Source organism: Jaculus jaculus, chromosome 12, assembly GCF_020740685.1.
Source record: "Jaculus jaculus isolate mJacJac1 chromosome 12, mJacJac1.mat.Y.cur, whole genome shotgun sequence".
In the NCBI taxonomy this organism is placed as follows: Eukaryota; Metazoa; Chordata; class Mammalia; order Rodentia; family Dipodidae; genus Jaculus; species Jaculus jaculus.
In genome coordinates, this window is record NC_059113.1 from 80,139,771 (window position 1) to 80,211,859 (window position 72,089).

General features: G+C 40.0%; 1 protein-coding gene across 1 annotated transcript; it reads right to left on the bottom strand.

Annotated features, from left to right (window-relative positions):
• Nucleotides 1–32,595: 32,595 nt before the first annotated feature.
• LOC123453629 lies at nt 32,596–37,849 on the bottom strand (the record flags this gene model as incomplete). Its single annotated transcript, XM_045130658.1, is given in 7 exon segments — nt 32,596–34,418; nt 34,421–34,607; nt 34,609–36,348; nt 36,351–36,687; nt 36,689–37,209; nt 37,341–37,405; nt 37,408–37,849. Coding segments are annotated over 7 exon segments (5,115 nt in total), but the record flags the coding sequence as incomplete, so codon positions are not given.
• Nucleotides 37,850–72,089: the final 34,240 nt, after the last annotated feature.

The following is a 72,089-nucleotide window of genomic DNA, read 5'->3' on the forward strand; positions in this document are numbered from 1 at the left end:
CAAAATAAACCTCTTTTTTGCAAAAGCTGCCTTTGGTTGGGTGATTTCTACCAGCAATGTGAACCTGACTGTAACAAGTACCATGCTGTTTCTGTCACTATGGCTTTGTAATATAGCTTTAGATCAGGTATGGTGATACCACCAGAGACATTTCTTTTGCTGAGGATATGTAGTCAGAATGGGTACCCCTTTCTTGTTGCCAATCTCATGGGAACCCCTTGAGTTTTTACCTATTAAGAATTATTTGGACTTTAGGAGCTTTATACATAGCCTTTATTGTGTTGAGATATAAACCCTCCATGCCTATTCTTTCCATTATTTCATACATGAGTGGTTTTGTATTTTTTCAAAGGCCTTCTATGCATCAGTTGAGATGATCATGTATTTCTTATGGTTCAATTTACTTATGTTGTGTATTACACTGACAAATTTCCAAATGTTAAACCATATCTGCATCCCTGGGATGAAATCTACCTGATCAATGTTGATAATGCTTTTGATGTGTTGTTGAATTTGGTTCACAAGGAATATGTTCTGAATCTTTGCATATAAGTTCATTAGGAATATAGGCCTATAATTTCCTTTCATTGTTTCATCTCTGTCTGGTTTTGCTATTAGGGTGATACTAGCTTCATAAAAGGAGTCGGAGAGGATTCCCTGCACTCTGATTATGTCTAATAGTTTGAGGAAAAATTGGTTTCAGTTATTCTATGGAGATTTTATAGAATTTAGCTGAGAATCCATCTAGTCCTGGACTTCTGTTTTTTGGAGGTTTTTGATTACTGTTTCGATATCCATGGCTGTGATAGGTTTGTTTAGGAGATTAATCTGCTCTGAGTTTAGTTTTGGTAGGTGGTTTATGTCTAGGAATTCATCCATTTCTTCCAGATTATTTAATTTTGTGGAGAGGAGGTTTTGGAAGGATGTCCTGATGATTCTTCCAATTTCATTGCTGTCTGCCGGGGTCCAGCCCTAGCTTGAAGGAGGGTCCCCTAAGAGAGGTGTGAAAGGGAGTGGGTCAATAACGACTTGAAGTCAAGTTCTGGTGCAAGCTGACAGGCTAATGCTGAAGGCTTCTCTAACATTAACTTTTTCTGGAAAAGTAAACTTAGAGATTGGTGCACCAAGTGAAAGACAGAAAAAGACAAACATTATAGAGAAAACCATAGATATCTGTAGTGCAGAGAGCCAAAGATGTTTCTATAGAGGGGCCACATTGGATTTTGAGGGAGAGACAGCTGTGCTGGAACTGTGTAATGCAGCAGCTCTTCAGTGCTCAATTCCTCTTGATCCTGAAATGGCATGCTTGCCATCTCCAGCAGCTGTCTGTAATGATGTTTCCTTTTTCATTTCTGATTTTGTTACCTTGAGACTTCTCTTTTTTATGCTTGATTACTTTGGCCAGAGGTTTTTCAATCTTGTTTGTTTGTTTGTTTGTTTGTTTGTTTGTTTATTTATTTATTCATTGAAGAACCAGTTCTTCCTTTTATTGACTTTTTAAACTGTTTTCCAAGTTTCCAATTCATTAATTTGTGCTATAATCATTATTATTTCTTTCTGTCTAGAGCTCTTTGGGTTTGATATGTCTTGTTTTTGTTTTTTTTTTTTTTTTTTTTCCCCAGTTCCTTTAGGTGGACAGTAAGGTTATTGATTTGTGATCTCTGTCTTTCTAATGAAGGAATTTAGGGCTATGCATTTTCCTCTTATGACTGCCTCCATTGAGTCCCATAAGTTTTGGTAGGTTGTATTTTCATTATCATTCAAATCTAAGAATTGAACAATTTCTTTTTTGATTTCTTCCAGTACCCATTCATTGTTTAAAAGTGTGTTATTTAGTTTCCAAGAGTTGGTGGAGTTCTTGATTTGTCTCTTTTTAATTTCTAGCTTTAAAGCATTGTAATCTGACATGATGAAGGAAATTACTTCAATTTTCCTGACTTTATGAACACATGCTTTATGTGCTAATATATGGTCAATTTTGGAGAAGGTTCTATGAGCTGCTGAGAAGAATGTGTATTTTGTAGAGTTGGCTTGGAAAGTTCTGTAGATATCAGGTAGTTCTCATTGATCTATGATGTTATTGAACTCTATTATTTCCCTGTTGATTTTCTGCTTGGATGATCTACCTATTGAGGATAGTGGAGTACTGGAGTCTCCTACTATGATGGTCTTGGTTTTTTTGTTTGTTTTTCTATTTTACTGTTGAGTAGATTTTGTTTTATAAATTGTGATTCCCCTGTATTTGGAGCATATATATATTTATGAATGTGATGTGCTTGTGTTGGATCATTCCCTTGATGAGCAAGAAGTAGCCTTCTTTATCCTTTTTGATTACTTTTGGTTTGAAGTCTATTTTATCAGATATTAATAGAGCAATGCCCATTTGGTGTGCATTTCCATTTGTTTGGAATATCATTTTCCAGTCTTTCACTCTGAGGAGGTGTCTATCTTTAGTGGTGAGCTGGGTTTCTGGAAGACAGCATATAGAAGGGTCCAGTTTTTATGGTTATTAATTTGAGGTTTAAATTAATCCCTGCCATGATGAAGTGTTTTATGGGTTTGGGTGCTTTCTTGTGTTATGTACTCTTTTGAGCCTGGTTTATTTTTGATATTGTGATTGTGGTGGTTTGATTCAGGTGTCCCCCATAAACTTAGGTGTTCTGAATGCTAGGTTCCCAGCTGATGGATATTTGGGAATTAATGCCTCCTGGAGGGAGTGTATTGTTGGGGGCGGGCTTATGGGCTTTATAGCTAGTTTCCCCATGCCAGTGTTTGGCACACCCTCCTGTTGCTGTGGTCCACCTTCTGTTGGCCAGGAGGTGATGTCCACCTCTGCTCATGTCATCGTTTTCCCCTGCCATCGTGAAGCTTCCCCTCGAGCCTGTAAGCCAAAATAAATCTCTTTTTCCCAGAAGCTACTCTTGTTGGGTGATTTCTACCAGCAATGCAAACCGGACTGCAACAGTGATCTTCTTCTTGTTGGCTCCTGGGATTGTTTTTTTTTGTTTTTTTGTTTTTTACTTTTATGTGTGGAGTATTCCCTCAAGTATTCTCTCTAGGTTTGGCTTTGTGTTCATATAATTATAGAGTTGTTTTGTCATGGAAAGTTTTTCTATCATTGTCTTATGAGGGCTACTTTTGCAGGGTAAAGTAGCATGGGTTGGAAGCCATAAATTTTTGAACTTTGAAGTGTTCCCTTCCAGACCCTTTGGCCTTTCAGTGTTTCTTCTGAGAAGTCTGATATTCTTATAATGGGATTGCCTTTGTATGTTGTGAATTTCTTCTCTCTTGCTGCTTTTAACACTCTTTGTTTGCACTGTTAAGAGTTTTAACTATGATGTGTATTGGAGATTTTCTTCTTAGGTCCTGTCTGTTTGGTGTTCTGTTGGTTTCTTCTATCTGGATGGGCCTCTCTTTTCAAGATTCAGAAATATTTCTTCAATAATTTTGTTGAGTATGTTTTCTATGCCTCTGGTTTGGATTTCCTTTCCTTCTGGTATATCCATGATCCAGATGTTGGTCATTTTAGAATGTCCCATAGTTCCCTCATATTCTGTTCACTTAATTTTTTTTCAACTTAGCAGTGTTTCTGGCCTCCTGATCAATTTCTTCTGTCTTATCTTCCAGTTCAGAGGTTCTGTCTTCCACATAAGTAGTTCTGTTGGTTTTAGAGAGGTTTTCATAAATTCTATTTGATTTTTGTTTTCTATTGTGTTGTTTTGCATAATGCCCATCTCTTTTTTGAGGTATGCTTTTACTTTTAATTCTGATTTTTTTTATGCTTCTTGAAGTTCATTCTTGCATTTGATCACGTCTTCTTTAAGCTTAGTCAGCCAGTTGTTCAGATTTTCCATTTCTTGACTTACCTTCAATTTATTCATATCTCTTTGGAGGGTTCCAACATTTTCTTCCATCAAGTTAAGCCTACTGTCAAAAACTGAATGTTCTCAGAGATTATTGTGTTCAATTTCATTGATATAATTGTTGGTTCTTTGACAGTTTGCTTCAAGTTAAGTGATTTTTTTTTTTTTTAATCAGAGTCCCATTAGTTGTTGGGTTTTCATTTTAGAAATGAATTTTTATTTTTTCTCTATGATTTCATTTTAACTTGTGTGGTAAGACTAGGCATCCTCAGTGGAGATCTCTCAGTTTTCTGATATTTGTTGGCTTTTTTGTGTCATTATCTACCCATTTTATGAAGACTCTATTTTATTGAGGAGGAAGCAATCTTGTGTCCTTTATCCCATTCACCCTCTGACTCAGGTGAACAGGGATGTTTGTACCTAGTGACTAGTCAAGATACCAGAGCAAAAGGCCTGATTGCACAGCTCACACAGGGGCCAGGCCTCCCTGAGCAAGGCGCAGTGGTACCTGCCAGAATGTGGTTTGGGTCACCTACACTTTTGTAAGTACCTCACCCATTTTCTATAAATAGCCCTATTACCCTATTGCTTCATCATGTTGGATTTTGGTGTAATCACTCTCTGGTCTGGCCCCTGCTTCCATCTAGGGAGAATGGGCATGTGTTTGCATTTCTTCAGGGAAAAAGTGTCACTCAAGAGAGGCATACTCGGTGATTATCACATAAACCATTTAAATTGGGTAATTGTAATCTTAGAAATAGTTCTGCTTAAAAATGCAAGCATATAGGGCTTTTAGATTTTAGTCTTAGTCATAGATATATTATACAAAACAAAATGAAAATGCCATTTAGATCCTTTATTAGGATAATAAAATTGTTATAGTTTATTTAGCATTCACCAGTGGAAAAGAGAAAAAAAATAAATCTTTAAATAATAAAAAACTAACATAATCTCATCAACTTTCAATAATAAGTATCTCAAAAAAATAATAATAGAAGGAACCACTGTCTATGCATGAATGAATACACAGCTCACATCATTCTCCATGATCACTTCTCTTCAAAATTGAATAAAAAGGAAAGGGTTCCCTGATATTGTTCCTTCTGTCAGAGAAGTAGAAGTCTTAACTAGAAGGAAAGTAAAAGAATAAATAGCACTTAAAATATAAGGAAAAATGTTTTCCCTCACAAAACATGGAATTTAATGCAGAGTAGCACAGAGTCCACAGATACAGCCTGTAGAAACCAACAATTCAGCATGGTGGCTAAGTGAGACTGGGTGATTAAAAAAAAAAAAAAAGAAGAATGGCATTTATCAAGAGGCACTAAGAGACATTTACTCTGAGTAAGTTTGGGTTGTCATGGCCCAAGAACACAGTTAATGTTGCTTTAAATAACATTTTCCACTGTGCAACTGTTTATTGGATCCTCCAGAGTTACAAAACAAAAGTTGTTCATAGACCAGTATACTTCTGAAATACAATGGTTTGAGCAAGAGAAAGGTGGGCTACTGCAAGCAGGAGATTCTTTGTTATCTTTGGACAATTTTAGCTTGTGGGTGGGTGGAAACTGAAGGGCTGTTAAGTTTATTATGGTTACAGTACTACTTGCTAGTCAAAATGATGCTGGATCTGATGTTAGTGATAAATGTCTATTAAGCTTATTAAAGATAGTCCAAGGTAAGTTTAGATCTTTATCAGAAGCATTCCAACTCTCCAGTTACAAAGCTCTAAAAAATACTCAGTATAATGAATGTTAAACATAGGTATCACTTTTTTTTAAGCAGGTAAGTGGAGATTTACTTTAAAATATCAACACTAAAAATAAACTACAGGGCTGGAGAGATGGCTTTGCGGTTAAGGCACTTGCCTGCAAAATCTAAGGACCAATGCTTGACTCTCCAGATCACACCTTATGCAAAGGTAGGGCAAGCACATACTCTCAATCTCTCTATTAAATAAAGAAAATATTTTTAAAGTGTCATGAAGGCATGAAGTGAATTACTTGACTAATGAATATCAGCATGGTTCCCCAAAACAAACTTTTGTGTATCCAATGAAATGATTATTTACAAACGAACTAAGACTATCTTGTGGTAGAGGTAAAATCTTTCCACAAGCTTATTAGTAAGCTTAAAGTCCAGAAGGGCATAATATGATTAGCTAAAATCATAAAAGTTCAAAACATAAATTTCAAAAGTGTTTTTTTTTTTTTTTTTTTAAGGCAATGAAACCAAACAAACTCTTTAAGGCAAAACCCAAAGGGAAATCCTTACTCCCATATAATGGAATGCAGTGAAAACCTGGTTAGGTTGGTCCAATTTATGATCTTCATGTTTTTTGGCAATGAAAGGAAATAAATCATATCCTTATTATATAGCAACAGAAATATATTTTATCAGACAACACCCATGATTACACTCATTTTATATGACAGGTTATTTATTTATTATCTTATAGCACAGAAGAACTGTGTGGTTGAATTTGAAGCAAAATTATGAATATAAAACCTCAATACTTCTTGAAGATCCTCATACTTATTCAAAGTAGTATTAATTATATGTTATAACTCAAATAAATATACTTATATGTGTTTAAGCTCAGGCAGTCTCCTCCTAGAAAAAAAAAAGCTATAATTACCATTCACATTATTTACAAATTCAAAAGTACCACTTCATGAAACTTGAAAGCCTCAGACATTTTCACATACTATAAAGTTCCTCTTTGTAAATATGGATATCTTATCCCACGCTTCACTTTTGCCACTGATTGAAAGGAAAATGAATCAAACTTATAAAGAGTGTCTGTTGCTCATGACTTTAGTATGGAACTCATTATGCACAAGAAATACCCCGAAGGAGTGATTATCATATGATAACCATATCGCCTTTTCTGTCTTACTGTTAATTAAATTAATTAACTATGTGATGTTCCCCAGGTGGTCTTGATTTGGCGTTCTGCATGCAATTAACAGCCAGGAAATGGAGGTGAGATGATATTGCCCATGGTTACAAAAGGTTGTGATCCACAGATTTAATGATATAAGTGGGAAAAGGTATTTTTATGATTTTCTTTTTAATAAAAGCTTGCTCTCTTGTAAATTATAAAACCAAAACAAAGATTTTCTCTCTGGAGTCTACTAAGAAGATAAACTACCAAATTGAATTAAAGCTGTGTTAAGCAAGAAAGGGCATTTGCAAATATTAAATAGAATGAGTGCATTGATATAAATGGATTCCATTTTATCCTTTGATAGGCAGTACAGCCTGATGGTTAAGAGCTCCAATTCTGAAGCTGTGTCAGCTATAATTATAGACTAGAATTTTAGTTCTGCTGTCTACTTTCTTTGTAATACTTGGAGACATATATACCTTACTACATTTCTGAAAATATGGCGATGATGTCTACATGTTACATTTGGAGAAAGAGATTAAGTGACACAACCTATAAAACAATAGGAAGAAATATGACCCACATTAACTATTAATAATCATTATTTTAATATTAGTTTTTTAATGCATTTTACTTATAAAATCCAGCAAATAATTGATAAACAAAAAATGCTATGTTAATTTATATAAAATAGAGACATGAAAAGATAAGTACATGTCAGGGACTATAGTTGAAAATACTTCCCCAAAACATTCCCATCTAGAAATATAAACATACTTTATTATAAAGTTAAACTGGTTTCTTACTTAAAATGATTATTGTTCAAGGAGTACAATTAATAAAAGCATGGGTTTCAAGGTATATTCATTAAATTTGAACACATTCATAAAGAAATTAATTATTATTATAAATAAAGACAAAACCAATATTGCCACTTTGACTAACACATTTTAACATTAAGCATGAACCATGTTTTTAAAAGGAAATGCAAGATAATTTAGCCTATTTATTTTAATTGTATTAATTTCTAGTTTACATATATGGGTACTCTCAGTTCCAAAGTAAACTATCTCATTGTGTTCTCAACTAAACATGTATTTCTATATTTAACAGATTTAAACAATATTTTTCTTCCTAATTAAAAATAGGACTTTTAGCAAGGATCCTGTAACAGATTAAAACCTATCTCTCTACCAGTGTATTCCCAACTTCACCAAACACTATCAACCATATTTGCTTACTGAGATTTCTTCATTAATCTTTCTTGAATTTCTGACTCCAGTTGTCATATACAACTATTTAGCAGTCATTCTATCTTCTCAACTTTGTCTACTATAGTCTGTGATAGTATCGTTTCCTCACATATGTGTAAATTTCATCATTTCTGAAATGTGTACTATTACCAAAAATTATTATATTGTATCTGATGTGTATATTTTTTTAATACTCTAAAGGTACTATTGTTTTAAAGTTGTATTTTCTACACTTTTGATGTGTTAGTTTTCTGAAATACAAAAATTACAAAATATCTAAAAAGATGTGCATAAAATTTAGAAAAGTACAGGTAGAACTATCAAGCAAACATACAATGCCAGGACTCAATTCAAGCACACACACACACACACACACACACACACACATCAGTAGTATCTCTAGAACGAAGAATTCTTGAAATTTCAGTTTGATGATGATAGAGTATTAAATTTTCCTTCTATAATTGTGCTGAGGGTTTTCTACTAACAGATTATCTAACATATTTTGCTTTATAAAATTTGGTGCTCCTATGTTTGGTGCATATAGGTTTATGATTGTAATATTCTCTTTTTGTATTATTCCTTTAACAAATATAAAGTAGCCTTCCTTATCTCTTCTGGTTAGTTTTGGTTTGAAGTCTTATTTTGTGTGATATCAGTATAACCACTACAATTTGTTTCTTATTCCCATTAGTTTGGAATATATTTTGCCATCTCTTTACCCTAAGGTGGGTCTATTTTTATTGGTAATGTGGATTTCCTATAAATGGCAAATGGATGGGTTCATTTTCCTGATACAGCTTTTTTATCCTGTGTTTTTTGATAGGAGTGTTAAGATGATTAATGTTTAGAATTATAACTGTGAAGTACAAGTTAATCCCTGTCAAGTTGGAGGTTTTGTGGAGTTTAGTGTTCTCTTGTATGTTATATGTTTTCATGTCTATTATACTTAAGGTTTTGATTTTACCTCTTATAGACTCTTGGGTATGATTGTTCATCTCTTCTGTTCAGGTTATTACATGAAATATTCTCTGTAGGATTGACTTAGTTCTCATATCATTATATAGCTGAGTTTTACGAGAGAAATTTTTGGGGCCTTTAATTATTAGGGATAATTTTGCTAGTTCTAGTATTTTCAGTTAGCAACCATTGTTTCTTATGATTTAAAGTGTTTCATTCTAATCTCTTCTTGCTATTAGAGTTTCCATTGAAAAATCAAAGGTAATTCTGATAGGTTTAGCTTTGTATGTAACAAGCTTGTTTTCCCCCTCTTGCAGTTTTTAGAATCCTTTCTTGGTTTTCAGTTTTGAGAGTTTTGACTGTAAGTTGTGTGGGCAATTTTTCTCTGGTCCCGTCTTTTTGCTCTTCTGAGAGCTTCTTGTATGTAATGGGGCTCTCTTTTGTGAGGTTTGGAAAGTTTTGTTCAATAATTTTGTTGAAGATGTTCTCAACGTCTTTGTCTTTGGTCTATATGTCTTCCCTTTCTGATATGCCATGATCTGAATATTTGCATTCTTTAAGGAGTTCCACACTTATCTCATAGTCTTTTCACATTTATTTACCCTTGTTTTGGGATTTCTAGACTAATTCTTCTGTCTTGTACTCAAATTCTGACAGTCTGTCCTCCACATGGTCTTTTGTGTTGGTGAGGCTATCTTGAAGTCTTTAAAAGAGTTATTTCATTGTTTTCTATTTTCTTTCTAGCATATCCATCTCTTTGTAGAATTTCAATTTCATTTCTTGATTAGTCTTGCTTGTTGTTTTTCAGAGTTCATTCCTGAATTTAATTATATCTTTATTGAGTTTATTCCACTGCCCTTTGGGATATTTTGTTTGTTTGTTCTTCTCCATTTCTTTTATCCTTCTGTCAAGATCATTTTGATTGTCTTCTATTTATTTTAGATGTGCATTGAATATTTTTGCTTATTTGTTTCCATTTCCATTTCCTTTAGCCATGTTTGAAGTTCTTGAATTCATTTTGTTGATTTTCTGCATTCAGCCATGCTTTAAATTCTTTTGTGAGTTAAGATGTTTATTTCAGTCCTCAACTAATTCTTCAATCATTTTTTTTTCTTTTTTACGTGGCTTCACTAAGTTTGTTGAATATACTTGTCATAGCTTAATTTTGGAATTATGGAGGTGGAGTTTCCTCCAGGTTTGCAATGGAGGCTTCCATGATGCTGGCTAGGTATTTTTGATAGGGATCTTTTATCTTGGGGTTTTGCACTCTTTATTTTGTGTTGGAGTTTGACCATCCTGAGGTAATTGTCATGATTTCATTGGAATTTAGCAATTAGTTTCTGTTGTTGAATATGCTTGCATTGCTATGTTCAGGTTTGGTTCAGGTAGAAGTGGGAAGGTGGTATATACATTGGTGCTCTTGAGCATGAGTCAGGTCTTCCTTGTTTATTCACATTCCTAAAAATGGTGGTTGTGCCTTGAATGCCTAGACAACTCTGTGACCAGTCAGGGTTCTGTTTTCGTTCTGTTACTTGTTTCCTGGGGGTAGACTTGTCTGGGACTACTATTAGCAAACAGTTTGAAGGGATAATGGAAATCCTACCTTGGGGATTAGATCTCAGTCACAGTATAGTCTAGAATCTATGCTTGCAGGCAGATCCCTCCTTGTGAATCTATCCCAAAACATCCTCTGTGGAGAATCGACACTTAACTACCTGCCCCATAAGACTAGCCCCCAGGGAGGAATTGTGCTTCTATGCATCTACCTACTCTGAGTAGAGTGAGTGCTTTATGGTGCCTAACTGCCCCTATCAAGCACACACCTGCTGAGGATGCTTTCCCTGCATATACTTGCCAATAGTGAGTATATTTTCTGGTGTTTATCTGCCCCCCACCAACTACTCCCCACCTGTGCGCTTTCCCAGAATCTACCTAGAAAAAAAAAATTAATAAAGTATTTATTTTTATTTGCTGTTCTGTGTGTGTGTGTGTGTGTGTGTGTGTGTGTGTGTGTGTGTGTAAAACAAAGTTACTTGCTGCCTCAAATGTGGGTGAGTGGGAGAATTGAATGTGATCTGGTAGCGTGTCCAAATGAATACCTTTAATTACTGAGCCATTTACCTAGCCACACAAATTTCTTTTTAACTTAAGACATATTAGGATCTAGTTTTTTTTTTTTAATTGTCCACTATAGAATGTAGAACCTTTGGTATTTATGAAATTTGTAAAAGTTATCTCTGAAAAATAAAATATTACAATTAATGTATTTTGTGGAAAAAGGGGGATTATATCAACTATATTAATGGAATGAAGTAATCCTAAATTAGTAGTGATTATCTAATGTAACTCAGAAACTAAATAACTATTTATACATAAAAAGAAAAAAAAGACAGCACATTTATAGTATATGATAATATTATTACTATGTAAAATTACTAGTATATTATAATATTTGCTTTTCCAGTTCCTTGGTAGATCAGTTTAGCAAACACTTAAAAATCAAAAATAGGTCAATGGTACAGTAGAAAGTATTGATTATTTTTACTTCAATAATATTCCCTAAAATCATTTTAGTGAGTCAATTTCTCTTTCCATGTTACTTTTGTTTTAATTCATTTTTTATATTTTTTAAAATTATTTATTTGAAAGACAGGGAGGAGCTAGAGAGATGGCTTAGCGGTTAAGCGCTTGCCTGTGATGCCTAAGGACCCTGGTTCGAGGCTCGGTTCCCCAGGTCCCACGTTAGCCAGATGCACAAGGGGGCGCACGTGTCTGGAGTTCCTTTGCAGAGGCTGGAAGCCCTGGCACGCCCATTCTCTCTCTCACCCTCTATCTGTCTTTCTCTCTGTGTCTGTTGCTCTCAAATAAATAAATTTAAAAAAAAAAAAAGAAAAGAAAGACAGGGAGAAGAAGAGTCAAGAGTCAGTTATAGAGAGAATGGGCATACCAGAGCATCCAGCCACTGCAAGTGAACTCCAGATATATGCACCATCTTGTGCATCTGGCTTAGATAGGTGCTATGGAATCAAACTTGGGTCCTTAGGCTTCACAGGAAAGCACCATAATCATGAAGCCATATCTCCAGCTCCTGAGGTAGGTAATTTTTAACAGTATTTTAGGGGGATTTTTTTTTCTGATTTAAGAATTTTTATTGAAACTTCAATACATATAAAATATACCCTGACCATAATCCTACCCCACCACTCTTCGTCTCCCTTTAATACTTACCTTCCATTTGATGTCTTCATTCCACCTAGTCTCTCTTTTATTTTGATATCTTTTTTATTAGGTATGGACATATTTAGTATGTAAATAACATATGTTGGTACCATCCTTTTTCTCCTCCCTGCCCCTTTTCTGAAGAGGCCTTCCTAGTTGGGGATGCAGGTAAACCCCATGGGGATTTTGGTTCATGCATTATGGTGTGGGGGGAGAGGCAATGTCTCTGTGCAAAGTTTCCCTACTTGTGGTTCTAACAATCTTTCCTCTCCTTCTGCTGCAAAGTTCCCTGATCCATGCTAGGAGCATTTTAAGTCCAGTCAGCGATGGGCACTCAGGAACCTCTGGATCTCTGGTTTGGTAGGTGTTGATTGTCCTCAATTTCTGTCTCTTTCACCCTTGAGCTGATTTCAGATTCGCTGAGAAAGCAGCTCTCTAACTCATTTCCTCAGTTCCTCTGTGGTTTCAACTAAGGCCAAAGTGGAGTACAATGGATCTTTTATCTCCTCAGGTCCATCTCCCATCTGTAAAAGAGAAGTAGATTGTCCAATAGCAATGAAGTCAGAACCAGTTAAACTTGATTATCATTATTGATTTATAGAGAATTAAAAGGGTATAGACCCTCATATTCTAAGGTTAGTGGGAGCTTGACAATGGAAAACAAAATCATTATCAGAATATGATTCTGACTTGTTTCCCAGTTTAAGATATGGTTTCACTACAATTAAACAGATGTGTTAGTTAATCCAAGATCAGTTAGCTACCCAACATGGCTGTGTGCCACTATTGCACTTGTGCAAGTATCATGTCAGGTTGTTCGCTTCTAGTCACTTAGACTTTGAGTTGCTTGGACAGATGTTGGCCACTTTTGCCCAGAAGCTCATGTAGCGACTTCTAACACTAGATGGACTAATTGTCTGGGGACTGTCTCTCCTCCAGATTCCATCCAGGTCTCTATGGTCCATTCCAACAACATTTAGTGTCTTCAGCAGTAGGGTCTTACCATTAACCTCTGGTAGATAATCAAGTGCTCTGACAGAACTCTTTCTTATTTGTTTTGGGAGATCTAGTAGACCTCTCTGATCAAAAGCTCATTGTGGATGCAAACCACATCCTGGTACTGGGAATTATAGGCCAGAACCAAAGGGAAAGAAAAATGAAAAGGACAGAGAAGAAAGAGAAATAGGAGATATAAACATGGTTGAGCAAATGTCTCTGAAATGAGATGTGAAGCTTTTAGGATAAGTGCCAAGTAAGGGAATAACAGGGTCTTTTTGTAACTCTATATTCATCCTTCTCAGGGCTGTCCATATTGATTTCCACAGTAGTTGTATCAGCTTACCTTCCTACCAACAGTGAATGAGTGTTCCTGTTTTCCCACTGCCCAGCCAGCATTTGTTTTCATTGGATTTTTTAATGTTTGATATCCTTACTGGGGCAAAGGGGAATCTCAAATTTTTTAATTTGCATTTTGTTAATGGTTAGGGATGTGGAACATCCTCTTAAGTGTGTGTTAGCCATTTGTAATTCCTCCCTTGATAACTCCCTACTTAGTTCTCTGCCACATTTTGGATTCGGTTGTTTGATTTTTTTTGTTGTTGTTGTTGTTTACTTTTTAAAAAATTCTTTGGGCTGGAGAGATGGCTTAGTGGTTAAGCACTTGCCTGTGAAGCCTGAGCACCCCAGTTCGAGGCTCGATTCCCCAAGACCCATGTTAGCCAGATGCACAAGGGGGCGCACGCGTCTGGAGTTCGTTTGCAGTGGCTGGAGGCCCTGGCGCGCCCATTCTCTCTCTCTATGTCTATTTGCCTCTCTCTCTCTCTCTGTCACTCTCAAATAAATAAATAAAAATAAACAAAAAAATTAAAAAAAATTCTTTGTATATTCTAGATATTAGGTTTCTGCTAGTGATATGCCTAACAAAGATTATCTCCCATTCAGTGGGTAATCTATTGGCTTTGCTTATGGTATGTTTGTCTGTACAAAAGCCTTTTAGGTTCATGAGATCCCACTGGTTGAGTGCCTGCTTAATTTTCTGGGATGCTGGGGTTTTGGTCAGGAAGTCTTTTCCCAGTCTTATATGAATGGTGGAAAGTGCTTCCTAATTTTTTCTTCCAGTACTTGAAGAGTTTCATTTATTATATTGAGGTCTTTAATCCATATAGATTTTATTTTTGTGTATGGTGAAATGAGTGGATATAATTTCATTTTTCTACATGTGGTTATACAATTTGTCTAACACCATTTGTTAAAGATGTGGTCTTTTCTCCAGTCTGAATTATTGGCAACTTTGTCAAAGATCAAGCACCTGTAGTTGCTTGCAATAATGTCTGGGTCTTCAATTTTGTTCCATTAGTGTATGTTTAAGTTTTTATTTTAGTACCAGGCTGTTTTTATCATTGTGGTTTTGTAATATACCTTTGGAACAGGTATGGTGATACCACCAGTGGTTTTTTGTTTGTTTGTTTGCTTATTTTTGCTGAGGATATTTTGGATATCTGTGGCCTTCTGCCATTTCAGATGAATTTTGAGTTAAATTTTTCAATCTCCGTGAAGAATGATGCTGGTATTTTTATTGGTATTGTGTTAAATCTGTATATTGCTTTTAGTAGAATTGACATTTTCACAATATTATTTCTACCTCTCCAGGAGCATGGGAGGTCTTTCCATCTTCTCAAGACCTCCTCTATTACTTTCTTGAGTTTTGTTGTTATTATTATTATCTAGGTCTTTCAAATCCTTGATTAGTGTTTTTCCAAGGTATTTTTTATTATATTATTGCTACTAAAAATGGGATAGCCTCACTTATTTCTTTCTCTGTATATTTATCATTTGCATATAAAGAAACCTACTGATATTTGTGTGTTGATTTTGTATACTGCCACTTTCCTAAAGGAATTTATCACCTGTAAAGGTTTTATAATGGAGACTTTGGGTCACTTATATATAGAATCATGTCACCTGCAAATAGAGACTTCTTCCTTTCCAAGTTGAATTTCTTTCTCCTGTCTTATTGCTTGGGATAATACTTCTAGTACTATGCTGAAGAGCACCGATGAGAGTAGGAACACCTATCATGTTCCTGATCTCAGTGTGAACTCCTTGAATTTTTCCCCATTAGGAATTATTTGGGCCTTAGGAGCTTTTTATACAGCATTTATTATGTTGAGATATAAACATGTATGCCTATTCCTTCCAGTGTTTTGGCCATGAAATGGTGTTGCATTTTGTCAAAGGCTTTCATTGTATCAATTGAGATTATCATGTGGTTCTTATGGTTCAGACTAGGATGGAAAGTCCTCCTCCTCTCACTCCCCCTTCTCCTTCCCCTCCTCCCTCTCCTCCCCCCTCCTACCCCTCCTCCTCCTCCCTCCTATATTATGATTGTGATGTGCTCAAGTTGGATCATTCCTTTGATAATTAAGAAGTGGCCTTCTTTGTTGTTTTTGATTACTTGTGGTTTGAAGTTTATTTTTCTCAGATATTAACATAGCAACACCTGCTTGGTTTTTTAAAATTTCCATTTGCTTGGAATATAATTTTCCAGCCTCTCACACGAAGGATGCATCAGTCTTTAATTGTGAGGTAGGTTTCATGAAGACAGCAGATAGAACATTCCAGTTTTTCAATCTAGCCTGATAATCTGTATCTTTTGATGGGTGAGTTAATCCCATTAGTATTTAAGGTTATCACTATGGGGTTTGAATTAATCCCTGCCATGATGAGGTGTTTTATGGGGTTGAGTGGTTTCTTGTGTTATGTACTCTTTTGAGCCTGGTTTATTTTGGTTATTGTGATCTTCTTGTTGGCTCTTGTGATTGGTTGTTTGATTGTTCTGTGTGGATTGTTCCCTCCAGTATTCTCTGTAGGTTTGGGTTTGTATTCACATAATCATAGAGTTGAGCTTTTTTAATGGAAAGTTTTTCTTATATTATCTATTATGAGGGATACTTTTGCTGAGTAAAGAAACTTGGGTTGGAAGCTTTTCAGACTTTGAAATGTTCCATTCCAGGCCCTTCTGGCTTTCAGGGTTACCATTGAGAAATCTGACATAATTCTAATGGAACTGTTTTTGTATGTTTTGAGTTCTCTCTTGCTGCTTTTAAGACTTTCTCTTTGTTTTCATTGTTAAGAGTTTTTTAAAAAAAATTTTTATGTATTTATTTGAGAGCAACAGACACAGAGAGAAAGACAGATAGAGGGAGAGAGAGAGAGAATGGGTGCACCAGGGCTTCCAGCCTCTGCAAACGAACTCCAGATGCATGCGCCCTCTTGTGCATCTGGCTAACGTGGGACCTGGGGAACCGAGCCTCGAACCGGGGTCCTTAGGCATCACAGGCAAGCGCTTAACCACTACACCATCTCTCCAGCCCAAGAGTTTTAACTATGATGTGTCTTGGAGAATTTCCATGGAAACTATGTTACTTTTTATTAAAAGTCCTTTTAGTAACTTAGACTCATTTTCCTAATACCCAGAGTTCTAAGGATTATGTACATATTACATATTTTAAATTATATTCTATGTCATCATTAGTTTATATTTCTCACTGTGTGATCTCCAGAATTTTGCCAAAAGTTTTCAAGTGTACCCTAAAACATGGATCTAAAGTGTTATTGAAATCTATCCATATCTCCACCTACTACCTACAAAAACAAAGGAAAGATTACACACTATAAATCTCCACAAATACTTATGGTTGAAGTAGTCTGTGAGTTATTAGTGTTTTCTTTCTCTTGCCTTGCACTGTTGCTGACAAAGTTTACAACAAGAAATGGGGAAAAAAAGTTCACCAGTCTGCACAGTCAGTGGAAAGTCAAATTGAATTTTGTATATCTCCCTTACTGACAGCACAGTCCTAGTTAAGTGCCTACAAAGTCCAAACTAGCAACAAACTTTTGGTTCCTTCAAATTCATAACAAATACTTATGAGCCCATTGTTTCAACAGTTGTAAGTCTCCATTTATCACACTTAATATAACATTTGACATGGTTCAGTTTTTCTTTGATGTATTTTTATGTTAAATGAGAATTATACCATTAAACAAATAATATTTTCTGTAACTGTGCATTTGATAGGTTACTTCTTTTTTATTTTCTGGGGGATTTTAAATAAACCTGTTTTTGTGGCTACTCATTTTACGTAGGCTGGGCATCTTACCCATATTTATTTCTGGTATTATATTATGTTATCTAAATGATCATCAGTGATGCTTGAAATTCAGATTACCCAGGGGATTATTTGTCTGAAAACCAAACAGCCTGCTGGGAGGATATTATCCTGCTGCTGTACCAGTTGTCAAACTTTATATTCTTAAAGACTTACTGCAGGGAAATTTGTTCTTCATAGTCTCCACAATTAGGTTAGGAAAATATAGGTGGAAAAATTGGAATATGTGTTTATATAATATCTTCAACCTATAATATTGCCTAATGTCAGTTTCATATGTAATATTTAACCACAGTGCAATTTAAACATACAGTGGTAGCATAAATGAAGTGTATGCATATTTCTAGTGCTGAATAGAAATCACCTTATTAAAATCACATGTACAATAATTGTAAGCATTGCATAGTCAAAAACATAGAAATGTGTATCTTTAAGAACATTGTAATAGTCTGATAACCACACAAGACAAATTTCACTAGTGGACATTTTTTTTCAGCTACTTGAACACAAAGTAAACACTTCAATCTTAGTAACATAAAATTTTATATTCTACAATACATCATTATTTTACTCATTCTCATCTACCTATGGTATTTATATTAGTAATTTGTACCATGATTAACAAAAATTGTGAAATGTCAACAAAATTTTAATGTTACAATCAACTATCAGCATAAAAATGTAACCATTATTCAAGCCTTATAAACCCTTACCTGTTTTTGCAAATTTTTATTGAATTCAAAAATTTCAAGCAAATATACACAAAACCTTCATTCTTTCATTAATGTTACTCTATTTCTTTCCTTCAAGGGATCTATTTTCTTTTAAAAAAATTTGTTATTTATTTATGAGTGACAGAAAAAGGAAGAGGCATATATATATATATATATATATATATATAGAGAGAGAGAGAGAGAGAGAGAGAGAGAGAGAGAGAGAGAGCGAGCGAGCAAGCCAGGGCCTCTAGCCATTGCAAACGAACTCCAGACATGTGCGCCCCCTTGTGCATCTGGCTAACGTAGGCCCTGGGAAATTGAGCCTCTAACCAGGGTCCTTAGGCTTTACAGGCAAGCGCTTAACCACTAAGCCATCTCACCAGACCCAAGGAATCTATTTTCTATTTGAATATTAAAGTAGAAATTTATCTGTACCAAATACTGCATGTGGACTATATGCTATATGTAAAATTCCTTTTATTGATACTTTATTTTTTTTAATTAATTAGTTTTGTACTCAGTGAATACAGTCAAGTTTTTACCATTGTTAGCCTCCTCCATGTCCTTCCCCCTGCCACTGGCCCATCCTTTTTGAGGTATATGGATCATACAGTGTGAAGTTAGCCCTCAGTTATGGGTAGTTGGAAATGTCTCTGAGTATCATGACCCAATGTGTTAGGCGGTCTCCATCTTGACTGGCTGTTGCTATATGTAAAATTATGAAAATATAAAACACAGTCCTCATGAGTAGCATAATAAAATATTAATTTAGTACAATATACTTTAAATTGATATTAACATGCAGTTTTTCACTCATGATTAAAAACAACTCACAAATACAGACAAAGCACTCAATGAAAGATATGTTCCCAGTCAGTAGGGGAGAACATCGAAGTTCACTTACACTTCCCAAACCACAGGAACTATATAAGAAAAGCAGAGAGTTAATGTATATTCAGTGTTGCAGTCAGGCTCACATTGCTGGAATAAAACACCCTACCAAGAGCATCTTTTGTGAAACAAAAAGGTTTATTTTGGTTTACAGAATTGAGGGAAAAATGATGGCATGAGCAGAGGCTGAACATCGTATTTTGGCCAACATCAGATGGACAACATCAAGAGGAAGGTGTGCCAAGTTCTGGCAATAAGGAGCTTGCTATAACACCCATATGCCCACCCCCAACAATGCACTGCCTCCAGGAGGCTTTAATTCCCAAATTGCCATCATCTGGGGACCTAGCAATCAGAATACCTAAGTTAATAAGGGACACCTGAATCAAACCACCACAGTCAGTAAACCACATTTTTTAAAATATTTTTTGTTCATTTTTAAAATTTATTTATTTGAGAGTAACAGACACAGAGAGAAAGACAGATAGAGGGAGAGAGAGAGAATGGGCGAGCCATGGCTTCCAGCCAATGCAAACGAACTCCAGACACATGCGCCCCCTTGTGCATCTGGCTAACTTGGGACCTAGGGAACCAAGCCTCGAACCGGGGTCCTTAGGCTTCACAGGCAAGCGCTTAACCGCTAAGCCATCTCTCCAGCCCAGTAAACTACATTTTTAACTGTCCTGTTTTCTTTAGAATTTAAGTATTATTTTGGGTGTACACTTATTCAGACAAGAAAATCTTAGAAGTGCTAAAACTCTCCCAAACTTTACATATATATATATATCCTCTTCTGTACTGATTTCTTTCATTAGGAATGTTTCTTAAAGTTACATGGAAGAACTCAGACATGCCTCATTATTTACAATGCTGCAGAGTACTATTATGTGAGTGAGGATTATTTATTTAACATATCTAATGCTTGAAATCTGTACTCTTCAAAGATTTTAGCCAATATAGCTGTTTATTAATTACCCTTATGAATGACCCTTTGTTTTTCTGTATTCATATGAAAATATATTTGGGAATATTTCCTAGTATATTAATTATTATATAAAATAATGTGAGCATTATGAAATTTACTCACAGATTATTAACCATGTTATCCTAAAGTATGTATTCATACTAGTCATATATTAACATTCATAACAATGTTAAAATTCCACTTATAAAGTTTTGATTAGTACCAATGTGATAAAAGTCAAGGAATTCTTTGACTATGGCTTAATTTGGCCCAGAAATGGGTTCATGACATTTTCTGGATAAATCTTCAGTGTCTAGCTATTACTATTGGCACTTTGTCTTCTTCATCTCAGAATCTAGTCTTTTTCTTATAACACACCTCTACACACAATGCGTTAGCTGTTTTGCCTGTTTAAGCCACTGCCCATGTCTTCATAGCACAGTTAACTTTGTATAAAATCTCAGGTAAATCTAAAAGAAAATAGCCAAGTCAGACAATATTCTTATCAATGATACTTGTGAGTAGTATGTAAGTCATTATTTTGATGTTTGTTCTCAGTGTTCACTAGTGTATAATGCTTTCTCCCTCTACCAGGTTTTATAGCTATTCATATTTGCAAAAATGTAAGAAAACATTTCCTTCGAGTCAAATAGGATGAGGTGCACTCCATTTATGATTGATAAGTGATTGAGGTTATAGGTGAGCTTTTTTTCTAGAATTTTGGCAATTGACTTCTCCCTTCTGAGATAAGATAGTAGTTAATATCTTTTTCTCCAACATATACTATAACTAAAGTTGTAGTCAAAGGCATAAATTCTACCATGGAGGCCAGTAATACTTGCTAATTATCAGTATGAATAGACATTTGTGTTTTATCCATTGTTCTCCAAAATGGTTGCTTAAATGTTTTCCTTCAGTCAGATAACCAATGAAAAGTGCTTTCTCTACCTCCTCAGTTTCACATTTACCATAATGCTGTACCTTATTTTTTGTGTGTTTTAATGTGTTTGAATGATGAAAAAAAATAAAAAGAAACTAAGAAGATTATACAATGTTACTAGGTATATTTGGATATAAATGCTTTGAGCCAAAAAGGTGTATTCCCAAACTACTACTAAGTTTCCGTTTTCAAAGTGCAGTGAGAGCAAACCTCTATGGAAATAGGCTAAACAATTAATTAATTTAAAATAAGCACCACGTTGTTACTTCCTGTGAAATACAAGCCTGAATCACAAGAGAAAAGCAGGCCATAGTCTCCTTCCTTTGGTCCACATAATTCTTATATATATATATATATATATATATATATATATATATATATATGAATATATAAGTTTATAAATATATAAAAGAATATATGTATAGTTTCTGTAAAATATTATATATATGTATATATATATATATCTTTTACACATATATTGTCTATCTATAATATATATCTATCAGATAGATAGATAGATAGATAGATAGATAGATAGATAGATAGATAATCTTTTACAGCACCATGCCAGGAAGGTTAAATCATATTTATTCATTCTAGTCACTCTCGCTGTCTAGAAAAAAGTCATACCTAAAATGGAAAGGGCATATATTTTTGGTTTTGCTCTTGTTGTCTGATTAAAGGAGGAAGTCATGATAGGTTTTTAATTATTTCTAGATTTAGCCACTTGTAGTTTATAATTTTGTATTCTGTATGTTTGAAGAAGCATCTATAATCATAACATTCATATAGTTGTCATAGATTTAAGAAACTGAATAAAGTCTCTTATATTTATCATGTAACACATACATATTCTATGAGTTACAGGTTTATGAAACAAAAGTATAAACATTTACGTATTTATATTTTACAATTTTGGGTAGAGGAAGGAGAAGACAAAGGCCAGTAATTTACATGCTTCTACTATAAAGGAACAAGTACATTTATTGGTGCTCACAGCTGGCTTCCTCTTTAATGGTTTACAATTAGAGAAATCTTTCTACTTCCACTCACTGCATTAAAATCACACAATCTTTGTTAAACATAATTTTATTTTCTAACGTTTCTACTGAAAACAGCCATAAATATATACAATAGACAATAATTATAATCCACTGTATGTTTGCAAGCAGAAAGAAAGAAGAAAGAGAGTTAGGGAGACAGGGAGAGAAATAGAAATAGTAAAAGAGAGAAACTGAGGCACACTGGGCTATTGTGGCTGAAGATGAACTCCACAAGCAAGCACCACCACTTTGTGCATTGACTTTTTGTAGATACTGTGGAATTGGACCAGGGTGTGTTGTCAGATTTTGCAAACAAGTATGCTTAACTGCTGAGCCATCTGTCCAGTTTAAATCTTTCACTCATAAACAAGAACATCAAGCTGATGAGGTAATGTTGATAGATATCACTTAAGATTTGGGTGGGTGTTGGTGGGTCCTAACTTCAGTGACTCCTGCACCTGATACTCAATGATAAGCTTACAAGGAAGATATTATCCTTCAGTTACTCTTGCACTGATACTTAAAGGAAAGCTTGTAAGAAAGGTACTGTCTCATTAATGGCACAATAGTGAAATCCTAGTCCTCGGTGACTCAACTGTGGTAATTTCCAGCTTTGATGTGTCAGCTGGTATCCTAAACACAATTCAACCTTAATTGTAACTGAAGATCAAAGAATAAACGAAGATCATATACCTTGCATGACCATCTCAGATGGGAATCATTTTACCCTTGCATAGAAGGTGATGGAGTCTCCTCGGTCTGTTATGAATGTATTTATTTACTTGCAGAATAAAACTGAACCCCATTCTGAAGGTGATTAGTTTAGATTTTATAGGTCAGATGTCTAGGAGGCCCTACACACAGACATTGGCAACTATTCTTGCTGATGACCAGGTTTTTTCCAATCAGTTACCTGGGTTTATATAACAACAAATTTACTTGTTTGTTAATTTGGTTCTTGGCTTTCCTCTACCAACACTGCCCCTAGTCCTAGTGGTTCTGAGCAGATACTCCACAAGCTCTCAAGCCAGAAACCAATACTTCCAATGTCAGGCTTTATATGTATATATGCCTGTTTCTCTTCTTTAATGGTTAAATGTATTACAGTCTTCAGAGTCCTTCCTTTTATGTTGAGAAAAACTCTAGAAATTAAATTAACATATTGGACTACAAGGTTAGCAAGGCCTCAAGCTCACTTTGACAATGAAGGCATGAGAATTTTGAATTATTTGTTAAATATATGAAATATAATTTAGCAAAATCCATGTCGCTCTATGTTTTTGGTTCACTTTTTCATAATTTGATTGAGAATTGACACCAAAAAGAGTGGCTCTAAATTCAGTCCTGCCTTGACAGGGGCCCAGGGAATTGATTATGAATGTTGATGATGATTTTGTTTTTCACAAAATATATTTTTACCTAGGTATACAAGGTAACAGTCGAGTGTCTGGCAAATACCTTGGTGCTCCTCGCGCAGGAAATGGGTTTACATTAAGCTTTTGAATGATCTGTGCTCAGTTTGTTCCAACCAAGATAAACCCTCTCTAAGAGTCTTAACTAGCCAAGATGTCAGACATAGGTGACTCAGTCTGGTGAGACAAAGAGGAGGCAACTTTAATGAAAGGTATCTGAAAAGAGAAAAGCATTTTATTACTTAAAGATTCCAGAGCAAAGAGAGATGAGCTAACTGCACAGAACCATTCAGCTAGCATAATGAGAGCAAGAGACAGAGACCTCTGAGGGACCTATGGCTGAAGCCTTGAATCCAGGATATTACTCAAGCAGATTTCCTGTAGTGAGTCCATATTTTTACTTTAAACGATGTAGGCATGCAGTCTGTGAAGTTTCTCTGTAACTGATATGTAGCCACACATCTATACTGCCCAAAGATTTTTTTTCCCTTTAACGAACAATGACGCTAGATCGATATCTCTCTCTCTCTCTCTCTCTCTCTCTCTCTCTCTCTGTGTGTGTGTGTGTGTGTGATATGCATGTGTATGTTAGTGTTATAGTATCATGTAATTACACTAAAACTTCATATAAAATATGTAACCCTCTAATAATACAGGTCTATTTTAAATGAAAATGCTTTCCACAAAGTTGTACAAAAACAATGAAACATATTTTCCTTATGATAACTCATAATAAATCATCTGATCTACTATGATCTAAGGTTTTTAAGTACTTGCCTACTTTCTTGAAAATTTCAGTTTGTAGCAGTTACTTAGTTACCTTAATCCATTATGTCATACTTCAATTATCTCCTTTATAATTTTTCTTCTGAATCAAGTGCTTAATTTCCCTTTTCCTCTATCCTATCCCTGGATGGTTGTCATTTTGAAAGGTGCTAAGATGAACCAACACTCACTTATTTTAGGATTATAGCTCACACCTCCAGTTTTCTTTATTGCTTTCATTTCTGAATCCAAACTGATTTTATAAGAAGAAACAATATTTGATATTTAAGTCTTTTAGAGTAGCATGTTTCACCACTGGAACATTCATCTATGATTAGAGTCACTGCATATCCCAGAAGAATCAGGTGACACAGAAAGTCTTATCAGCCAGGAGTAAGGACAATCTCTGTCTAAAGACCCTGTTTGTAAGAAAGCAATAAGGGCTTTTGGTAGCACACATTTTCACTTAAATATTGAATGGTTTTGTTTAATTGTATCCAGCTGAGCTCATGATATAAGTTCTGGGTTGTATACTTGGAGAATGTTCCTTGCTTGGTGACTCAAAGGTGGATCATTAAAATATATACACTTGTGACAATAAATCCGATGTACTCACTGAAACTATGAGAATAATGGATTGTAGATTTTGAGAATAAAAAAGTAAATTTGTCTTTTGATTAAAATTACTTCAGTGTGAGTTGTACAGGGGCTTTGGAAACCAATGACACAAATCACACACATGGAACAATGGATGGGTTATCCATGCCTGAGTGGTCACCAAAGGGCCCATTAAAAAAAATAGAGTAGGGCTGGAGAGATGGCTTAGCGGTTAAGCGCTTGCCTGTGAAGCCTAAGGACCCTGGTTCAAGGCTCGGTTCCCCAGGTCCCATGTTAGCCAGATGCACAAGGGGGCGCACACGTCTGGAGTTCGTTTGCAGAGGCTGGAAGCCCTGGCGTGCCCATTCTCTCTCTCTCCCTCTATCTGTCTTTCTCTCTGTGTCTGTCGCTCTCAAATAAAAAAAATTAAAAAAAATAAAAAAAATAGAGTAGACTGGAAACATGGATTAGTGTGTAAGGCACTTGCCTGCAAAGCCAAAGTACCGAGGTTTGTATTCCCCTGGATCCAGATGCACATGATGGCATGTGACTCTGGAATTCATTTGTGTGCCCACCCATCCCCCCCCCCCCCGCTCTCTCTCTCTCTGTCTCTCCTTTCCTCTCTCTCAAATAAATAAATAAGTAAAAATACAATATTAAAACAGTGAAATGTGTCACATTCATGTAAGCCAAAATTACATAGTTATGTTAATTGGAAGCATCCCTGCTGTATGATAACAACTATACTAATACTATAACCATTATAACTCATTGTTTAATTATTTTTAGTTTCTGATTATAGTAAATTAAAGTAGTTTTACATGAATATATTTCATTACTGGTTAACTTGAAATATCACCACTATTTACTTGTAGAAGGATCACATAACAGAATAACTACTACTTTTAACTGCAAATCCACCCCTGCCATTAGCAATGAGTTTATTTTTCAATAGATATTTTTCACTACTACAAACACACTGTATTTACCAGAGGCAAGAAGGGATGTAGGGCAATCTGTTATAATCACCTGAATGAATGCCTGGCAACCACATCTGCATTTAAATTCCTTCTTGCCCCATTCCTTTACTGATATCTTTCAGACAGTACAGGCCCTGAGTGATCATAAATGACTGTTGACATACATGGAAGAACAAGGGAACATACAAATTTGTTTTCCATGTATGCCTCCACAGATGTCTTGCCTGTGTTTCTCCTTGTCTCTTAAAAAAAAAAAAAAAGGTATAAATAGAAAAGTATGAGCCTGGTCATATTTTTAAATTCATAAATACCATGACACAATGCAGGGTTTTTTCTACAACTTAGTGAGGATAAAAGAAAGTGAAAAGTTAAGAAAGTAGGCAAGACAAACAAAGAAAAAAAAAAATGAGGACTACTTCAAAGTTGTTTTGAGTTATCTATGAAAAGATTTTGATTTTAAAGCACATAATCTGAAAATAAAATAAATTTTACACTTTTAACATAAGGTTTGGTGGCAGTCACTGCATGATTATATCGTTTGCACTTTCCCAGCTAAGTTAGTATGAAGACAATTAAAAAAAAAAAAAAAAAAAAAACTCAATATGGAGAACTACTGGCCAAGATGGTGACTGCCTTACTGTGCTGCACATCCCCGGAAAAGAAAGGCAAGACATTAAGGGTTCACTGGGTCTTTTAGGAGAGAGCAATCTCCAACAGATTGCAGTGGGAGGGCACAGAGGGGAAAAATCTGGGAATTGCTGATTCCCTTGTGAGCAGGTAGCCCTCTAGTCCCCCACATCGCCCAAGCAGCTGCTGTACCCACAGTCCCAGCTTCAGGATACTCTTGCACTTACTGTAGGAGAAGGGTCCCAGGCCAACATAGTTCCACTTGCCTCACTGCACAGGGGTGATGGCATGGCTACCCCTGCTGTCGAGTGACTTTGGACAGGCTCCACCTGCTGGCACATTGGGGCTCAGGCTCCACTGATCCATTTGCCCACCACACACACACCACCCCCAATCCCTGCTTGTGCAAGCTTAGCTTGCTCAGCCCATTTGCTCACTTACTGCTCCGGCCGCCACACGTTCACACACAAGACCAGGCCCATTCCAAGTGCCCACATAAGCTAAGGCTCTCCCTGCCTGCCTGCCTGTGTCACCTCAGTTGCAAGCCCCTCCCTGTCTGCCATGCTGGCTGACCACCATTCTCCTGTTGCAGGCAAGCTCACACTGCTTCAAGGTGCCAGTGGTCCACCACACCGGAGATTAGGCTGCTTCAGCGCTTGGTGCCTCCCTGTCCCTCTTAGCATAAGCACAGGCAGCTTTGGCAAAATACTGCGTGAGAGCTCAGGCAACTTTGGCACACCTGCTAAGCAGGCACTCAGGTGGCTTTGGAAAGTGAGAGCCAAAGCCAAGACTACTTGCTATCTGCCTCAGGCTGTTTCAGTTTCCCACTGTGCTTGAGCTCAGGCTGATCCACCCAGCTATGTACCCATACACTGTGATGAGCAGACCAGAAAAAGAAATAACATGAAAAAATCAAATGCAAGAAATTCCAGTTAAATCACCTAGTACTATAATAACCATCTCTAATCAAAACACAGAAGAGCCTTTAGATTCAGAACACCAAAATGAGACTATGAGCAATGCAACCCTGGCCAAGCTACTGGTAGAACTTACAGAAAAGCAACAAAGGACCAATAATCATGTGAATGCGGCCATCATTAGATTAGAACTAATAGATAAGAAAATGTAATGAATTCAAAGACAGTTGACAAATATGAAGGAGACTGAAAAAAAGAGGACCTCAAGAATCATCAGGTGATGCTAAATGAAGACATAAAGAAATGCAGGGAAGAATTCCAAGAAGCATCAAGAAAATCAGAAAATGATGTGAAAAGAGAGCTTGACAGAGGGATGAAAACTATACAGAGAAAAGTAGTAGAAAATGCAAACTTAATTGAACAAGTCACAAAACTCTCTAGAAGCTCTTAAGAATAGAATCAGCCATGTGGAGGATAGAAACTGTGATCTGGAAGACAAGATGGAAGAAACAGTACAAGAGTTCAAAATTTTCAGTAAAATCAACATTTCTGTGAACAGAACATGAGGGAATTGTGGGATACCCTTAAACATCCTAATATCAGGATCATTGGAATACCAGAATGAGAAGAAATTCAGACCAAAGGCACGGAGAACTTATTTAACAAAATAATCAAGGAAAACTTCCCCACTCTCTCAAAAGAAAGGCCCATCAAGATACTAGAAGCTTGATCCACACAACTCGCCATGCACTACACTTAAGTCCAAATGGAACAAAGTCCTCAATATAAGACCAGAAACTAGGCTACTACTGGAAGAAAATATAGGAAGAACTTTCCATGATATAGGAATGGAAAAAACTTCCTGAACAAAACCCCAGTAGCTCACAATCTTTTTTTTAATTTTATTTATTTATTTATTTATTTGAGAGCAACAGACATAGAGAGAAAGACAGATAGAGGGAGAGAGAGAATGGGCGCGCCAGGGCTTCCAGCCTCTGCAAACGGACTCCAGACGCATGCGCCCCCTTGTGCATCTGGCTAACGTGGGACCTGGAGAACCGAGCCTCGAACTGGGGTCCTTAGGCTTCACAGGCAAGCGCTTAACCGCTAAGCCATCTCTCCAGCCCTCACAATCTTAAACAGTCACTCAACCAATGGTATCACATGAAGCTAAAGACTTTCTTTACAGACAAGCATACAATAAGCAAAGCCAATAGATGATCCACAGAATGGGAGAAAATATTTGCAGGGTATCCAACTGACAGAGTCCTAATCTCTAGAATCAACAAAGAACTCCCAAACCTAAACATTAAAAAGTAAACAACCGGGCTGGAGAGATGGCTTAGCGGTTAAGCGCTTGCCTGTGAAGCCTAAGGACCCCGGTTCAAGGCTCGGTTCCCCAGGTCCCACGTTAGCCAGATGCACAAGGGGGCGCACGCATCTGGAGTTCGTTTGCAGAGGCTGGAAGCCCTGGCGCGCCCATTCTCTCTCTTCCTCTATCTGTCTTTCTCTCTGTGTCTGTCGCTCTCAAATAAATAAATAAAAATTAAAAAAAAAAAAGAAAATAAAGGGCTAAGAAAATAAGATTTAAAAAAAAAAAGTAAACAACCCTCTCAGAAAATGGGGCAAAGAGATGGACAGCAGTTCACAGAGGAAGAAACATAAATGGCAAACACACACTTAAGAAAATGTTCATCATCCCTAATCATCAGGGGAATGCAAATTAAAACAACTATTAGATTCCACCTTACCCCAGTCTGAATAGCAAACAGGAAAAAAAAAAAAATCAAATGAAAATAAATGCTGGTGAGGATGTGGATAATTAGGAAACCTCATCTACTGTTGATGGGAATATCAGATGGTACAACCACTTTAGAAAGCAATATGGAGATTCCTGAAAAAGCAGAAAAATAGAGATACCAACTGGCCCAATTATTCCCTTAATGGTCATCTACCCTAAAACCTTTAGACCTCAGTCCAGACAGATTTGCCCAACCATGTTTGTTGCGGCTCAATTTGTAATAGCTAAGAGCTGTAACCAACCCAGATGTGCATCACTAGAAGAATGGATAACTAAGTATATCAACACAATGGAATTGTACACAGCATTGAGAAAAAAATGACACAATGAAATTGGACGAAAAATGGTTGAACCTGGAACAGATCAATCTCAGTGAACTTACCCAATCAAAGGAAGAAAATCACTACATAGTCTCATTCATACACAGACATAACCTGAATCTACCCAAGATGCCTTATATTCCCAGCAAGCACTTCAAGGACTAGACAATATGATGGGTTGGAGGAACGAGGGGAGGGAGGAGATGGGAAACACAAATCTAGACCCAAAGGGCAATGGTACCATAAAATTCTACATCCTAAAAGGCAGTCCAAATGGTTGAACCTTCACCAGGCCTTTAGAGGGAACACCAGAGCCACAAGACACTGGAGAGTGTATGATGAAGACTGACCTTAATCTTCTACAGCCTCTCTCTCTCACTCTCTTTCTCTCTCTCTGCTCTCTACCTCTTTTATATTAGTTATATTTTTCTTCCTTTTCTTAGTGGACACTGACCTGTAACTCCCAGTTCCAGCATGTGGCTATCATCCACAATGAGCTTTTGATCAGAGAGATTGAAGGAACCCCAGGAGGGGGACCCCACGCTCTGCATGGATATGGTGACAACCCAAATCACTCATGAGAAGTGGTCTTGATGCAAACTGCAAGAGGATTTTATTCCAAGTGCTCTGGGGCCCACAGTCGTACACTGCACAGGGGTAGAGGACTGCAGAAACCTGAATGCAGGAATGGGAAAGTTTTTATAGGGTTTCTAACAAAGCCTGTGCATTAGACCAATCATTTTTTAATATCAGGAGCCTGCAGGGTGCGAGCCAGTCAGTTTGTGCCACCCCATAGTTTCTAAGCCAATTAGTTTAATTTGTTCAAGCCCCTCATGGACCAATCATTCTCTTATGACCTTGGTGGTCAGCATTTGTGCAGGTCCTTGGGTGGGAGTAGCAGAGTATGGTATCAGCCTCCTATGACCTTGGAGGTCAGCATTTGCGCAGGTCCTTAGGTGGGGGTAGCAGAGTATGGTATCAGCCTCCTATGACCTTGGTGGTCTGAAGCAGGCTGCTACAGCTTATGGTGCGAGCTACTAAGGCTTACACAGTGGGCTATTAAGGCTTATGGTGCAGGCTATTTACAGAAACCAAATAAGTGGTTCACTTCATTACTCACTTCCCATCCTTGAGGGCTATCTCATGCCCTTTTTACATAGTTTTATATTAGGAGCGGGCTCTGATATAATGAGAAGAGGGATTCTTTACTTGCTTCCAACAGAGAGTAAAGCCTGGAGTTTGAGGTATGCAGGGGCCCGCTTAAGCTCCCTTTGGAGCGTGGTAGTATTTCTGGGCTTCTGAATTCTTGGGCCTTTCATTTCCCACTTTTTCTCTTGTTAATAGTTCTAATCCTAGAACTTGGAAGGACTAAATGTAATCTTCCTCTCTGCCCTGAAGGCCCTTATATTGTTGTGTAAGTATCATGATCTGGACCGTGCTCACTCGTTCTCTAACAAAAGTGAAAATCTTATTAAGTATGCAAGGTCCAACTGAAAGCATCAGGAGCAAAACCATTAAGGGTCCCATCAGGGTGGAAAGCAGAGTAGTCATCCAGGGGGACTTGTTGAACCATCCCTCAAACCATCCTTGGTCAGTTTCCCTCTCCCTTCAACGCTTTTCTAGTCTTTCCCTGAGTTTGCTCATGGAGTCTCTGATAGCTCCTGAGTGATTTACATAAAAGCAAAATTCTTCCTTTAAGGCTGCACATAATCTGCCTTCTTTTAGGAAGAGTAGGTCTAATCCCCTCCGGTTTTGTAAGACCACTTCAGATAAGGAGGTCAGGAACTCCTCTAGATTACTAACAGATTTCTCTAAAGCTTGGAGATCCTCATTTATGACAGCATGTAGTTCACCAAGCCCTCTTTCTAATTGTTGTGGTCCCGTGGCCAGGGCTGTGGTCCCCGTCCCCACACCGGCGGCTATCCCTAAGCCAAGTATGACTGCTAGGGTAAGGGTTACAGGCTCCCTTTTGGATCGAGTGGGATGATAGTCATATTCATCGATGACTACTTCCTCAGGATGGTAGTAAACCCGGGGGACAAGCTGGACCATTATACAGAAATTTTTGGATGGGTTAAAAACTGAAGTAGAAACACAGGGAGTTAGCCTAGTATCACACGCCCACCACCTGTTATACCCTGGCACTAGATATTGGTTGTCTGAAGTCTGACTTTAGGTCAGAGTAACATTACAAAGATGTTGGTGGGACGGGGGGGGGGGGGCTTTCCTATACATGCCCCCCTTCCTGAGACCCCGGGGAGAGTCAACTTGTTTTTGGTCCCCCATGAACACTGGCTATTATGTTCTTTAGTCATATTAAACTCTCCCATAGTTGCCATCCCCTCATAATAGGGTGGTGCTGAGGATAAACAAAGCCATCAGGCAGAGGTAATGTTGGGGTTGGTGGCATTTATGGCGAGGAAGGCCCCTTGGATTAGGTTAAAGAGCCTCTGTCCTGTCCTGTGTGGGGCTTCCGAGAGTGGGCTAATCAAAGGGGTTCTAGCAGTCGTTATTGGATGGGTCTTAGTTGCCACTGTGGGTGGGAGCTTGGGTAATGCCACTTTAGGGTGTCCCTGTTCTACTAGAACTTTATTAGGTCCTACTGGTCTTGGGGTGGGAGGCTCTATCTTAAGTCGTATAGTAAAGGTTAGGCCCTTATCCCATCCTGTCATATAAAACCTGAGTCGCCAAGTTTTTCCTTTTATCCAGTCTTGGGACTCTCGACCTGGGGGGGTGAAAGAGATGTTGAGAGGAACTGCTTTTTTTTTTCATCTAATCCTTCCTGCACAGTAATCAGGTCCCAGGAGGAAACTGGGTGCCAGTAGGTATTGCCTGTAGTTTCACAACCCCAGTATTTACAGTAGAACTGTTTTATCCCTCCACAATTTTGTTTAGAAGTTTGGGGGCAGACATAAAATGGAGTATGCTGCATCTTACGTTGGGCTGGCCCAGAGCTGCACCCCGGGTTGTCTGCTATGTATTGGCCTTGGGAGATGACCCCTTGTGTGAGTGCCCGCTTAGCCACATGAGAGTGGACTTCTCTAGGGACCTCCTCCGGGGTGAGCTCTGGGATATCCCAAAATTCTACCCTGGCTACTAGGGCACATATGTCAGGGGTCAGGACAGGCCACCAAGTCCAGGGGGACGCTTCCCTAGTTGCAGTCCATATTATATCCCCCATTTGAGAAAACACTTACCAAGTCAACTTTTGGGGGGCATAGGGATTGGAGGCATCACCTAGCTGGAGAAGGAGAAGCCACACGGTGAAGCCTAAGTTTAAGGGGATTGTCTGTCCTCTCGGCTTGCCATTCGGGGCCCGGTGGCAGAGCAGGCTTGACGTGAGATGCATGGATCCAGGCGGGTATTCCTTCAACTTTCACGGCCATTGGAGTGGTCAGTAGGACAAGGTAGGGGCCCTTCCACCGAGTCTCAAGGTTTCCTGCGTGGTGGCGTCTGACATAGACCGAATCTCCCACCTGGAAGTGATGTGGAACCTGTAAGACTCCTTCTCCTGAGTAAGCCTCCTGGAGTCGCTTCCACACTCATTGTCTCACCCACTCGAGCACCTTCAGCCTAGAGAACAGAGGCTGGGAAAGCGGCACATCAGTATTATGTATAGAGGTTATTTCTACCAGTGGAGGAGGTCCCCTGTATAGCAATTCACAGGGGGTCAGTCCAAATTGTCCGGGTGTGTTTCTGACCCTAAAGAGCACAAAGGGTAGGAGAGCTATCCAATCATTAGCACCAGTCTCTGCGGTCAATTTGGTGAGGGTCTCTTTAATGGTTCTAGTGATCCTTTCTACCTGTCCTGAACTTTGGGGTCTGTATGCACAATGTAATTTCCAATCAATCCCCAATATTTTGGCCAGTCCTTGACTTACCTGGACAACAAAGGTAATTGTCTGATCTATTACCTTGGGTGTCCCAAATCTTGGGAAAATTTCTTCCAGTATTTTCTTAGCCACCATGGTTGAGGTTTCTTTCTTGGTAGGATAAACCTCTACCCATCCTGAAAAAGTGTCTACAAAAACTAGTAAATACTTATTACCATACTTAGCTGGTTTTACCTCAGTGAAGTCCACTTCCCAGTGAGCACCTGGGCTGTCTCCCCTTAGCCTCTTCCCAGGAGGCATTCTTGAGGGATTAGCATTGACCATCTGGCAAGGTACACAATGCTTGACTACTGAGCCAGCTATCTCTGGCAACCTCAGAATATGGTAAGGAGACGTCTGCAGCAGTTTTTGTAGATGTTTGGCCCCCAGATGGGTTAGGTGGTGTACTTGTTGAACGTACTCTAGTCCCTTTGCTTGAGGTAGAATCTCTGAGGTAAAACAGGCCCCCTCTGGAGTTTCAGAGAACTGACCTAACTTTCTAATTTCTTGCCAGTCACCTGGGGTATATTGTTGCTCACTTTTTTGGTTCTTTGGCTTTTCTATTATGGGCAGAAGGTTGACCCCCTGGGCAGCCTGCTTGGCCACTTGGTCATCCATCTGGTTTCCTTTGGAGATAAAATCTTTGGCTTTTTGGTGGCCAGGGCAATGCATAATGGCCAGTCTTTTGGGTAGATGTAGAGCTTCTAGCAAACTTAGAATTTCTTCTTTGTTTTTAATTTCTTTCCCTGCTGAAGTAAGTAGCCCTCTCTGTTTGTAGATGGCCCCATGTACGTGTGCAGTAGCAAAAGCATACCTGCTGTCCATGTAGATATTCACAGACTTTCCTTCAGCTAGTCGTAAGGCCTGTGTGAGGGCCATGAGCTCAGCCTTTTGTGCTGAAGTTCCTTCTGGCAGACTGCTGGCCCAGACTGTTCGTGTTCCATCTACTATCGCTGCCCCTGCCATCCTCTTACCTTCTACAATGTAACTGCTTCCATCTGTGAACCAGGTTAATGTTCCTCCAGTCAGTGGGACATCTGTGAGATCCTTTAGGATCCCAGTTTCCTCAATCATCAGTTGATGACAGTCATGAGTCACTGTCTCATCAGTTTCTTCAGGAAGAAGAGTAGCGGGGTTGAAGATGGCAGGTGGGGCAAACGTTATCCTGTCAGTGAGGAGCAGGCTCTGGTAGTGAGTCATATGGGCATTAGTCATCCATTGGGGGGCTGCCGGACAATGTTCTCCAGGGCATGGGGGGCAATGACAGTTATCCTCTGCCCTAGAGTTAGTTTATCAGCATCTTTGATCAATGTGGACACTGCCGCTATGGCTTTTAGACATATAGGCCATCCACTAGACACAGGGTCAAGTTTCTTTGATAGGTAGGCAACGGGTCTTCTCCATGGCCCTACATGGCCCTAAGGATTGGGTTAGGACTCCCCGGGCTATCCCCTTACGCTCATCTACATAAAGGGTGAATGGTTTAGTCACATCAGGGAGGGCTAGGGCAGGCTCACTTAATAGTGCCTTCTTGATGGCATCAAATGCCCCCTGGTGTTCAGAGGTCCAAGTGAATTTTCCTTTCTCTTTACTTAGTGGATAGAGGGGGGCTGCTAGGGTTGCAAACCTTGGGATCCATAGTCTACAGAACCAAGCTGTCCCCAGGAACTCTCTAACTTGTCTGGCCATAGTTGGGACCGGTATTTGTACTACAGTACTCTTTCATGCCTCTGTCAGCCATCTTTGTCCATCCCGCAAGGAGTACCCCAAATATGTTACCTCTCTTTTGCATATTTAGGCCTTCTTAGCCGAGGCTTGGTAACCAAGGTCAGTCAGCTCCAGTAGTAATGCTTTTGTACCTTTTAGACAGTCCTGTTGGGTAGCTCCTGCCAGGAGTAAGTCATCAACATATTGAAGGAGGGTTACCTGTGGGTGTTGAACTCTAAAATTGGCTAGGTCCCTGTGTAGGGTTTCATCAAAGATGGTTGGGGAGTTCTTGAATCCCTGGGGCAACCAGGTCCAGGTGAGCTGCCCAGTCCTTCCTGTGTCTGGGTCTCTCCATTCAAAGGCAAAAAGAGGTTGGCTGTCCAAATGTAATCTTAGGCAGAAGAAAGCATCTTTTAGATCCAACACTGTATACCAAATCCACTCTGGTGGGAGAACACTAAGGAGGTTGTAAGGGTATGGGACAGTTGGATGTATGTCCTGTACTCTTTTATTGACTTCTCTCAAATCCTGTACAGGGCAGTAATCATTGGTTCCAGGTTTTCTAACTGGCAGTAAGGGAGTGTTCCAGGGGGACTGAACCAGTACCAGAATACCTTGTTGAATCAGTCTTAGGATATGGGGCCGAATTCCTTCTCGGGCCTCTCGGCTCATGGGATATTGTTTGACTGATACTGATGTAGCACTGGCTTTTAGTTGAATGACCTGTGGGGATACTTGTTTCGCCAAGCCCATGCCCGCAGTTTCTGCCCAGGCTTGGGGAAATTGTTCTAACCAGGGCTTTAGGTCTTGATTAGGCTCTACCAGGGGAGAGTATAATTGATACTCATCATCTAGTTGGAGAGTTAACATGTTGATGGGTAGACCTCCAGCAGACACTTCTGGTTTTTCTGATTTGAAGGAAATTTGAACACCCATCTTGGTTAATAGGTCCCTACCAAGGAGGGGCGCTGGACATTCAGGAATGACTAAGAATGAGTGGGTTACCCATCCCACTCCCATGTCAACGGTTCTTCGGATAGTCCATGCATATTGCCATTGTCCAGTAGCACCCAGAACCCAGGATTTTAGCCCTCCTAGTGGTTGCAAGAGTACTGAATGTTCAGCACCAGTCTCCACGAGGAATTTGACTGGCTTCCCCTCCACCTTCAGAGTTACCCTGGGCTCGGGGAGGGGCTCCGAGCCCCGTCCTCCCTAGTCTTCATCTTCTCCAAGGGTTAGGACCCTAGGTCTTTTGCTGTTCTTCTTAGGGCAGTCTCTTGCCCAGTGCCCTTTCTCCTTGCAACAGGCACATTGATCTCTATCAAGTTGGGTCCTGTTGCCCAGGTTCCCTATCTGCCTAGGGCCTGTCCTAAACTTTTGAATATTTCTGTCCCTTTCTCCTTTTTTTTCTACCACTGTGGCCAGGATCCTAGTCAGATTTTTCTATTGCACCTATCCTCCCTTTCCTCTCTCTCTTTCTCACGTCTCTCCTCACGTTCTTCTCTCTCTCTTTCTCTCCTTTGCTCCTTTTCCTCTTCTGTCTCCCTTTTGTAATATACCTTTTCTGCCTCTTTTACTAAATCACGCAGCTCAGCTTCCTGTAATACCTCCAATCTCTGAAGTTTCTTTCTGATATCAGGAGCTGACTGTCCTATGAAAGCTAATGTTACTGAGCTTTTTTGAATCTCAGAGGTGGGGTCAAAGGGTGTAAACCTCCTAAATGCTTCCATGAGCCTCTCAAGAAACATTGAGGGAGACTCCATTGGCCCCTGCATCACCTCTCACCTTGGCCAAATTGGTGGGCCTTCTGGAGGCACCTCGGAGACCCACCACCAGAGCCTGGTGATAGATTTTTAAGCTCTCCATACCTTCAGCCGTATTGTGGTCCCAAACAGGGAGAGTCAGAGGGAACCCCATGTCTATCTCATGCTGCAGCTGTGTGGGCTGCCTGTCAGCCCCAGGGACATTTTTTCTGGCCTCTATTAAAATTTTCTCTCGTTCCTCGGTTGTGAAGAGTGTCTGCAACAGCTGTTGGCAATCATCCCAGGTAGGCTGATGAGAAAACATAAGAGACTCCATCAGCCTCGTGAGGCATTGGGGTTCCTCTGAAAAAGAGGGGTGGTTAGCTTTCCAGTTATAAAGATCTGCAGAGGAAAAAGGCCAATATTGGAGGGGTTGTAGTTGGCCCCCCAGCATGGGAGGACCTGCCTCGTGTAGTGGCAGTGTTACAATTACATTTGCTCCCTCCAGGGTAGCATCTCTCCAGCTCCGCGTACTTGCGGCCAGCCCTCCCATTTCCAGGGGCTCAGGAGGGGTGGAGGTAGGAAGCTTGGGCAAGCTGGGAGGCGGAGGCTCAGAGAGGGCGAGGGGCAGAAGCTTGGGAAGGGCGGAGGGCATAGTTTAGGGAAGGGTGAGGGGCGGAGGCTTGGAAGGGCGGAGGGTGGAGTTTCGGGAGGGGCAAGAGGCCCTCTCTCAGCTCCCGGGACTAGGTAAGGGGGGGAGGGGCAGGCTGAGTCTCCAGCCAAGCTGGAGGCTCCTTGATCTCAGTGTAGATGCGACGGGGAGGTCTGGCTCCCTCAGGAGAGGGCTTTTTTGCATTTTCGAGAGTCAGAACTCTGGAACTTGAGTTCTTTGGTTTATTCAGCCATGGCCTGACCCACAGTGGGGGGTTGTCCACCAAATCCTTCCAGGTGAGTATATAATCCTCTTGGTTGGGACAGGAGCCTGGTCCATTCTGAAAAATAATATCTTTAACAGCCAGAATAGTCTCGGAATTAAAGGTTCCTTCTGATGGCCATCCAACCTCATAAATTGGCCACTCAGAGGCACAAAACGTTTGCCAGGGTCTCCTTCTAACCTCAACTGACAAATTATGGGCCCTAGACTTAACTTCAGTCCAATGGTCAAGAGTCAAGCTAAGGGGCGTTGTCACCATCTGTCCCATTTTAGAACTATAGACAAAGACACAAAGAACAACAACAACACACACAACTGAGACTAACAAATCCAGACACCAGCGACCCGTCCGTGTCTTCGACAAGCAGGCAAATGAGTCGGACAGCCACGAAGGAGGAAGCTTCCGATCTAACAACAGAACTCGGTCCTCTGACTGACAGTAGGAGACCACCAGGTGTCCCTGGCTCTCCTCACCTCCCAGGGCGTACCCCAGGGTGGCAGCCTATGATCCTCCTAGCACGTCTGCTGATCATGGCCCTCTGGTCCTTTACGGCCCTAGAGGATGGCTGCAAATCCAACCAAGCCAAAAGTGCACGTCCCAGAAAGCAGATGCTCAGAACGAAAACACCAGCCGGCACACATTCACTCAAGAGGGGGCCCCCCTTACCTCCAAGTTGGTTCTCGGGTGTATGTTGGGGGGGCCTTCAGATCCCAGACGAGCCCCCAATGAAGGAACCCCAGGAGGGGGACCCCACGCTCTGCACGGATATGGTGACAACCCAAATCACTCATGAGAAGCGGTCTTGATGCAAACTGCAAGAGGATTTTATTCCAAGTGCTCTGGGGCCCACAGTCGTACACTGCACAGGGGTAGAGGACTGCAGAGCCCTGAATGCAGGAACAGGACAGTTTTTATAGGGTTTCTAACAAAGCCTGTGCATTAGACCAATCATTTTTTAATATCAGGAGCCTGCAGGGTGTGAGCCAGTCAGTTTGTGCCACCCCATAGTTTCTAAGCCAATTAGTTTAATTTGTTCAAGCCCCTCGTGGACCAATTATTCTCTTATGACCTTGGTGGTCAGCATTTGTGCAGGTCCTTGGGTGGGAGTAGCAGAGTATGGTATCAGCCTCCTATGACCTTGGAGGTCAGCATTTGCACAGGTCCTTTGGTGGGGGTAGCAGAGTATGGTATCAGCCTTCTATGACCTTGGTGGTCTGAGGCAGGCTGCTACAGCTTATGGTGCGAGCTACTAAGGCTTACAGAGTGGGCTATTAAGGCTTATGGTGCAGGCTATTTACAGAAACCAAATAAGTGGTTCACTTCATTACTCACTTCCCATCCTTGAGGGCTATCTCATGCCCTTTTTACCTAGTTTTATATTAGGAGCAGGCTCTGATATAATGAGAAGAGGGATTCTTTACTTGCTTCCAACAGAGAGTAAAGCCTGGAGTTTGAGGTATGCAGGGGCCCGCTTAAGCTCCCTTTGGAGCGTGGTAGTATTTCTGGGCTTCTGAATTCTTGGGCCTTTCAAGATCTACAAGGTGTCCTAAAAGACAGACAGATTTCTGTCCAAGTACTTGATGACCCACCAAAGGTTAGTGGTAAGACCCCATTGCTGAGACTCCATATATGGTTGACACATAAAATGGAATGGAATGGCATGGCTGGAAGCTGGAAGAGAGACAGTCCCCAGACAGTCAGCGCATCTAGTGCCAGAAGGTGCTACATGGGCGACTGGGGGAAAATGACCAATATCTCTGCAAGCAACTCATGGTCTAACCTACTTAGCAGCAAATAACCTGTTGTGATGCTCACACAAGTACAATAGTGCCACACTGCCATGGTGGGAAATCAACTATTCTTGATTCAGCTAACTGGTCCCCTCACTGATATGGGACCCATAGCTAGAGCTGGGAAACAAGTCAGAAACATATCCAAACATAAGCTTGCTCTCCATTATCAAGCTACCACCAATCGTGGTCTATGAGAGGCCTAGCCTAGATGTATTAAATTCTCTATTAAAAAGTAAGGGTTATCTCATTTGTCAGGTGCTAACTTACTCTCCATTGGGAATCTGCTTTTCTTTTTCAGATGGATGCAGATCCTAAGGAGAAAGCCTCCCCATCATACTTCAAAAGGGTCCCAGCTGAAACTATGAACAATTGGTGAAACAAGCAAGGGTGCTTTTTTCTTGGTGATCCTGGTACCAGCACAAGGGTGAAGGAGATTAACACATAGAAAAATCAACTCCTACCATGTCAGATATCCAGAGACACAGAAGCCCCCAACACCATCACTGAATCAGAAAAAATATGAATTCAACATGGGTCAGGGAAATTTTGCAGAAGAGTGGATGGAAAGAATGTCAGAGCCATATGTTGGGTCATTATATGCGCAAACATTTATCCTACCCATAACTGTGGGCTAACTACATAATGCATGACTCATATACCTCAACAAGGAGGGGCCAGGGGAAGGGAGTAGGACATGGATGAACCTAACAATGGTTCCAACTTGACTGTATTCACTGAGTACAAAACTAATTAAGAAAAAAGTTAACATTTTATTGTTTTGAGTTTTGAAAAAAAAACCTCAATATGAAATAAAAAGTTTAAAAAAATTATTTCATTTGTTATGATAGCAGTAGAAGTTTGTGTGGTACACATGCAGAGATTAAATCCAGAGACTGTAGGCAAATATTGTGGCACTCAATTATATTTACAGTCCTTATGGACATTATTTATGTAAAAAATTATAACTAGTAATATCTTTAAGTTAAAACCAATCATTAGATAGTGGTTTAATATGATGTGAATTATAAATTGAATGTCACTGGCTGCATCTTGTATCTCAAGGATAAATCACAAGACTGTATAAGAATCCATCACCAGTATTATAAATACATTCAGTGGTGCACTTAGTTATTTCTATTATTTCTGATATTTACAATAGAAATCCATAAAACACTTAAAAAGTCACATGTGCTCTGTTTTCATTTGTGAAATCAATGTTTCAGTTTGTTCACCATGTATAATTCTTATGTTTATTTAAGAAGTAAGCAACCCAAACTACTGTTCCTAGCAAAATTATCCCACATAATAGATGGAGAAAGGGAAACTTTCAATGACAAAAGATATATGATTATATGAAAATAAAGTCAAATGTACAGAGAATACTTGATGTAATATGCCACACAGAAGAGTCAAACAGCCATCCTCATAAGCCTAAAGAGGGTAAATACAATAATCAAAACTAGACCAGGGGCCTGGAGAGATAGCTTAGCGGTTAAGAGCTTGCCTGTGAAGCCTAAAGACCCCAGTTCGAGGCTTGGTTCCCCAGGTCCCACGTTAGCCAGATGCACAAGGGGGCGCATGCGTCTGGAGTTCATTTGCAGAGGCTGGAAGCCCTGGCGTGCCCATTTTCTCTCTCTCCCTCTATCTGTCTTTCTCTCTGTGTCTGTTGCTCTCAAATAAATAAATAAATAAATAAAAATTAAAAAAAAAAAAAAACTAGAGCAGGAAAAGGTACAAAGCCTAAGACAGAACCAAACCCCATAAAGCCTCAAACACAGTAGGGGTTAAATAAAATGTCATTGCTACAATTTGAAATATTTATGGTCTTAACTCACCCATTAAAAGACACAAAAATGAAAGAGTGGATCAGAAAACTGGATCCTGCTATCTGCTGTCATCAAGTAACCCATCTGCCCACTAAGCATAGACACTTCCTCAGGGTAAAAGGATGGAATCAAAAAAGAAATTGTACAATTTCTAGGACTGAATGATAAGAACACACCTTATGAGACATAATGAAAGCAGCTATAAAGGGAAAGTTCTCAGCAGTAAATTACTTCGTATCAAAGACAGAGATACATCAAATTAATAAACAAACGACCACCTAAAAGCCTTGGAAAAACAGGACCAATCCAACTCCAAGAGTACCAGACAGAAAAATATACTTAAGACTGGAGGAAAAATTACTAAATTGAAAACTAAGAAAACAATTTTAAAAATTGATAAAAAATGAGCTGGTTATTCAAAAAAAAATAAATAAGATTAATAGATAACTGGCTAATTTGACAAAAAGAAAACAAAAGAGAAGTTGCAAATTAACAAAATTAGAAATGAAAAGGGAGAGGTCACAACAGACATCAATGAAATTCAAAGAATCATCAGGACATGTTGGGCTCCTTCCTGCTCAGGTAGTGCCGACTTCCCTTGGGGTTGAGGGAGGATGATGAGCATCGAATGACCCAGAAACCTCTCCTGGCCACTGGAGAAAAACCACAGTGAGTTGGGAGTCTTTTTGAAGCAGGAACTCACTTTACTGTTACAGGTGGGTGTTTATATAATGTTGAGAACGAAGGTGGCGACTTTAGGGTGGGGTGAGATGTAAGGGCCAATAGCATACCGCGACCTTTGAGATGATTGGTTCTAACAGATGATTGGTTCTAAGTGCATAAGCAGGGACTCTAACTTCCTGTGCAGAAGTGGCAGGCCAGAGGCCATTTGGCCCCCTGCTGAGTTCTAAGTGCCCTCAGGCAGGAATTCTAATTTCCTGTGTGGAAGTAGCAGGCCAGAGGCCATTTGGCCCCCTGCTGAGTCATAGCTGGGTAGAGGCAGTTAGGCTCAGGAAGTTCCACTAGGCCTCACGTCTGGGCCTCTCAAGGCCCAACATCTCCCCCTTTTGTTTTTGTAAGAGCATTTGTCACCATGGCCCCTGTCTTAGTTTGTCCCTCTCTGTGGATCTTACCCTTCATTGGGTACCATGTGTTTAGCTCACTGAGAACCCACTCCGTGGCCTATCTTAGGTTGTCCCCCTCTGGGGATCTTACCCATCATTGGTCACATGGAGGGCAGAGGAGGTAGCCATGGGTCGTCTAAGGAACTTAATTCCTGAGTTGCCAGCCTGTGATAATGTATTTCGGCATGATGAAGTTTTATTGTCTCTAGCCGCTGGTGAATAAATTGTGTAATTTTGTCAATTACACAAGGCCTGACAGTGAGGATAAGGAGGAGGGGAAGGAGGGGGAGGGGTCCAGGTAGAGGGAGGAGGTAGGGTAAGAAGTCATGTAGGCCTGTCCGCAGAAGGTTGTCCTGGGGGTCCCATCACCTCCTCTCCATGTGTTCCTGGAGCCTCTTAATCTTGTCTTGGATGATTCCCGATTTATTGGCTTTAAAGTGGCATTTTTCATATAAAAACAAACATACGCCCCCTTTTTGGATGTTAGTAGGTCTAGTCCTCTCCTGTTTTGTAGGACTATCTTAGCCAGGGAATCTAGCTTCCAGAAATGATATCTACATCTGGGATTAAGGTGGCTGTGGCATAAAGGCCCGTCCAATTGCTGGGCAGAAAGTCATAGGCCATCTCACCTCTGCAAACATATGCCATTCCAGAAGGCAGGCAGTGTTGAGCACTGGGCTCAGTTGTGTTAAAATTATAGAAGAAAGGATGAATGTGTATCACATCTATACAGGAATTATTAGGGGAAGGCGGGGCCCAAATGCCCAGAGGAAACATTGGGAAAAGCGGGACGCGGATGGGGAAGGTGGCTGAGCAGTTTTTTAAGGTCCTATGGACAACTGTACTGTAATTAGCCAAAGAGGCCCAGATCAGAGGCAAAGACAGCAATCCTCCACAAGGGAGGGGGTTATTCAATTTAGCAGGATAAAGGACCATTTTAGGAACAGTCCTCAGGGGCAGGACACTCCCTAGAGAAGTGATTGTCAGTGTCCTCTTGTTGGAACAAGTATTTTAGGTCTCTCGCTGGTACCCAAATGGGTCTTTTTCATCTTGAGGGAAGACACATCTAAACCCTCTTCCTGCTGTGAGGAGTGGATCAGGCCCTCTCCAGGCCCCAGTCAATGGGTCCCTCCATCTTACCCAGATAGAACTGTAGGTAACAGATGAGGACCAATATTTTTGAAAAGGGGATAACTGTTTATTTTCTTTAGAAAAGTTAAAAATGTTTAGGGTAGATAATGCCTTTTTTAGTTGGTCATGTGGCGGTAAGGTTTTCCCTTTTGTTTTTGTAATTGAGACTTGAGAGTTTGATTATATCTTTCAACTATAGCTTGGCCCCAGGGATTGTATGGGATGCCTGTGGAATGTGAGATTTTCCAGGTCTGGAGAAAATCTATAAAGGCCTCGCCTTTATCTGTTTTAATTTGATCAGGCAGCCCAAAAGTGGCAAAATATTGAAGCATATGACTAATGGCATGTTTAGATTTTTCCCCGGCATGTGCTGATGCCTAGCAGGCGCAGGAGAAGGTATTGACTGAAAGAAAGATATATTTAAGATTTCCAAATGGAGAATAGTGTGTGACCTCAATTTGCCAAAGATGAATAGGGCGGAGCCCTCGAGGATTGTTTCCTGTATTTTGAAGGGGGGGTACTTGGAGGGAAGGCTGACAGGACTTACAAGTCCGGACAATTTTTTTAAGGTTCTTGACTGGTACCTATGGAAACCTGTGCTTGAGACCTCTCCAGTTGACATGGGTCAATAAGTGGAAGCATGAAGCTTCTGTAATAGTATTACATTGAGGCATAGAAGCCATTTTATCAGCCAAATTGTTTCCTTGAGAGAGAAATCCCGGTAAATTTTGATGATCCCTGAGATGTTGAAGAAAAATGGGATTGATTCTTTGTTTGAGTAGGGAACGAGCTTGAATCATCAAAGGAGATATAGGGTTGGAGTCCAGTCTAATATGGGCCTCAACGACATTGGGTAATAAATTAACAACATAAAGGCTGTCAGAAAATAAGTTAAATGTCTCTTGAATAGTGTCCAAAGCTAGAACTACAGAAAATATTCTTAGAATTGTGTTGACCCCTCAATCTCATGGGACACTGACTTTATGGGGATAGGCTCTTTTTTTCTGTTTTAAGGGAGGGTAAACGACTAGGGAAGCCCCCAGGCGCCCTCCATCAGTAAACACGGTAAGAAACTCAGGGCTAGGTTGAGATAGGAAAAGCCTGGGGGGCTTCCATTCTAACCTGGAGAAAGAACTTATCCATTTGTGGGAGCCATAATGGCAATCAATTTTACCTAGAAACCCCTCAAGAGCCGTAGCAACTCTGTTATTATTTCTCTTAACCCAGGTGAAATCAGTTATCTTAAAGAGAGTGACAATAAGGTGAGGTTCTGTGCCAAACAACCTGACAGAGGTGTCTCTACCCCTTGTAATGCAATTAGCAGCCTGGTTGGTTATAGAACAAACTCTGGGGATCCCACCGATTGAGAGGTGGATCCATTGGATGGGCTCACCTTCCTGGGCCAACAGTGTGGTGCATAATGTTTCCCCAGGGAAAATGTAGAGGGAGATGGGCAAATTAGGATTGAACCTCTTTAAGGTCACAGTATTTATAGCCTATTGTACCTTATGAAAAATTTGTTGATGACAAGGGGACAAAATTACCTGACAGGAGAAGTTAAGATCCTTTAGGAGGTCAAACAAAGGGGACAGCTCTTCAGTAGTTATGGGTATCCAAGGCCTCATCCAGTTAATTTCTCCCAAGAGCTTCTGGAGTTGGGGCAAGGTATAAGAATCCTGAATATAAAGTTGTGGTTTAACAGGTGAAACTGTATCTAGGGTAAGGGTCGAGCCCAAGATCTTAAAGGGAGGCACGGTTTGAACTTTCTCAGGAGCTACTTTAAAGCTGTGAGTATGAAGGATAGTTAGACATTGGTGGGTAATGTCTTGGAGTGTGGAGGATCTAGGCACCCAAGATAATATCATCCATGTAGATTTATAAAACAGGGTATTGGGGAGATTTATAAGAGAAGAGAAAATGGATGACAGGTAATATTCACAAATGGGTGGGCTATTAGCCATGCCCTGAGGTAAGACAGTCCATTCAAATCTCCTATGTGGGCCATAAAAATTAATAGCGGGTACAGAGAATGCAAAATTGTCCATGTCTCCTGGATGGAGAGGGATAGAGGAGAAACAATCTTTAATGTCAATGATAGTAATGTGGTGTATATTGGGAATAGCTGGGATCCATGGGACCTATTAGGCTTTTTTATGACAAAGACAAGAGAGTTCCAGGGACTAGTGGAGGAACGGATATGTCTGGCCTCCAACTGTTGATCAATAAGTATGTGGAGTTGGTGGAACTTAGAAGAAGGGGTGGCCACTGCTCAACCCATATAGGGTCCCCCAGTCTCCACTGGATTTTAAATGGGGGGGGCTGGGCAGTGGCCCTTAGATTTGGGGGTGTTCATTGGAGTAATTGGGATGACATTCCCTCCCTTCCTCAAACTGTTGTTGATATATATATATTTTTTTTATTTAACAAATCGTTATAAAAGGCCTTATGTTCAGTAGTGATGAAAGCCTCGGCATCTCCAAGGATGTCTTGTCCTAGTAAGTTAACAGTGAGCCCAGTCACCATGAGAGGGCAAAGTTTTTCCTTTCTCTCCACCTGGGTCAGTCCAATGGAGCCACGTGGCAGTCTCCCAGAAGGTGGATTGCCCACCAACTCCCAGTAGGGGAGGGCTGGGCACAAGTTGCCAGGAGGGGGGCACTTCCTCCTTTCTCAGGACCATTCAGTCTGCTCCAGTGTCTATGCAAAGTTTGAATTTTTTATTGCCAATATTTAAAATAATTTTGGGTCTAAGGCCAGGGACCAGGGAGTCGGTCCAATGGGCTTTGATAGATTCTTTCCCCTTATTTAATGGGGCTGGGGGGAGCCCTGGAAGAAGTTTAAAGGCTTTCCCTGTATGTTAAATTTCAATTGGCAGTCCCTAGCCCAATGAAACCCCTTATTGCATTTAGGGCAGCTGGTGCAGGGGGTGTTGGTCATCTCCCCAGAGGGCAGGGGAGGCTTTGTCTTGTTGGGGAACTCCTTTTTAAAGTGACCCACATCCCTACACCCAAAACATATTGAGTTTTTAGGATTCAACTGTAATGCGCAGGTCTTATCAGCTAAATCTCCCTGTTTATTTTCCTGAAGGGCAGCGGCCATGGCCCTAGCCTGATGGGAGATAGTGCCAACATCCTTTGTGGCTATGTAAGACCCCCAGAACAAGGACCCCACGCTCTGCCCGGAAATGGTGGCACCCCAAATCACTCACGAGAAACGGTCTTGATGCAAACAGCAAGAGGATTTTTATTCCAAGCGTGCTGGGGCCCACAGTCGTACACCACTCAGGGGTAGAGGACTGCAGAGCCCCGAATGCAGGAATGGGACAGTTTTTATAGGGTTTCTAACAAAGCCTGTGTGTTAGACCAATCATTTTTTTTTTAACACCAGGAGCCCGTGGGGTGTGAGCCAGTCAGTTTGTGCCACTCCATAGTTTCTAAGCCAATTAGTTTAATTTGTTCAAGCCCCTCATGGACCAATCAGTCTCTTATGACCTTGGTGGTCAGCATTTGCACAGGTCCTTGGGTGGGAGTAGCAGAGTGTGGTATCAGTCTCCTATGACCTTGGTGGTCAGCATTTGTGCAGGTCCTTGGGTGGGGTAGCAGAGTGTGGTATCAGTCTCCTATGACCTTGGTGGTCTGAGGCAGGCTGCTACGGCTTATAGTGCAGGCTACTAAGGCTTATGGTGCAGGCTATTAGGGCTTATGGTGCAGGCTATTTACAGAAACCAAATAAGTGGTTCACTTCATTACTCATTTCCCATCCTTGAGGGCTATCTCATGCCCTTTTTACCTAGTTGTATATTAGGAGCGGGCTCTGATATAATGAGAAGAGGGATTCTTTTTATTTTTATTTTTATTTATTTGAGAGCAACAGACACAGAGAGAAAGACAGATAGAGGGAGAGAGAGAGAGAATGGGTGCGCCAGGGCTTCCAGCCTCTGTAAACAAACTCCAGACGCATGTGCCCCCTTGTGCATCTGGCTAACATGGGACCTGGGGAACCGAGCCTTGAACCGGGGTCCTTAGGCTTCACAGGCAAGCGCTTAACCGCTAAGCCATCTCTCCAGCCCGAGAAGAGGGATTCTTTACTTGTTTCCAACAGAGAGTAAAGGCTGGAGTTTGAGGTATGCAGGGGCCCGCTTAAGCTCCCTTTGGAGCGTGATAGTATTTCTGGGATTCTGAATTCTTGGGCCTTTCAGCTACAATTCATCTACTCATGGAGTTGTCCTTGAGACCCGCACAGGCGAGGCGGTGATCGGCTGTCATCCCTTCCCAGACCAACATTTTAGTAAATTCTTCTCATAATGCCCCTGGGGGAAATTTTCTTTGGAGACATTTTTCCGCCCTATTCATAAATGTGGCCAAGTCCTCAGATGGTTTTTGAGTAATACTCATAAGGGGGGCTTCAGAGGGTCCCTCATCAAGCTTTTTCCATGCCGTTAAGCCCAGTGCCCTGACCAGGTCCCTATATGGGTCAGGTATAGCCGCCTGTTGAGTGCCTGTAGCATATTGATCAGAGATACCAGAGAGTATCCCAAAAGTTATTGGCACAGGGGGCTGTTGATTTTGGTTTTGTTCTGCCTGTGTATGGCACCCATCTTTAAAATAGGCACACCACTTAAGGTATAGGGGACCCGACAAGACAGCCCTGACTAGATTTTTCCAATCTTGGGTTGTACAAGGTTGATGAGCAAGTCCCTGTAATAGGGTCTCAGCCCAAGGAGAGTGGGTCCATCCTCTGAGACTGCCATTTTAAGTTCCTTAATGTCCTGAACTTCCCACGGATACCAAGTAGCAAGGCAATTGCCCCCAGGATTTAGATTGACAGGGAAAAAAAAGAAGCTTTATTTTCTGGCGGCTTGTCAGCCAAACATGAAGAAGGGGCCGAGGGGGTGTTGGCGGCCGAATATGAAGGAGGGGCTGAGGGGGTCCAGAAAGGATTCGTCGATGGAGGAGATGGAGGAGGCCCCCCAGAAGGCCAGGGAGCACTCTCAAAGGGATCAAGTAAGGAGTATAAAGATGTATCCCCTTTCTGGGTTTTTATATCTGTAGCTCCAGGAGGAGTAGCAAGATCAGGCTGTATATTATCTTTTCCTTCTGTCTTTTGTTTATGTTTGGTTAGTCTTGGAGGGAAGCAGTCCTTGAGGGCCGAGGTTGTAGGGAGGACCCCTGAGGGGAGTATTTGACCCTTCTCCACATGTGCCTGACAAACAAGGGCCTCTACCCTATCCCACGTGTCCCAACCAAAGAGATTTCCTTCTGGCAGCCATGGTGCCAGCTTGAAAAGGCAATCCCAGGTCTGTCCAGCCTGATTATCAGTCAAATTACGCCCTCTACTATTTAGGAGTGCCCTGAGAGTTTCTAAGGCAGGATTGGATTTAGAGGTACACTGTCCCTTATTATAAAGTTGAGAGAGAGATGTCCATAAAACGAGGGCAATAGCAACCCACATACACATGAGTATAATACAACCACAAGGATCCAAAAGATAGGTAAACATGTTGTACAAAAGCCGCAGATGCAGCTTGTCTGCGAAATGAAAGTGAAAGTAAAGAGAAAGAGAATGGGAATGAAGAGATGTCGACAAGTAAGTACAGGGTGTAGAAGCAAAGTTTAGCGCAGTAAATATGAAGACTGCCTCATAGCTCATGAGGGTACACTCACCCGCAAACATCAAACCTCCTCAAACATCAAACCTCCTCAAAGACTGTGTCTCACAGGGTGCACTAGTCTGTTGGGGTCCCAGAGCCCCACGTGAGGCCCCAGATGTTGGGCTCCTTCCCACTCAGGTAGTGCCGAGGGAAGAACCAGGCCTGCTGGTTCCTCCTTGAGGGAGGATGATGAGCATCAGACAACCCAGAAACCTCTCCTGGCAGTAGGAGAAAAACCACACTGAGTCAGGAGTCTTTTCCAAGCAGGTACTCACTTATTGTTACAGGTGGGTGTTTATATAATGTTGAGAATGAAGGCGGAGACATTAGGGTGGGGTAAGATGTAAGGGTCAATAGCATACCGAGACCTCTGAGATGATTGGTTCTAAGCAGATGATTGGTTCTAAGCGCATAAGCAGGGACTCTAACTTCCTGTGCAGAAGTGGCAGGCCAGAGGCCATTTGGCCCCCTGCTGAGTTCTAAGTGCCCTCAGGCAGGAATTCTAATTTCCTGTGTGGAAGTAGCAGGCCAGAGGCCATTTGGCAACCTGCTGAGTCATAGCTGGGTGGAGGCAATTAGGCTCAGGAAGTTCCACTAGGCCTCACGTCCAGGCCTCTCAAGGCCCAACAAGGACATATTTCCAAAACCCTCTACTACACACAATTGGATAACCTGGAATAACTGGTTGATTTTCTAGACATACACCTCCTACCCAAACTAAATCCAGAGCAGATAAATTTCTTAAACAAACCTATTTCATCCCTAAATAAAAAGTCTAGGACCTGATATATTCTTAGCCAAATTCTAATAAACCTTCATCAAAGAACTGAAAACACTTTTTTCAAGCCTTTTCACATAACTGGACAATATGCAATGCTCCCTAGCACTTTCTGTAAAGCTAGCATAATCTAGCATCTCCTTAATGCCAAAACAAGATAGAAATAAATCAAGAAAAGATAGCTATAGACCTATATCCCTAATGAACTTAGATGCAAAAGTACTGAACAAAATCCTGGCAAAATCAATTGAATAACACATCAAAAGCATTATCCACCTTGATAAAGAAGGCTTCATCCCAGGGATGTAAGGAGAGTTAGACATACAAAAATGGACTAACATATAATACATAATTAAATTTAAGCTTAAGAACTGCATTATCATTTCAATAGATGCAAAGAAGGCCTTAAACAAATATATCACTTCATGATTAAATGTTGGAGAGACTAGGCATGGGGGTTTATATCTCAACATAATAAAGACTACATACAAAGTACCTGGAGGCAAAAATCAAACTTAATGGAGAAAGACTCAAGGAGTTCCCATTAAGATTGGCAACAAGACAGGGTTGCCCACTGCTCTTAAACATAGTATTGGAAATTTTAGCCCAAGCAAAGAAGCAGAAGAACCATATCAAAGGGATACACACTGGAAAGGAAGAAGACAAACTATCCCTCTTTGAAGATGACATGTTCCTATGAATAAGTGACTTGCCAGACTCTACCAGTAAATTTCTAAAGGTCAAAAATTCATTCAGTAAAAGGGCAGGATATGAAACCAATACACAAAAATCAATACTCTTCCTATATGCAAAATACAAATATACAGAAAAAGAAATCAGCAAGGCTGTCTTGTTTTCAATAACCTCAAAACAAGCAAACATTTTAGAATTAGATTATGAAATTATTCATGGAACTAAGTTAATTGCATGATGAAAACATAAAAACATTGAAGAAAGGAAATCAGGAGGTCATGAGAAAATGGAAAGGCCTTCAATCTCCTGATAGATAGAATTAATATTGTGAAAATGGCATTATTAACAAAAGAAAAATACAGATTCAACACAATGCCAATAAAAATCTCAGAATCATCCTTCATAGAGATAGGAAAAAATAATCTCAGAATTTAAATGGAATGGCAGAAGACCACAGATAACTAAAAGTAGCATTAGCAAAATAAATGCCTGTGGTGGTATCATCATATCCAACTTAAACTATGCTACAAAGCCATAGTAATAAAAACAGCATGGTACTGGTATAAAAACAGACACATAGATTGATGGAACAGAATTGAAGTTACAGACCTTCCTTAGTTCGACAAATTAATGCTACTTGATCTTTGACAAAGGAACCTGCAATGCACACTGGAGAAAAGACAGTATCTTCAACAAATGGTGCTGGACAAACTGGATAGCCACATGTAGAAAAATAAAACTAGACCACTCCTCCTGCCATGCACAGAACAATTGCGAGATGAGCTAGAGTGCTTCGTCCATGGCAAACCTGACAACCAGTGCCAGGGCTATGGAGACACATACTGAGGATACTCAAAACATACCAAAGAAAAAACACAGAAGCTGCTGAGAGGTAAACACTAAAGTAGACATAAAACACATGAACCACAGCCCAGAAAATTTTGTGGAAGTGGTGTCAGAGTGATTTTAGGAGACACAGGGTGGGAGGGAATATCCAGAGGCACCCCTCCCATGATCAACTGCCCTTCTCCCAACTCATAACCAACAGTCCCATGGGGAATTCCAGCAGTCCCACTGAGGAGGACCGTCATTGTAATGGGGGCACAGAGGAAGGAAATGGTAGTACCAACACATGGTGTGTCCAAGCCAAGTTTCGTCTTAATAAAATAGATACTTGAAAAAAAGAACTAACAAAAAAAAGTAAAGTACGTAATCTTGTATCTGGCTAAAATTTGAGGCTTTGAGAATAATCACTTCCTTTACATAGCCTGTTGACTTTTTCCACATAAAACACAAGAAATCAGAGATCCATGTGAACTTCAAAAACAGAATACTTATAAAATTAAAATTCCTTAATTTGTTTGTTATTTTACAAAGTCTTACAGAGCTTAAACCTAAGATTCTAGAATGCTACATGCCGTCACGTGTGTGAATGTGATAGCATGACTATGTCATCGGATGATGGCTTTATCTCTGAACTGGGAGAAATCTGTTGAACATAATAGAAAGGTTTCTTTTCAACTTGTAAAAAACTCTAAATCTCAGACTTCCCAGCACGCAGTTACTTAGTCACCACCGCACTTACTTCACTGGGCATATCTTCTCTTTTTCTGAATCTGTCTCTGTTTCCGCACTGACTATCCTTAAATGCCTTCTCCAATGAGACTGACTCTGATTGGATACCTGTGAACTTGGTGGCACAGGTGGTCCTGCATCAAAATGACTGCCACAAACATACAAATAAGAAGATTGATGGCAATTTTAGAAGAACATCAGAAAAGTAATCAAAATGTTTAATTATAGTTTGTGTCATGTTTCTGTGTAACTGTACCATATTGTGGCAATTGAGCACCTCAAATGTTTATAATATTCACAATCATTATTTTCTACGTTTTAAGTTTTTAACCAAGTAACACACAGAAAAGGATACTGTTTTATTAATTATTACAGTGATATAAATAAAAATAAAATGTAATGAAGTTTAAGGGATTAGCTGCTTTATTGCAAGCTGACTTGACACCACCAGCTTCACACTTGGCTTCATGAATGGTTTTGCCTCTGTACTAACCTTTCTAAACTAGTTTTCTTCCATCTTACTATTCTCATCCTTCCATACTTTCCTCATAAGAATGCCCCTTCTCTCAAATTTCTCAGTCTTCCTCTTCAGAACAAGTTTTCATCCCTGGGCCACCATATCCTACTACATACTGAGTCTCTTATAGTAATAACCAAATGTCCAAGATCAGCAGAGCCAGGTACTAGTGAAGGCATAAGAGCAGAAAACTGCTATATTTCCATGGCTTATGTCTCTTTCTAGTTCCTGAAATTAAGTAAGTGGCCATAGACTTTTGCATATTTTATTTGAAGCTTTTTAGAAACAAGTATTCTGAAGATACCCTTTGGCTTATAGAGCAAGTTGCATATAAACGTTCTTTTTTTGTTAAATTTAATTTATTAGTTTTCATTTCAGTGAATACAGGCAGTTTGGTACCATTATTTAGGCTCATCGTTGATCTACCCCCTCCCATTAGACCCTCCTTGTTAATGAAAATGGGTTGTGCATTGTGGAGTTAGCCCCCAGTTATTAGTATGATAAATGTCTCTGCAAATCATGACCCAACATGTAACTCTGACATTCTTTCCGCCCCATCTTCCGCAAGATTTCCCTGAGCCATGTTGGGTTCATTTTTGGTCTGCTTCAGTGCTGAGGTGTTGTGGGCCTCTGAGGCTTTGGCTCTCTGATTTGGTAGGAGTTGATTTTTCTCTGCGTTGATCTCCTTCCCCTTTGTGCTGGTATCCGGTTCACAGGAAAACATCACCCTTGCTTATTTCGCCAGTTGTCCTTAGTTTCAGTTGGGCCCCTTTTGAAGTATGTTGGGGCAGCTCTCTTCTTAGGATCTGCATCTATCTGGAAAACAGAAGCAGATTCTCCAACAGAGAGTAAGTTAGCACCCGGAAAATTAAGATAACACTTACTTTTTTGATAGACAGTTTGATAGGTGTAGGCCCTCTTATACCCCGTGATTGATGGTAGCTTGATATTGTAGAATGGGCTTGTGTTTGGGTATGGTTCTGACTTGTTTCCCAGCTCCAGCTAAGGGTCTAGTACCAAAGAGTGGATCAGTTAGCCAAATAAAGAGCAATTGATTCCTCACCATGGCTATGTACCACTATTGCACTTGTGTGGGCATCACATCCGGATATTTGTTGCTAATTAGGTTAAACAATGTGTTGCTTGGACAGACCTTGGTCATTTCCCCCAGTCGCCTATGTAGTGCCTTCTGGCACTAGACATGCTGACTGGGGACTGACTCTCTCCTGGATTCCAGCCATGTCATTCCATTTTACATGTCAGCTGTGTATGGAGTCTTCAGCAATAGGGTCTTATCACTGGCATTTGGTGGGTCATCAAGTACTCTGACAGAAGTCTGTCATTGTTTTGGGAAACCTTGTAGGTTTCTCTGATCAAAATCTCATTGTGGATGGTAGACCCAAGCTGGAAGTGGGGGTTACAGGTCAGTGTCCACTAAGAAATTGAGGAAAAAGATAACTAATATACAAGAGTTAGAGAGGAGAGAGATAGAGGGGAGAGGGGGAGAGGGAGGGAGGGAAGATGTAGGAGATTTAGGTTAGTCTTGATCCTACCCTCTCCAGTGTCTTGTGGTTCAGGTGTTTCCTGTAAGGGTCTAGTGAAGGTTCAGCCATTTGGTCTGTCTTTTAGGAAGTAGAATTTTATGGTACCATTGCCGTTTGAGTCCGGATTACTGTTTTCAACCCTTTGATTCAGTCCCCGCCCTCCCATCCACCTTATTGTCTAGTCCATGAGGTGCTTGGTGGGTATGTAAGGCATCTTGGGCAGATTCAGGTTAGGTGTTGCAGATGAGTGATTCTACGTGTCGATTTTTTTTTCTGTGATTGGGTAAGTTCGCTGAGAATGATCTGTTCCAGGTTCAACCATTTTTCCTCAAGTTTCTTTATGTCATTTTTTCTTACTGCTGTATAGAATTCAACTGTGTAGATATACCACATCTTTGTTATCCATTCTTCTAATGATGGACATCTGGGTTGATTCCAGCTTTTAGCTATTATGAATTGAGCTGCTACAAACATGGTTGAGCAAATCTCTCTGGCTTTTGGTTTGAAGGTTTTAGGGTAGATGCCCAGTAATGGTATAACTGGGTCTGTTGGTATTTCTATAGCCAGCTTTTTCAGGAGTCTCCATATTGCTTTCCAAAGTGGTTGTACCATCCTGCATTCCCACCAACAGTGAATGAGTGTCCCTGCTTCTCCACATCCTCGCCAGCATTTATTTTCATTTGACCTTTTGATGTTGGCTATCTTTATTGGGGTAAGGTGGAATCTCATAGTTGTTTTAATTTGCATTTCTCTGATGATTAGGGATGATGAACATTTTCTTAGGTGTGTGTTTGCCATTTGTATCTCTTCCTCTGTGAATTGCCTGTTTAACTCTGTGCCCCATTTTGTGAGTGGGGTATTTGTCTTCTTATTGTTTATACTTTTGAGTTCTTTGTAAATTCTAGAGATAAGCCCTCTATCAGTTGGATAACCTGCAAATATTTTCTCCCATTCTATGGGTATTCTATTGGCTTTGCTTATTATATGCTTGTCTGTAAAGAAATTCTTCATCTTCATATGATCTCAATGGTTGAGTGACTGTTTAAGAACTTGAGCCACTGGGGTTTATTCAGGAAGTCTTTTTCCATTCCTATATCATGGAAGGTACTTCCTAAATTTTCTTCCAATAGTTTTCGAGATTCTGTTCTTATGTTGAGGTCTTTGATCCATTTGGATTTGAGTGTTGTGCATGGTGAAATGTGTGGATCAAGTTTCAGTTTCCTGCAAGTGGTTATCCAGTTTGTCCAGCACCATTTGTTGAAGATGCTATCTTTTTTCCAGTCTATATTGTTTGGGCCTTTGTCGAATATCAAGTGGCTATAGTTGCTTGGCCCAAAATCCGGGTCCTCAAGTCTATTCCATTGGTCTATACTCCTGTTTTTATGCCATTACCATGCTGTTTTTATTACTATGGCTTTGTAGTATAACTTTATATCGGGTATGGTGATGCCACCAGAGGTATTTCTTTTGCTGAGGATATGTTTGGATATGCGAGGCCTTCTGCCTTTCCATATGAAATTTGAGATCATTTTTTCTATGTCTGTGAAGAACATTGTAGGGATTTTAATTGGAATTGCGTTAAATCTATATATTGCCTTTGGTAGGATTGTCATCTTCACAATGTTAATTATGCCTATCCAGGAGCATGGGAGGTCTTTCCATCGTCTCAAGTCCTCCTCAATTTCTTTTTTGAGAGGTTTTATATTTTCATTGTATAGATCTTTTACTTCCTTGGTTAACGTTATTCCAAGGTATTTTATTTTTTTTGTTGCTCTTGAAAATGGGACTATGTCCTTTATTTCTTTTTCTATGTCTTTGTCATTTGCATACAGAAATGCTTCTGATTTTTGTGCATTGATTTTCTATCCTACTACTTTGCTATAGGAGATAATCATCTTCAGGTTTTGGGATGGAGTCTCTTGCGTCTCTTATATATACAATCATGTCATCAGCAAATAGCGCTAACTTAACTTCTTCCTTTCCAAATTATATCCCTTTTATTTCCTTCTCCTGCCTTATTGCTTGGGCTAGGACTTCCAGAACTATATTGAAAAGCAGAGGTGAGAGAGGACATCCCTGTCTTGTTCCTGATCTCAATGGGAATTCCTCCAGTCTCTCTCTATTAAGTATTATTTGGGCCTTTGGAGCTTTGTATATTGCCTTTATTATATTAAGATTCTCTCCAATGTTTTGATCATGAAGTGATGTTGTATCTTGTCGAAGGCCTTTTCTGCATCTATCGAAATGATCATGTGATTTTTATGTTTAAGCTTGATTATGTGGTGTATTACATTGACAGATTTTCGTATGTTGTACCACCCTGTATTCCTGGGATAAATCCCACTTGGTCAAGGTGGATAATGCTTTTGATGTGTTGTTGGATTCGGTTTGCAAGAATTTTGTTGAGGATCTTTCCGTCTATATTCATTAGGGAAATAGGCCGATAGTTTTCTTTTCTTGTGGCATCTCTGCCTGTTTTTGGGATTAGGGTGATACTAGCTTCATAGAAGGATTTGAGTAGTTTTCCCTGTTCTTCAATTGTGTGGCACAGTTTTAGGAAGATGGGTTTGAGTTCTTCTATGATGGTTTGATAAAATTCGGCTGGGAATCCATCTGGTTCTGGACTCTTCTTTTTTGGGAGGTTTTTTATTACTTTTTCAATCTCCATGAGCGTGATGGGTTCATTGAGGTGGTTGATCTGCTCTGAGTTTAGCTTTGGTAGATGATATGCATCCAGGAATTTATCCATCTCCTCCACATTTTCCAGTTTTGTGGAGTAGAGGTTTTTGAAATAAGTCCTGATGATTCTGCCGATTTCACTGATGTCTGTTGTGATCTCTCCTTTTTCATTTTGAATTTTGTTAATTTGGAGTCTCTCTTTTTTTTTTTTTTGCTTGATCAAATTGGCCAGAGGTTTGTCAATCTTGTTTATTTTTTCAAAGAACCAGCTCTTTGTTTGGTCAGTTGCCTTGTTTCCTTGGTTTCCAATTCATTAATTTCTGCTCTGATTTTAATTGTTTCTTTCCTTCCGGAGCTCTTTTGGTTGGATTTTTCTTGTCTTCCAGTGTCTTTAGGTGGATGGTCAGGCTATTGATTTGGGATCTTTCTGTCTTTTTTATGAAGGCATTGAGTGCTATGAATTTTCCCCTGACGACTGCCTTCATTGTGTCCCACAAGTTTTTGTATGATGTGTTCTCATTGTCATTCAATTCCAGGAATTTTGCAATTTCATTTTTTATTTCATCCACTATCCATTTATTGTTTAAGAGTGTGCTATTCAGTTTCCAGTTGCCATTGGGGCTCTTGCTGTTTTTTTTTGTTTTAGATTTCTAGGACTATAGCATTATGATCTGATATCATGCAGGGAATTATGTCAATTTTCCTAAATAGGTGGAGGCTATCTTTGTGACTCAGTATATGGTCTATTTTAGAGAATGTTCCATGGGCTGATGAGAAGAATGTGTAGTCTGTGGATTTGGGAATGGAAAGTTCTGTAGATGTCTGTTAGGTCTAAGTGCTCCATGGTTTTGTTGAGCTCTCTTACTTCCCTGTTGAGCTTTTATTTAGATGATCTATTACTGATAATGGTGTGTTAAAGTCCCCAGCTATGATGGTGTTGGTGGTTATTTCTGTTTTATTGTCAAGTAGGTTTTGTTTTAGGAACTGTGGTGCCCCTGTGTTTGGTGCATACAGATTTATGATTGTAATATCCTCTTGATGGATTGTTCCCTTTACAAGTAGGAAGTAGCCTTCCTTGTCTTTTTTGATTGTTTTTGGTTTGAAGTCAACTTTATCTGATATTAATATAGCTACACCTGCTTGTTTCTTATTCCCATTTGCTTGGAATATTGTTTTCCACCCTTTCACCCTGAGGAGGTTTCTGTCTTTAGTGGTAAGGTGGGTTTCTTGAAGGCAGCAGATTGAGGGGTCTAATTTTTTGATCCACCCTGTTAGCCTGTGTCTCTTGATGGGTGAATTAAGGCCATTAATGTTTAGGGTGATGACTGTGAGATTTGATTTGATCCCTGTCATGTTGTGGTGGTAGAGGTGTGTCGGCATTTTCATGGAATTTAATTTTTTTTTTTTTTTTCTATCTACTCTGGGTTTGGTTGCTGTGATCTGCTTCTTGTAGGCATTTTGTGTTTGGTTATTTGTTTCTTCTCCGTGGAGAATTTCCTGGAGTACTTTCTGTCGGTTTGGTTTTGTGTTCATATAATTGTAAAGCTGAGTTTTGTCATGGAAAGTTTTCCTTTCACCATCTATTATAAGGGAGAGTTTTGCCAGGTAGAGTTGTTTGTGTTGGAAGCCATAGTTTCTTAAAGTTTGGAGAGTTTCATTCCAGGCCCTTCTAGCTTTCAGGGTTTCCATTGAGAAGTCTGACGTAATTCTGATGGGGTTTCCTTTGAAAGTGGTGTGCTGTTTTTCCCTAGCTGCTTTTAGGATTTTTTCCTTGGTGTCAATGTTTAGACTCTTAATGATAATATGCCTTGGGGACTTTCGCCTTTGGTCTAGTCGGTTAGGAGTTCTGTTTGCTTCTTCAATCTTGATGGGCCTTTCTTTTAAGTGACTGGGGAAGTTTTCTTTAATTATTGTGTTAAATAAGTTCTCCATGCCTTTGGTCTCAAATTCTTCTCTTTCTGGTATTCCAATGATTCTGATATTAGGACGTTTAAGTGTATCCCACAATTCTCTCATGTTCTGTTCACAGGAACTTTTGAACTTACTGAAATTTTTGGACTCTCGAACTGTTTCTTCCATCCTGTCTTCCAGATCAGAATTTCTGTCTTCTACTTTGCTGACTCTATTCTTTAGAGCCTCTAGCAAGTTTTGGACTTGTTCAATTAAGCTTGCATTTTCTACTACTTTGCTATGTATCACTTCCATCCGGCGGCAAGTGATGTGAGCACAGCAGCAGGGGATCTGGCAGCCACCTATTCACGGCAGGGGTGGCCCCCACAGGCCTGCGAACCAAGCAACACGTGGCTGGTCTACTCGCAGGATCAGAGAACAAGGGCGAGGTAGGAGGTCTCAGCTTCAGTGCAGCAGGCTGGCAGGCGTGACTGGTTCGTGCCCAATCAAAGCACAGCCATGTGGGATGTGCAGAGGGTGCGTGGGCGGGTGGGCGGAAGGGGGTGCGGGGTGCAATGGTGTGTATGGAGTGAGTGGGGCACGAGGCGGGGGGGGGTGTTGTGCGCCGGGGCTCTGGGCAATCAGGGTGGGGTGTGCGGGAGGTGGTAGGGCTCTGCGGGCATGGGGTGGGGTGCACTGGAGGGGCGGGGGGCGTGGGTCGCTCTGATCAGGCATGTAGGGGGGGTATGCGGGGCATGGGGGGGTGCCGGGTACCCCGGGGGCACGGGGGGAGCACGGGGCGCGCGGGGGTCACGGGGTGCGCAGGGAGGCACGGCGGAGCGTGCGGAAGGCGCAGGGGGCTAGGGGCACAGGGCACATGGGGGGTGCGCGGGGGGGGCACAGGGTGCGCGTAGGGGGAGGGGGCGCGGGGCACACTGGGGTGCGGGATGCCAAGGGACATCGCAGGGTGGGGCTTGTGGTGGGGGTTGAGGGGGTCGCGCATGGGGCACGGGGCGTGGAGGGGGTGTGGGGTACGCTGAGGCACTCCGGGGCGCAGGACACATGGGGGTGGGGCACAGGGGGCACGGGTCACACCTTGGCACGCAGGGGCACGCTCGGGACGTGCAGGGGTGCCCGGGCCCCATGCGGCGGGGGGACGAGGGGCGGGAGGCACTGGGGCAGGGCACAGGGGGGGCAGGGAGCGCTTCAGGATGCATGGAGCTCAGGGCGCGGATGCTCTGGGACACGTGGTGGTGGGGGCGCAGGGCGCGTGGGGTGGGGCGGCGGCTAGGAGCACGGGGTGCTTGGGTGGTTGCGGGGGGGCCCAGGATGCTGCGGGAAGCCGCGGGGTGCTCTGGACTTGCGGGGGGTGGCGCGGGTCCCGTGGGTTAGGGGGTCAAGGGGGTCGCGGGTCTTGCAGGGGGTGTGGAGCACCCTGAGGTAAGATGGAGTGCAGGATGCTGCGGGATGCTGCAAGACGCAGCAGGGCACTGTGGAGGGGCGGCGGGGGTGGGGCACACGAGGTGGGGGCTCGAGGAGCGTGGGGGTGGGGCTCGGGGGTCTCGGGGCACGCGAGGGGCGCGGGGCACACCTGGGCACCCGGGCGCGGGACGCTGCTGGGCGCTTGGAGCGCGCCTGCCATGTGTGGGTAGGGAGCGTTGGGCGCGGGAGGGGTGGCTCGAGGTGCCTGGGGGTGCGGCGTGGGGGCGTGGGACAGGGACAAGCCTGGGCACCCGGGGCACAGGGTGCTTGGGGCGCACCTGCCAAGTGTGGATAGGGAGCGTGGGGCGCGCAGAGGGTGGGGCGCGGGGGTTTGGGCGGGTGGGGGGGTCTCGAGGGTCGCAGGGGTGGGGTGCGGGGGTCTGGGGTGCGCGGGGGGCATGGGGGCACGGGGGAGGCCTGGGTGCCCGGGGCGCGGAAAGCTTCGGTTAGCTCGGGCTGCGCCTCCGCGTGTGGATAGGGAGCTTGGGACGCACTGGGGGGGGGGCGGGGGGTGTGCAGGCGTGGCGCGCAGGGGTTGTGGGGCGCGCGGGGCCGCCGGGGCACGTGGGGCTTGGTGCGCACGGGGCGTCGGGCCGCGCCCAATGTGGCGATTCGCTGCGGGCGGGGTGGCGGGGCGGGGTGGCAGGGCGTGGGTCCCGGGGGTGTGTGCTTCCCTCTTTTACCCTGATCTGTCCCTCCCTCTTCAAAAAGTTCCTAATTTCCCTTGTATACTTACCTTTTTTTTTCCCTTGTTGTTTGTAGTGCAGCTAGGCGGTCGCCATCTTGACCGGAAGTCCGCATATAAACCTTAAAACTGAATAATTACAAAACTTCCACCTTTTAGTGATGTTACATGTGCTGATTTGAATAACAATGAATTTCTAATCTTAAAATTTAATATTCTTGTCCCTCAGATATGATTTACGGTTATTGGAAAGTTATTTACACATAAAAAAAAAATTCCTCTTGCAATCACTTATTTACAGAAATCTCAGAGGTTCAGGGAAGATAGCTTATCAGCTAAAGATGCTTGTTTGCAAACTTTGTCATCCCTTTGTAACTGGACAAAATATGTTTCTTGCTGGGCATGGTGGTGCAAGCCTTTAATCCCAGCACTGGGGTGGCAGAGGTAGGAGGATTGTCATGAGTTTGAGGCCAGCCTGAGACAACATAGTGAATCCCAGGTCAGCCTGGGCCAGAGGAAGACCCTACCTCGAAAGCCCCCACAAAAAAAATGTGTCTTAATTGTGTCTGGTATTTTTATTTGTAGTACTAAGAGACCCTGATGCACCTGTTATACATCCCCCCCCCACACAAATAAATGAATTAGTTAAAGTATTGTAAGTCTTAGAATAATCATTTATGTTATGTTGAAGTAATTCTTCTTTTATTAAAATTAAATTATAGCATTTTATTTATAACAATATTGAGTGTATAAACTCATCTTTATCTTATTACTCAAGAAACCTACATTACTCATGAGAAGAAAATGAATTTTGGCTTGGCTTGATGGCACATGCCTTTAATCTCAGCACTTGGGAGGCAGAGGTAGTAAGATTGCTCTGAGTTTGAGGCTACCCTTAGAAGACAGAGTGAATTCCAGGTCAGCCTTGGCAAGAATGAGACCCTACCTCAAAAAAAAACAAATCTTTTTTTGATTTTTATAATCTCATACTAATTTTAATATTTTTATTTATTTATTTATTTGCAAGCAAAGAGAGAGAGAAAGAGAATGTATGCCCTAGGGCATCCAGGCATTGCAAATAATCTCCAGATATATGCACCATTGTGCATCTGGGTTTACATCAGTGCTGGAAATTGAATCTGATTCATTACAAACTGAAAGCCAAATTTGAGTGAAATGTCTACAGCTGAAGTTAAATTTTTGCAAGTTATTTTATTATCTGAAGCATTTTATAAAATGAGAGAGGACGAAAACATGTACATAATTAAAATCAGTATGAGGTCCTAGAGAGATGGCTTAGTGATTTAGAAGCTTGCTTACAAAGCCAAAGGACCCTGGTTCAGTTTCCCAGGATCCCTGTAAAGACAAATGCACAAGGTGGCACATGTGTCTGGAGTTCATTTGCAGCAGCTAGAAGCCCTAATACTGATATGCCCATTCTTTCTCTCTCTCTGACACTTTACCTCATATAAATAATAAAAATATTTGGGCTGGTGAGATTGCTTAGTGGTTAAGCACTTGCCTGTGAAGCCTAAGGACCCCAGTTCGAGGCTCGGTTCCCCAGGTCCCACGTTAGCCAGATGCACAAGGGGGCGCATGTGTCTGGAGTTCATTTGCAGAGGCTGGAAGCCCTGGCGTGTCCATTCTCTATCTCTCCCTCTATCTGTCTTTCTCTCTGTGTTTGTTGCTCTCAAATAAATAAATAAAAAATAAAAAAAAATAAAAAAATATATTTGAAAAAAACATATGCTGTCAAATTTAGTGCAAATAGCATTGCAATCCTATTATATGTAAACAGGTCATAGATAAGCCTATTATGACCTTTCTCCTCCTTCATAGGAGTAATTGTCATAGACTTAGAAGGAGCTGAAGATCATATTAACAACTTCAATTAAATTTACTGTTTGAATCTATCAAAATTATTTCTTAAACAAATTTTGATTCATATGATGCATATATATATATATATATATATATATATATATATATATATATAATGATATTTCTGGGTTTATGTGATATTAAAAATGATACAATAAAAAACTATCAAACCCACATGTAACTCTACTAAAGACAAATATTTGACTTTCACTATCTAATGAATAAAATATTTCAATAAGTTCTTGTGTAGTTTGTTGCGACAGGATCTTGATGTGTGTAACCCGGCTTAGCCTTCAACTCACAATTTCCTGCCTCACTTCTCAAGCGTTGGTATTAGCTGTGTGCAATTCCATGCCCAGTTATCACTTAACAAGGCCTTAAACCGTGTTAAGCAACATTCAAATGAAAATTATTGCATTTAGAATTACCATCATAGAAAACAAAATTTAAAAAAAATTCCTTATTTATCTTGCAGTATTCTGATTTTCACTTTATACATTAGATTTGCATATATAATTTTGCAATAGTGTGTTTCTCTATCTCTTTTTGTATGTATGTATGTATATATTCATATATATGACCACATATTATATCACACACACACATATATATGTATAGTGTGTGGGGGAGTTCTGTGTGCAGTACCATATTAACAACTCTGTTATCACAGATTTCTAATACATCTTACCTTTATATTAGTAAGATATATATTTTATGGTTATATGTAGAGATATAGCCAAATGTACAGATAGATATAAAAATTACTCTCTATAACACTTTTCCTTTTCTCTCATACACAATTTTGATGATGTAAATATTTAAAAACAATTTGCAATCTCTTACAATTCAGGAGATTGGCTTTAGTCTGCCCTTCCATACTCAAGTATGTCAAACTTCTTGCTTTCTGTTTCCATTTTCCTATTTGTTATCCATGCTATATAGATAAACTAGCCATAGCTTTATTTTCCGATGATGCACTTTATTATCTTTTGTTCCTGGGGGGAGATTGGCTTCACAGAATTAACTAGAAAATAGCCTATGTTCAGCTATTTAGGAAAGTTTAGGATTATGTTTGCTCTAACTATGGTTAGAATCCATAATTGAAGCTCTGTATTCTTGGTGGGAGCTTTGTCATTGGGGAGGTTGATATCTTTTGATTTTGTTTTATGTGATACTGAAGATTGAAGCAGGCTCCTTAAACAAATAATCTACAATGAGCTATATAACCTAGTACTGCTGGGAGGTTTTTTTTTTAAAATTATTTATTTATTTATTTGAGAGCAACAGACACAGAGAGAAAGACAGATAGAAGAAGAGAGAGAGAATGGGCGCGCCAGGGCCTCCAGCCTCTGCAAACGAACTCCAGACGCGTGCGCCCCCTTGTGCATCTGGCTAACGTGGGACCTGGGGAACCGAGCCTCGAACCGGGGTCCTTAGGCTTCACAGGCAAGCGCTTAACCGCTAAGCCATCTCCCCAGCCCTGCTGGGAGGTTTTGATCGCTTATTCAATAATTTACTTGTTATAGGCTAAGACATTTGAATTATTTATTTCTGAGTCTGTTTTGGTAGCTTGCGTATATCTTAGATATTGTCCTTATACCTAGGAAATATACTGAAGTCATAATTTTTATGTTGCTCTTGTATTGCCAACTCTTAGATTTTAATGTTCATACTAATATCCCCACTTTCATTTCACTGATTCATCATCAGTTTCTGCCTGCTTTATTCCTTATGGTGAATCAATTGTCAAGTTCTTAAATCTTATAAAATAGTTATTATCATCAAAGTATGAGGTTTTGTTCCTCATCTTGCTTTTAGCATACCAGTGATATGATTTTCAATTTGTCTTTCCTTGTTCAGAGGCATTGCATAAAAATGCTGACCATACTCAGCTTCCAAAAGTTAAAAAAGAAAAGTAAGTAATAGAGTTTAAATATCTTATTTTTTGGACTGACTATGATTTATATTTATAATTTTATATTTTATTTAAATTCTTAATGTAAAGATATTTCAGGAGAGATGATATGGTAGTGCCAAATAAGAGAATTTAAATGTAATGCAGACGACCTTGATAATACTTTAATAAAAACAACTGATAATATGTAGGGGAAGTTAGTAACAGGAAAAAATTAAGAGGATAATTAAAAACACAGTCCCCTAATGAAATCCTTTCAGATACATTTTCGAATATTTTTTCCTTTTTCATGTCTACTACTGATTAAATAATTCATTATCATATGTGTAATTGAAATTTAGACACTTATGTATATAAGCTTTTAATGTTCAGTTATTTCTATTCATATTTTGTATGCTTAAATACATTCAAATATTTGTTGAAAATTACATTAAAGTTTATTGGCAAGGAAAATATCTGGTAGAATTTTTAAATATTTGTATCAATTTACTATTATTTTCAGCTATCAACTCCTGCTTTATAGAATAAAGAATGAACATGTACATGGGAAACAAACAGTTCATCCATTTGTGATCATCTTCCAAGTATCTGTATGTTCATCTCTTCAAACAAATAACTTTCAAAAACATCTCTTTACTATTGTTAATATTTTGAGCAGTGTTTCAGATAGAACATAATTGATATGTTGTCTTTATTTTACATAATAACTGTAGGTGCTTAAATAAGTACTATTTGCGTCTCCATACAAGTAGGGACGCCTCAGCCAAATGGCACAATAGCTCGAGGTAGCTGGGAGCTTCAACTGAAAACATGCACCTCCACGTTTCTATTGTATTAGTATATAACTTTTTTTTTCTCCATGTAGTTTGTGGGCCTCTTTCTCCAATGAGGTATCAATATGTACTTTAGGTGGGATGACAGTAACTTTCTTAGTAAGTAGTCTAGAGTTTCAAGAAAATAAAACAATATATTACTAAAACTAATATATGGAATTAAGACAAAGAAGAGAGAACTAGGAGTGTATCTGAGTGACATAGCAATTGCTGGACAGGCACAAACTCAGTTCATCCACAACTGGGAAAAGAAGAAAAGGAAAACACAAAACTATAAAGAGAAAAATAAGAGTTTGAATAAAATGAGGAAAAATAAAATATATTTAAATTATGGAATAGATTTGTTGATTCAAAGCAATCCGAACCAAAATATTGAAAATTATAAGGAGTAATTTTAAAGCCAGTTTTAAATTTTGCATGGAAATTAAAAGGTACATTTAGGAAAAATCATATTAAAAAGGATAAGAAGTAAAAAATTCTCTGTCAAAGTTGATAAAATATTGTGAAGTTACAGCAATTACATAATTAAAGGGGCTGGGTGAGCATACTGTAACTACAACCGAAAGCACAGCAGCTGAGGTTCCGTATACATTTTCAGTTTAATGTTTAGCCAATGTTCTATCAGGTTAAAACATTAAAAAGTCACCTGGACCTAACATAGATTTCATGTGTTTTCATGCCACATTGGGAAAAAGTAAATTACTATGGCTTTATAAGTGAATATAAACAATATTCATAATTTTAAATCAGAAATATGTCAGCATAGTGGTGTGATATTATTTAACTCTAATTCCAGCATGCAGAAAGCTGAGACAAAAGGATTGAGCACATAAAACCAATCTGGATTACATAGCAAAACTGTCTCAAAAAAGTAAGTGGTAACGAAATGATTGCCTTGTTTTGACATTCAAACCATGAAATTAGTATTTATGAATGACATTTTGGAAGTATAGATATGTCATCAAGTGTTGAAAGGAATTTGAATCATGCACAATTACCAAAAGCTCCTATTTGATTACATAAGATTGTATACCTCAAATAATAACATTTTCTATGAAACAAACTACTTCAAAACATTTTTTTTGTGTGTGTGTGTGTGTGTGTGTGTTTCCCATCCCCAAAATTTACACACACACACACACACACACACACACACACACACACACGAAATACATCTACTGTTTAAGAATTGTCCCTCTGACAAATGGCATTGAATAACTCAAGTAGATTCATAAGAATAATCATTCAGGGCTGGAGAGATGGCTTAGTGGTTAAGCGCTTGCCTGTGAAGCCTAAGGACCCTGGTTCAAGGCTCGGTTCCCCAGGTCCCACATTAGCCAGATGCACAAGGGGGCGTACGCGTCTGGAGTTCGTTTGCAGAGGCTGGAAGCCCTGGCGTGCCCATTCTCTCTCTCTCCCTCTATCTGTCTTTCTCTCTGTGCCTGTCGCTCTCAAATAAAAAAAAAAAAAAGAATAATTACTCAAATCTTGCATGTATGTTTAGGATTTTGGCTGAAAAACCTTTCACAAGTATAATTATAAATTCTAAAACTCTTTTAACTATATAAAAGTTCTTAAAAAATCAACTTTTTAAAGACAGAGCATTAACTCAGAAAAGATAATTCTTAGTACAAAACCACTTCTCAAGCTCTCATGATTGCATGGTAAGCGCTCTAACCCACTGAGCACTTTCCCCAGCCTCTCTTGATTAGATTTATACAAAAATTGTGCATAACTAGATATTTAGTTTTTGGTCATGTGTGACTACCCAAACTGATAAACAATGCATCTGAAGAAAAAGTGATAATGCATAAGTAACATCCAAGTATAGTTCTACATTTTGTATTTTATAGAACAGTTATAAAATACCACTGCTCCTGACAATGAATCTCACATGTGACAAGTATTTGATGTTTTGTATGCATTTAAGCAGACAGTATATCTATATATATACAGAATTTTGTTAAACAAATGTTTATCATAAGGAAATTCAAAGAAACATCTAGTGGTTTTGTCTTTCTCTTTCAAATAACATGAAAATGAAAGACTCTGTAACTCAAAACAAAAATTTATCACAGCTGTGACTTTACCATTGTGTAATATCAGTGCAAATTAGTTTCATATATTGCATTTGTGAATATCTCTATGAATGAAATGGAATTATAGAATAGTTAGTGGCTTCATTTCAGGTGAAATCATGCAGACACCATGATGTAATTTATGAAAAAGAAAGTGCTTAAGCTATCTTTCTGAGATTTTTGTATAAAATTACCTTTAAAATGATTAGAGGCCAAATTTCTATGAAATAAAGAAAAAATAAATGCTAGACATTGGGTTTTTGATCCTAATTATTTTTCTAACAATACATTTTTTTTTTTACCCTCAGTGTATCCCAATTCATTATAGGAAGATGGAAAGTAAAACTGAAAATGAGAGTGAGATGACCAATCTAGTCCCATGTGCAAGCTTTTTCAATGCACAGGCCCACAAATGCCTACAAACAATATACACACAGGTCTGGACAGCTAAGAGTGCACATCAGAGAGATGCTTCAGGATCAGAATCCTCAGAGAAATATGAAAGGAATATCTCAGCAACCATGCTATCATATTTAGTCTAATTTTTTTAATATTAAATTAATCAGCATAATATATCCTCCTATTATCAGCATCACCACATATAATTCAAGTGAAATGTATCAGATATAAAAACTTCCCATCTTGATTTATAGTTTGCATTTTCATTCTATCATGCAATATCATTCACATTGATCAGATATCTTATCAAACACATACAACTCTATCTTTACCTTAATGCTATCATGTAAAAAATTACAATATTATTGGTACTTACTGCTTCATTAGTATGTATTCAATACACTATCACCATTGTTATTTTAACATAAAAATTTCCACTTATAATGCCAAATAAGAAGTAAAATTTTGGACTGGAGATATAGCTAAATGGTTAAAGGTGCTTGTTTGGAAAGCCATCAAAGTGGGGTATGTATCTGGAGTTTGTTTCCAATGGTAGAATGCCTGCTGTGCCCATTCTTTCTCACTCTGTTTGCAATATATATATTTATAATTATGTTTATATTTATATTTATATTTATATTTATATTTATATTTATATTTATATTTATATATTATATATATGCATTATATATATATATACATATATATATATATATTCTTGCCAAGTGTGGTGGCACACGCCTTTAATCCCAGCACTTGGGAGGCAGAGGTAGGAGGATCACCAAGAGTTTGAGGCCACCCTGAGACTCCATAATGAATTCCAGGTCAGCCTGGGCTGGAGTGAAACCCTACCTCAAAAAACAAAAGAAAACAAAACAAAACAAATACATATATATTCTTTTAAAATATATATATGACTATATGTTTTTTTAAAGAAGTAAAGATTTCTACAAATGTAAAATTATACAATACTAACAATAACACAAATCATTGTTTTCAGTAAATAAAAAAATTAAAAAATCAAAAAGAGAACATAATTGCTTTACTCAGGGACCTATGATTTAATAAGTACAAGTCTTAAGATTGTAATTATAATAAAAAAGACTTATAAACATTGACAAGTATTATAATAACACAAATTAGAGTAAGGAGACTTCCGGTCAAGATGGTGACTGCCTACCTGTGCTGCAAATCCCAGGGAAAGAAAAGCAAGACATTAAGGATTTCCTGGGACTTGTTGTCAGTGGGAAGGCACAGATGGTGGTTACACAGGGAATCGCAGATCCCCTCATGGGTTGGTAGACCATCCCTCCCACCAAATAGCCACCGTGCCCAGCTGCCTTGGCAGCCGTGCCAGCCACTGCAATTGTCGTGCTCCAATTGTGTGCCAATTGCACTCAGATCCCGTGGCAATTTTGCGGATCGATTCCTGTGTGCAGAAGCTTAAACTGCTCTGCACACTTGCCTACATTACTGCTCCTGCCACTTCACATTCAGTGAGTGCAGTCCCACAGCAACTGCCACACAAGCCCAGATTGTGTCTCTTGCTTGTGCCAGCTCAGGTGCCATCCCCTACCTGTCTGCCACACGGGCCATCCCCATTCTCCTGTGGTGGGGGAGTGCAGACTGTTTCTGGGCCCCAGTGTTCCCAGCCAGAGTTTGGGCTGCTTCAGGGCTTGGTACCTCAGTCCCCCTCCAAGCTCGAATGCAGCTTTGGCACATTACCACTTGAGAATTCAGGCAAATTTGGTGACCCTCTCAGGCAGTAGATAGGTGGCTTTGGCAAGTGGGAGCCAAAGCCTAGGTTGCTTCACAACTGCCCCAGGCTGCCTCAGATTCTCATTGCACTAGAGCTCAGGCAGACCCACACACCTATGTGCCCATACGCTGTCATGGGCAGACCACATCACAAAAGAAATAACACGAAAAGTCAAATGCAAGAAAATCCAGTTAGATCACCCAGTCCTATGATGAATGCATCAAACCAAAACATAGAAGAGTCATTGGGATCAGAAAATCAAACTGAAGCTATGAGCAATGCAACCCTGACCAACCTACTGGTAGAACTTGCAGGAAAGCAACAAAGGACCAAGAATCATGTGGATGCTACCATCATTATGCTAGAATAAATTGAAAAGAGATTGGAAGGAATTCAAAGGTAGTTAAGAGTTTGAGGGAGAGTGAAAAAAAAGAGGACCTTAAAAATCAGCTGGCCATACTAAATGAAGACATAAATAAATGCAAGGATGAATTCCAAGAATCATCAAGAAAATCAGAAAAATGTTGTGAAATGGGAGCTTGACAGAGCAATAGAAATGATACGTAGAAAATAGGAGAAAATGCAAACTTAATTGAGCAAGTCCAAAACTCTCTAGAGGCACTCAAGAATAGAGTCAGTGAAGTGGAGTATAGAAACTCTGAGCTGGAAGATAAGATGGAAGAAACAGAGAGTTCAAAAATTTCAGTAAGTTCAAAAGTTCCTGTGAATAGAACATGAGGGCATTGTGGGACACTCTTAAACATCCTAATATCAGAATAATTGGAATACTGGAAGGAGAAGAATTTCAGACCAAAGGCATGGAGAAATTTTTTAACAAAATAATTGAAGAAAACTTCCCCAGTCTCTTGAAAGAAAGGCCATTCAAGATACAAGAAGCCAACAGCACTCTAAACAGACGGGACCAAAGGAGAAACTCTCCAAGACATATTATCATTCAGACTCTAAACATTGACACCAAAGAGAAAATCCTAAAAGCAGCTAGGGAAAAAAAGCACACCACGTTCAAAGCTAACCCCATAAGAATTACCTCAGATTTCTCAATGGAAACCCTGAAAGCTAGAAGGGCCTGGAATGAAACCCACCAAAGACTAAGAACCTATGGCTTCCAACCGAAACTACTCTACCTGGCAAAAGTATCCCTCATAATAGATGGTGAAAGAAAATCTTTCCATGACAAAATTCAGCTTTACAATTATATGAACTCAAAACCAAACCTACAGAGAGTATTTCAGGAAATTCTCCACAGAGAAGAAACAAATAAACAAAATTAAATGCCTACAAGAAGCAGAGCACAATAACCAAACTCAGAGTAGGAAAAAAATTCAAAGACCATGAAAACACAAACACACATCTACCATCACAATATGATAGGGATCAAAGCAAATCTCACAGTCATGACCCTAAATATTAATGGCCTTAATTCACCTATCAAGAGACACAAACTAACAGGATGGATCAAAAAATTAGACCCCACAATCTGTTGCCTTCAAGAATCCCACCTCACCACTAAAGAAAGACACCTCCTCAGGGTGAAAGACTGGAAAGCAATATTCAAAGCAAATGGGAATAACAAATAAGCAGGTGTAGCTATATTAATATCGGATAAAATAGACTTCAAACCAAAAATAATTTAAAAAGACAAAGAAGGCTACTTCATACTTATGAAAGAATGATCCATCAAGAGGATATTACAATCATAAATCTGTATGCACAAAACACAGGGGCACCACAGTTCATAAAACAAAACCTACTTGAAAATAAAACAGAAATAACCACCAACACCATCATAGCTGGGGATTTCAATACACCATTATCAGTAATAGATCATCCAAACTGAAACTCAACAGAGAAGTAAGAGAGCTCAACAAAACCATAGAGCACTTAGACCTAATGGACATCTACAGAACTTTCCATCCCAAATCCACAGACTACACATTCTTCTCAGCAGCCTGTGGAACATTCTCTAAAATAGACCATATACTGGGTCACAAAGACTGCCTCCACATATTTAGGAAAAACAACATAATTCCCTGCTGATATCAGATCACAATGCTACATTGCTAGAAATCAACAAGAAAAAGCATACCAAGAATCCCAATAGCACCTGGAAACTGAATAGCACATTCTTAAACAATAAATGGATAGTGGATGAAATAAAAATGGAAATTGCAAAATTCCTGGAATTGAATGACAATGAGAACACATCATACCAAATCTTATGGGACACAATGAAGGCAGTCCTCAGGGGAAAATTCAT